Source organism: Heloderma suspectum, chromosome 3 (genome assembly GCF_057233095.1).
Source record: "Heloderma suspectum isolate Gila_16-S chromosome 3, 16-S_ref, whole genome shotgun sequence".
NCBI lineage: Eukaryota > Metazoa > Chordata > Lepidosauria > Squamata > Helodermatidae > Heloderma > Heloderma suspectum.
The window spans coordinates 322,495,372-322,558,819 of NC_139460.1; the positions used below are offsets into that span (position 1 = coordinate 322,495,372).

Consider the following 63,448-nt stretch of genomic DNA (forward strand, 5'->3'; position numbering starts at 1 on the left):
AAGACAAATAAATGGAAAAAAATTAGTTAAAAAAATAAAAAAAAATGTTAGGGGCCTCCCCCTTGACCTCCCCCTTGACCTCCCCTGGCCAACTCCTGTTTGCTCCCCCTGTCCGCTCGCTCTGGTCGCTCGCTCTCTGGGAGCTTGCCTGCTTCTGTAGTCCCTGGACCAGCTGGAGCAGCTTGCTCTGCTCTGCTCTGCTCTGCTCAGCTGGGAGGCGGGAAACAGACTGAAGCTTCCCGCCCAGTCAGCTGCTGGGAGTACTCAGACCACACACCCCCAATTCAGTTGGAGCTCTCAGAAGCACCTGGTGAGCTCACAGCCAGTCAGGAGGATAAAGGGCAGCCCCCTGGGCTTCCTGCAGCCCACTTACCTCTTAGCCTCTGTCTCCTTTGTCTCCTTTGTCTCATTATCCACTGCAACTCCCCTGGCCAACTCCTGTTTGCTCCCCCTGTTCGCTCACTCTGGTCGCTTGCTCTCTGGGAGCTTGCCTGCTTCTGTAGTTCCTGGACCAGCTGGAGCAGCTTGCTCTGCTCTGCTCTGCTCAGCTGGGAGGCGGGAAACAGACTGAGTCATCCCATGAAGCTGATTTGTGGGAGATTCAGGATAGATAAAAGGAAAGACTTCTTCACACAGCGCATTGTTAAACTACGGAACTCGCTACCATGGGATGTAGCGATAGCCACCAATTTGGATGGCTTTAAAAAGCGGTTGGACAAATTCCTGGAGGAAAAGGCTATCAGTGGCTTCTTGTCTTGATGGCTATGTGCTATTTCCAGTACCAGAGGCAATGAGCCTATGTACACCAGTTGTTGGGGAACAGGGTGGGAGGATGCTGTTGCGCTCATGCCCTGCTTGTAGGTCCCTGGTCGACAGCTGGTTGGCCACTGTGTGAACAGAATGCTGGACTAGATGGACCCTTGGTCTGATCCAGCATGGCTCTTCTTATGTTCTTGTTATTGAATAGACAGGAAGATTTTAACTTGGCAACATCTTATTCAGACAGAGCTCAAGAAAAAGATCCCCCCCCTCCAACCCAGCAAAGGCTTAGAACCTTTTTATACATTGACTTGAAAAATACTTTGTGCAGTCAAAATGGAATTCTGCTAGTATTCCATAGTATGTTGACAGGTGCGCTTGTATCTGTGTATTGTTACTCATTTTAACACATTGAGAGTAAATATAATTGTGAGTTTGTATAGTGTTCTCATTCTAGCTGTATTGTTTCTGATAATGGTGGAACCGAGAGAAGGGTCTCTCCTCAGGATTGTAAAACCTGGGCAGGCTCACATGGGAGAATGTGGTCTTTCAAACAGCCTGGTCCCAAGCCATATAGGGCTTTATAGGCAGCACTTTGAGTTGTTCCCAGAAATGGGCCAGGAGCCAATGAAGCTGTTGTAACAAGGGAGTCGTATATTCTGTATCACCGTCCCTGGTCAATAGTCTGGCCGCAGCATTCTGGACCACGCATATGAAGACCTGCCAACTTAGGATAACACTTTGCACATCTGATGAGTGGACTCTAGTCCATGACAGCTTAGGCCATTATGTGTTAGTCTTTATAGTGCCATCAGTCTGTGTTGTTTTGGCTACAACGACAAACCCAGCTACCCCTGAGGAAATGGGCTTCCTGGCTGTCATTTATTTGGGGGTATTCTTTGGTGTTGGCCCTTGGCTTTGTCCTTTGGCTCTGACTCCACTTTGCTGCCTACAGCTCAGCCCAGATAGCACCTGCAGATGGGTGTCCTGAGTAAAAATGGGAGGTGGGGCAGTGGGGAGATGGGGGGTGGGGAGAAGGACAACAAGGAATAGATATCGCTGTTTGAGCCTGTTTGCATGTCATGACAGCCCACTGTGGGTTAATTTATCCTTGGTGGTTGTTGAGAAGGCTATCAATAGCTACTAGTCCTGATGGCTATATGCTACCTCCAGTATCAGAGGCAGAATGCCTATGTACACCAGCTGCTGGGGAACATGGGCGGGAGGGTGCTGTGGCACCCCTGTCCTGCTTGTGGGTTTCCCTTGGGCAGCTGGTTGGCCACTATGTGAACAGAATGCTGGACTGGGTGGATCCTGGGTCTGATCCAGCATGGCTCTTCTTATGTTCTTATGTGGCTTGTCAGGTTGTGTGAACCCAGGCAGCAGGGGTTGTCTGAGGGTTAGGCAACTGCCGCCTGGGTTCGCATGACGCAACAAGCCACAGCAAGGGGGATGCCGGCGGGCACCTGGCACAGTGCGGTAGCCCCGTGGTTACATTATGCCTGCTGGGCTGCTGTGTCATGCGAGCCAGGTCTTTGGCTTCATTACGCATTTTACAGAAGCACCGTGCCGGTTTTCAGGCCAAGCAACTTTGCCTCACCCCGGAATGTTTTGCCAAATAAAGATCCTGATAAGTTGTTGCCTGGGCAACCTGGTGCATGGAATGAAGCTGATTAGCAATGAAAGCAGGGCAGTCTCCTCAAAGAGCTCCAGCCTTGCCCAACAGGTAAAAATGGCTGAGTCAGTTCCATCTAGTGCATCACTCTGAATACAGCAACGACTGGATCAATGCCCCCACGCAGGCAAGAGGCAACCAGCCCTGTGTGTCCCTAACACCTGATAATTAACAGAGCGCTCTGTATCTTTATGATCTGTGGTGCAGGCACATTTGGAATATTGCGTCCTGTTCTGGATGCCGCATCTCAAAAGGGATCCCTGCCCTGCCTGATTTTTTTAAATAGTCCTTTTTAATTAAAAGAAGTGCCTTTTTAAAGCGAGGAGGCTGGCGTGCTACCCACAGTGGCCCCAGAGGCATTCCCATTCTTCATTTCACTGTGTGGCCAGAGTGGTAGTGGGATGCAAGGGGTGTGTGTTCTGCCTGTGTTGTGAATGTGGATCCACGTGATTGATTGATTGATTGATTGCATTTATATCCCTCCTTTTTTCCTCCAAGGAACCCAAGGCGGCGTACATAATCTTCCTCCTCTCCATTTTATCCTCACAACAACAACCCTGTGAGGTAGGTTGGGCTGAGAGTCTGTAAATGGCCCAAAGTCACCCAATGAGCTTTCATGGCCGAGTGGGGACTTGAACCCGGATCTCCCGGCTCCCAGTCCAACACTCAAACCACTACACCACACTGGCTCTCATTTTGCCTGGAGTGTTTGGGGGGTGGGGGTAGTGGTGTGTGTGTTAGCTGATTTTTTTTAAAAAAAATTGATGTAGTGTGTATTTTGCCTGTGCATATGTGTGTGTGTGTGTGTGTGTGTGTGTTTCTCTGCACATCACCAGTTTGCCTTTTGTGAAATTGGTATTCTGTTGTGCTGGGGGTGGGGGGATATGTGGGTTGACATTTGGGGCTTAGACACCACTTCTACCTTGGGCTTAGGATCTTGAGTAAGTTGCTTTAATTTTAGCCTCAGTGGTGTCTGTTATGGAAAGACCTTCACCTGTTGCATAGCTGTCTGTCATGGAGATGGAAGGGTAAAGGAGTAGCAAAATCCCTTCAATTCTTTCACACACTCTTGTACTCTCACAATTCCACAAAACCTGTTCCTTTCCCATTGAAATCATCCCAGGATCTAAACTACCTATTCTGAAAACTTTCCCCTCTCCCCTTTTCCATATTTAACCTCATTTTTCTAGGGAGATATGCATCTCTACGCCAGCCTAAAATCTTGCATTTAAAACAGGGCTCTCTGCCTCTGTTTTAAATGCAGGATCACAACGGACTCCCTTTACATGTGCTTCCTTTCCCCCTTCCCCCTTCTTCCTTCCCCTTATCTGAGTCTTCCATATGTTTCACTGATCTCACTCCTTTTCTTGTCTCTTTTCCTTTTTTCACAGAGGGAACTCAAGCAGGGTAATTTCACAGCTCATTATCTGCGATCTATTTAAAAACAGAACAAAGGGCATTTAGTGCAGGAGACGCCCTGGAGGATCACGGTGTCATCTAAAGAGCCTGCAAAGTTCTGTGAGACAGCCATCATCTCTACACCAGCCTAAAATTCTGCATTTACAAAACAGGGCTTTCTGCTTCCATTTTAAATGCAGGATCACAACAGCTCCCGCCGCCCCGCCTCCCCATAGCTGAGTCTTCCATTATCTTTCATTGAGTTCACCTGTGCCTCAAGTGACAGTTCTGGGCCCAAGAGCACCCCCAAACTACAAACCTGATCCTTTGGGGGAGTGCAGCCCCTCCATAGCATAGCTATGCTATGCCGTGCAGGGCCACCCAAGACGGACAGGTCATGGCAGAGAGTTTTGACAAAATGTGGTCCACTGGAGAAGGAAATGGCAACCCACTCCAGTATTCTTGCCAAGAAAACCCCATGGAATGTATCACAAGGCTAAAAGAGATGACGCCGGAAGATGAGCCCCTCAGGTCGGAAGGTGTCCAATATACTACTGGGGAAGAGCAGAGGGTATTTCCAAGTAGCCCAGAAAGAGTGAAGCGGCTGGGCCAAACCCGAAAGGACACTCAGCTGTGGATGTGTCTGGTGGTGAAAAGAAAATCCGATGCTGTAAAGAACAATATTATTTAGGAACCTGGAATGTAAGAGGTAAGCTGGAGGTGGTCAAACATGAGATGGCAAGATTGAACATCGACATCTTGGGAATCAGCGAACTAAAATGGACAGGCATGGGCGAATTTAATTCAGGTGACTATCATATCTACTATTGTGGGCAAGAATCCCTTAGAAGAAATGGAGTAGCACTCATAGTCAACAAAAGGGTGGGAAAAGCAGTACTGGGGTACAATCTTAAAAATGATAGAATGATCTCAGTACGAATCCAAGGCAAACCATTCAACATCACAGTAATTCAAGTCTATGCCCCAACCACTGAGGCCGAAGAAGCTGAGGTTGATCGGTTCGATGAAGACCTACAACACCTTCTAGAACTAACACCAAAAAAAGATGTCCTCTTCATCATAGGGGATTGGAATGCTAAAGTCAGAAGTCAAGAAATCACTGGGATAACAGGCAGGCATGGCCTTGGTGTACAAAATGAAGCAGGACAAAGGCTAATAGAGTTTTGCCAAGAGAACATGCTGATAATAGCAAACACTCTTTTCCAACAGCACAAGAGGCGACTCTACACATGGACGTCACCAGATGGTCAATATCGAAATCAGATTGATTATGTCCTTTGCAGCCAAAGATGGAGAAGCTCCATACAGTCAGTAAAAACAAGACCTGGAGCTGACTGTGGCTCAGATCATGAGCTGCTTCTTGCAAAATTTCGGCTTAAATTGAAGAACGTCGGGAAAACCACTAAACTGTTCAGGTATGACCTAAATCATATCCCTGATAAATATACAGTGGGGGTGAGGAATAGATTTCAGGGATTAGACCTGATAGACAGAGTGCCTGAGGAACTATGGACGGAGGTCCGTAACATTGTTCAGGAGGTAGCAACGAAATCCATCCCAAAGAAAAAGAAATGCAAGAAAGCAAAGTGGCTGTCTGATGAGGCTTTACAAGTAGCTCACGAAAGAAGGGAAGCGAAAACCAAGGGAGAAAGGGGAAGATATACCCAACTGAATGCAGAGTTCCAGAGAATAGCAAGGAGAGACAAGAAGGCCTTCTTAAATGAACACTGCAAAGAAATCGAGGAAAACAACAGAATGGGAAAGACTAGAGATCTCTTCAAGAAAATTGGAGATCTCAAGGGAACGTTTTGTGCAAAGACGGGCATGATAAAGGACAAAGAAGGCAGGGACCTAACAGAAGCAGATGAGATTAAGAAGAGGTGGCAAGAATACACAGAAGAACTATACAGGAAAGATCTTAATGTCCCTGATAGCCATGATAGTGCGGTCACTGAACTTGAGCCGGACATCCTCGAGAGTGAAGTCAAGTGGGCCTTAGGAAGCATTAGTAACAACAAAGCTAGCGGAGATGACAGTATTCCAGCCGAGCTATTTAAAATCCTAACAGATGATGCTGTTAAAGTGCTGCATTCAAAATGCCAACAAATCTGGAACACTCAACAGTGGCCACAAGACTGGAAAAGGTCAGTTTACATTCCAATTCCAAAGAAGGGCAATGCCAAAGAGTGTTCAAACTACCGCACAATTGCGCTCATTTCACATGCCAGCAAGGTGATGCTCAAAATCCTACAAGCTAGGCTTCAGCAGTATGCGAACCGAGAACTACCGGAAGTACAAGCTGGGTTTCGAAGAGGCAGAGGAACTAGAGATCAAATCGCCAACATTCGCTGCATCATGGAGAAAGCAAGAGAATTCCAGAAAAACGTCTATTTCTGCTTCATTGACTACGCTAAAGCCTTTGATTGTGTGGATCACAACAAACTGTGGCAAATTCTGAAAGTGATGGGGGTACCAGACCACCTTACCTGTCTCCTGAGAAACCTGTACGAGGGTCAAGAAGCAACAGTAAGAACCAGACATGGAACAACCGATTGGTTCCAAATTGGGAAAGGAGTACGACAAGGCTGCATAATGTCACCCTGCTTATTTAACTTATATGCAGAGTACATCATGAGAAATGCCGGGTTGGATGAATCAGAGGTCGGAATTAAGATTGCCGGGAGAATTATCAACAACCTCTGATATGCAGACGATACCACCCTAATGGCAGAAAGCGAAGAGGATCTCAAGAGCCTCTTGTTGAGGGTGAAAGAGGAGAGTGCAAAAGCTGGTTTGAAACTCAACATTAAAAAAACGAAGATCATGTCATCTGGCCCCATCACTTCCTGGCATATAGAAGGGGAAGAAATGGAAGCAGTGACAGATTTTACTTTCTTGGGCTCCGAGATCACCGCAGACGGTGACTGTAGCCATGAAATTAATAGACGCTTGCTCCTTGGGAGGAAAGCTATGGCCAACCTAGACAGCATAGTAAGAAGCAGAGACATCACCTTGCTGACAAAGGTCCATCTAATCAAAGCTATGGTTTTCCCAGTAGTAATGTATGGCTGTGAGAGCTGTACTCTAAGGAAGGCTGAGCGCCGAAGAATTGATGCTTTCGAACTGTGGTGCTGGAGAAGACTCTTACGAGTCCCCTGGACTGCAAGGAGGTCAAATCAGTCCATCCTAAAGGAAATCAACCCTGAGTGCTCATTGGAAGGACAGATAATGAAGCTGAAGCTCCAATATTTTGGCCACCTAATGCGAAGAGAAAACTCCCTGGAAAAGACCTTGATGCTGGGAAAGACTGAAGGCAAAAGGAGAAGGGGACGGCAGAGGATGAGATGGCTAGATAGCATCACGGATGCAATGAATATGAACTTGAGCACGCTCCGGGAGAGAGCGCAGGACAGGAAGGCCTGGCATGCTATGGTCCATGGGGTCACGAAGAGTCGGAAACGACTGAACGACTGAACAACAACAAGGCTTCAGCAGTATGTGAACCGAGAACTACCGGAAGTACAAGCTGGGTTTCGAAGAGGCAGAGGAACTAGAGATCAAATCGCCAACATTCGCTGCATCATGGAGAAAGCAAGAGAATTCCAGAAAAACGTCTATTTCTGCTTCATTGACTACGCTAAAGCCTTTGATTGTGTGGATCACAACAAACTGTGGCAAATTCTGAAAGTGATGGGAGTACCAGACCACCTTACCTGTCTCCTGAGAAACCTGTACGAGGGTCAAGAAGCAACAGTAAGAACCAGACATGGAACAACCGAGTGGTTCAAATTTGGGAAAGGAGTACGACAAGGCTGCATATTGTCACCCTGCTTATTTAACTTATATTCAGAGTACTTCATGAGAAATACCGGGTTGGATGAATCACAGGTCGGAATTAAGATTGCTGGGAGAATTATCAACAACCTCCGATATGCAGACAATACCACCCTAATGGCAGAAAGCGAAGAGGATCTAAAGAGCCTCTTGTTGAGGGTGAAAGAGGAGAGTGCAAAAGCTGCTTTGAAACTCAACATTAAAAAAACTAAGATCATGGCATCTGGCCCTATCACTTCCTGGCATATAGAAGGGGAAGAACTGGAAGCAGCGACAGATTTTACTTTCTTGGGCTCCAAGATCACCGCAGATGGTGACTGTAGCCATGAAATTAAAAGACGCTTGCTCCTTGGGAGGAAAGCTATGGCAAACCTAGTCAGCATAGTAAGAAGCAGAAACATCACCTTGCTGACAAAAGGTCTGTCTAATCAAAGCTATGGTTTTCCCAGTAGCAACGTATGGCTGTGAGAGCTGGACTATAAGGAAGGCTGAGCGCCGAAGAATTGATGCTTTCGAACTGTGGTGCTGGAGAAGACTCTTACGAGTCCCCTGGACTGCGAGGAGGTCAAATCAGTCCATCCTAAAGGAAATCAACCCTGAATGCTCATTGGAAGGACAGATACTGAAGCTGAAGCTCAAATATTTTGGCCACCTAATGCGAAGAGAAAACTCTCTGGAAAAGACCCTGATGCTGGGAAAGACTGAAGGCAAAAGGAGAAGGGGATGGCAGAGGATGAGATGGCTAGATAGCATCACCGATGCAATGAATATGAACTTGAGCATGCTACGGGAGAGTGCGCAGGACAGGAAGGCCTGGCGTGCTATGGTCCATGGGGTCACGAAGAGTCGGACACGACCGAACGACTGAACAACAATCAGGTGGTAATCAGGCACCTCCTGAAAAAAATCTAACAAAGCTGAGCAGAGAGGAGAACCAACTCTGTGCATGTCTACTCAGAAGTAAGCCTTACCGAGTTCAATGCAACTTACTCCTACACATGTCAGCACCCCACTTGCCCCCAGCTCAGCTTTGTATTTCCACATCCAGCTCATTAGCAAACCTCCTGTTAGTTATCTCAGAAGACCCTTGGGTGAATGGGGTTGTTGTTTTTTTCCCAGGGAACAGCTGGATGGAGGGAGATTCCACACACACACACACACACACACACACACACACTAGAAGAATATAGTTCTTCATATTCCCTGGTATGTTTAGTCCTCATTTTGTCCATTCCCTGAGCATGTGCAGAGTGTGCTTTTTATTGAAACAAAGTGAAGGTTGCTGATCTTTCCCTTCATGCTGCATTTGTACAAGTGAAGTGTGACTGCTTCAGAAAGAACTTTCCATTATACTGTCTCTTTTTCTTTATGAGTTTCATAACAGAAGTATGATCTAGTGGTTAGGGTCCAGCCCAAAGTCACCCAGTGAGATAACTAACAGGAGGTTTGCTAATGAGCTGGATGTGGAAATACAAAGCTGAGCTGGGGGCAAGTGGGGTGCTGACATGTCATGTGTAGGAGTAAGTTGCATTGAACTAAGTAAGACCTACTTCTGAGCAGACATGCACAGAGTTGGTTCTCCTCTCCATTTTAGCCTCACAACGTCAACAACAAGGCTGGATGTGGAAAAAGAAAGCCTAGCAGGGGGAATAATACTCGTGCAGGGCTCCAGACCGGCATGTCATTTTAAAGGGTTTTTTCTTTCTTTAAAACAGTGTTGCTTTAAACAAAGAGTGCATCACTCGGGCACACCTAGGGCAGCCTTGTTTGGGGAAGCCCTGAGGAGGAGGAAGTGTTTTGACTGAAAGTAGTTAAAGCACATCTCAGGGCAGGGGAAAAAATACATAAATATCTACGAAAAATAGCCTTTCTTACGGAAGTTATGCAGAATTAGGGCTATCGGTACAGATTTATCTTTGTAATTTTCGGAGCGGAAAAAAAAGAGGAGAATTCCGGGGGCTTGTGAACGACGGTACGGAGCACTGGCCGCAAACTAGGGATGGATGAAAGGGACTTACCTTGTCCCGCAGCTTGCTTCGCGGTGGGGGGAGGCGCTTCGCTTCTCCCCCCGAAGTTCAGGCGAGGGGGGGGAGGTGCCCCGCCTCGCCCGGCCGAAATTCAGGCTGGGGGGGAGGTGCCCCATCCCTCACCGGCGAAATTCAGGCTGGGTAGGAGCGCCCCGTCTACCCGGCCGCGAAAAAAAAAGTAAAAAAAAACAAAAACACACACACCCGTGATAGGCTACGTAACGATTTACATAGCCTATCATGGCTAGATTTCCAGAGTCAGCCATGATAGGCTACGTAAATCGTCATGTAGCCTATCACGGGTGACTTTGGAAAAAAAAAAGCGCGTACACAAATGGCGGCTCCCATGGGGACCGCCATTTGCGTTCCTTATTTTGGCACGTCTAGTCTACGTAAAGATTTACGTAGACTACGGCGAAAATAAGGGCAACGCTATTTGCGTTCCCCTTATTTTCGCTGTAGTCTACGTAAATCTTTACGTAGACTACAGCGACCAAATAAGGAACGGGAATGGCGGCTCCCTATGGGGGCCGCCATTATCCGTACGCGCTTTTTTTTTTTAAAGTCACCCGTGATAGGCTACGTGACGATTTACGTAGCCTATCACGGCTGACTTTGCAAATCTAGCCGTGATAGGCTACGTTAATCGTCACGTAGCCTATCACGGGGGCGGTTTTTTTTTTCTTTTATTGGAATGGTGGCGGCGGCAGCCGGTCAAAAGACCGGCTGCTGCTCCCGCCCCGCACGAACACCCGCCGAACCGCCGGCCAGACCCGCCGCCGGGAGGGACATTCGGCGAAGGTAAGTCCCGTCCCAGGGGGGGTGCGGGGGGCGGGGGTGTGTGGAGGATTTCTCCCCGAAACTTGTTCGGGGGGCCGAACACGTTGGCGCTCGGCCCCCGAAGTTTCGGGGAGAAATTCTCCGCCATCCCTACTCACACCTTTAATTCACTATCAACAGGTTCATTACAGATGCAAACCCTCAAAGACTCTCAGGCTACAAAGGAATACAGCTGCTTCATTTACGAATGGCAACAAGGGAACCAAATGGCAGCTACGACATTGCCAGCGTTTGAAACAAGACTTTCTGGCTAGAATAACGTACGGAGCAATGCCCCCCCTTCCGGTGATGCTCCCCTACATCGACCCTCACACATCGCCAGCCGGGTCGACAGTCTGAGCTCCGCCTCTAACTGTTCCCTCTTCTGAGCTCTGCCTCTAACTGTTCCCTCTTCTTCTACTTCTTCTTCTTCTACCTGCTACTTGGTTCTAATCTCTTTCTCTCACTGACCTGGTTCACACGTCATGACAATAAGCCACAGAGGCTTATTTCCTCTGCCACGCATGCTGGGGGGAGTAGCGTAACTACCCTTGGCAGCGCGGCTTGTGCTGTCATGTCAGCCAGGGTGGCTTGTAAGGTCCTGGGTGGCTTGTTACTCATGGTAACAAGCCACCCTGGCCGGGTTCACTTGACACAACAAGCGGTGCTGCCAGTCGTAATTAGGCCCGCCATGACCGGCACTACGGCTTCTTAACAACTCTGCAATCATGCAAACCAGGTCTTATTGGGCCGGTTTGCATGTCACAGTAAGCCACACTAAAAACAAGCCATGGTGGGTGGGTTGGTTAAGTGCCCCACTCACCAGCCCCTTTTCTCCCTTTCCGACTTCTCTTATGACGCCGCAGTTCAGGGGAGCTCCACAGTTGGATCTCCTCCTCCGTGCTTGTAGCTCTGTCTGTGGACACGGAGGAGGTGATTTCAGGTTTCCTCCAGCAGCCCAGATGCTGGCTAGGGGCCATGGGGTTGCTCTCTAATAGAACTATTCGTTGGTGTGAATGAATTTTAAGCCTATCAATGCCTATCGTTTGTTAACGCTTTGGAATACAAGTCTTGGCTGGACCTTTTGGAATATACGTTTGAATTCTTTTTAATAAATGACTCCTCGGTTACGTAATGGTGCCTTTAATCTCTAAATCCCCACCTTCATTAAGGTGCAAAGCTTTGCGATGCTCGGTGCTCAACATTTTAAAAGATCCCTCTAAGTGTCAAAATGTAATGTCTACGTGTGCACATCTAGGCATAAAAAGATAACTTGTTAACAGATCAGAAGCCAGCCAAGTAATCAAGCTCAGCGTGACCTTCTTTTTCTTTCCCTAATGCTTCTACGGCTGTTCTACCCTGACTACTGTGTACAACAATCTCCTCCTCTTCCATTCCAATCCTTAAAAAAATCAAGCCAAGTTGTGCTATCCAAGAGTGCCTGTAGCTGTCACCCCCATGATACACTTGACTGTCTTAACTAAGTAGGGTAAATTAGACTGAGGTTGTTTCTACATTAAGCAAAACCCCAGCAAAATCCACATCCTTTCTTGAGCTTCCTGCTCTCGGTTTCTTTGCAGGATTACAAAGGGCTCTTTTACACGGCAGACACATGGTTTGAACTGAGGGATTGCCTCTCTCCCTCCCTGGCATGTGTGCAAAGGAGCGGGGGGGGGGGAGGGGTGTCCTTGTTTTTGTAGCTTAACTTCTGCTGTACTCTTTACTTGCAGCCCCCACGAAGCCTCTGACTTACTTCTGAGTAGACATAAAATGTAAGATTGTGCCATAAGTCTGCAACCCTCGGAACACTTACGTGGGAGTAAACCCCATTGAACTCAATGGGACTTACTTCTGAGTAGACATAAGATCGCCCTGTAAGTCTGCAATCCTCGGCACACTTACTTGGGAGTAAGCCCCACTGAACTTAATGAGGTGCTCTGAAACAACAGAGGATGTTGCTTCTGAGCTTGGGGGGGTGGGGGATCAGATGTGTCTCCCTTCATTGCAGGGTGGCATTTTACCCTCATCTCCCTCCGACTGAGAAATGTGCTCAAGTATTTACATGGCAGACACCTGGGAATGGAGAAAAGCCTCAGCAAGACTTGAGCGGAGGCAGGAGTTGCAAGTGGCAGGCGATTCTTGCCCTCGTGCCTGTCAAATCTGCTCCTGCACGCCCCGCTCCCATCCTCAGTGCCTTCGTCATCCTGGCTGCGCACGCCTACAGCGACTGAAAACAAACACCCACAGCAGGCAGACACAGCGGTTTCTCCCGCTATTGGAGAATTTCATGGGGAAGTCATGGCTCTCCTGTTCTGTGGGCTGGAAAAAATACCACATTTTTTGTGTTTGGGGAAAACATGACATTGGCTGGAGGAAATGGCGGAAGACACCCTGGAGGGTAACGGCATCTTCCAAAGAGCCTGCAAACTTCCAAGAGAGAGGTCTCTCAATAGCAGGATAAAAGCTCTGTGTGATGAACCCCACAGACCTTAATGAGCCAGAAAGGGAACAGTTCAAGCATATGGGCTAAAGTAGGGGTGTATGAAACACACTCAGTAGTCCGCTGGGGGGGTCCACGGGGGGGAGGCGATAATCCTCCCTGGCTGGCTCTGCTCCATGGCGAGTCCGTGGAGCTGCCAGCCGGGCCCATCTGCAGCCAGACTTCCAGCTGCTGCCACGCAAATGGCGTCCGGCATAGCGGACGCCATTTGCATCCCTGCCTTTTGGAATGATAGGCTACATAAAGATTTACATAGCCAGTCACAACAAAAGGCCGGGACACAAATGGCGTAGCGGATGCTACTTGTGTCCCTGCTCTTTGCCGTGATAAGCTACGTAAAGATTTACATAGCCTATCACAGCAAAAGGCAGGGACGCAAATGGCGTCCGCTATGCTGGATGCCGTTTGCGTCCGAAGACAGGCAGAAGTGCACAGCAGCGGATGGCAGCGGACAGATGGCGGCAGGTAGGATCCGGCCAGCACGGATTCGCTCGGATGGCAGAAGTGAGTCTTTCGTTCCACCGTGGACTCGGGGGGGGGGGGGCGGATTCTTAGAATCTGGCCTCATTGGAGTCCGTGACGGAAATCTCTGCCATCCTTAGGCTGAAGTCCCCTGTGGCTAGGGATGTCAGAGAATTCCGCGACAGATCACAGTGAGGCTGAATGCCAGTGCATTCGGCCCCCCGAAATCTGTCGCGGAACGAAGCCCCCGCCCCCCCAACCCATGAAAGGCATGCGATATGAAGTCCCCGCCGCCCCCAACCCACAAAAGGTGTGCGAAATGGAGCACTTACCTGCTCCTGTCCGCGCTGCTTTGCGAATGGCAGCCATCCTGAGGCCACCATTCGCTTCCTCTTCATAGCCATGATAGGATACGTAAATACTTATGTAGCCTATCACGGCTAACACAGGGACGCCAGTAAATTAGGGATGTCAGAGAATTCCGCCATGGCTCTCAGGGAGGCCGAATGCCGGGACTGAATGTGAAATCGGTGGCGGAACAGTCTGCCACTCCCCGCCACCCCCCGGGACGAGACTTACCTGGAGTGGATCTTCCTGGCGGCGGTGGCTCTGGCGGCAGCTCCTGTGGCGGTGCGGCGGTGGCGCCGACCAGTCTTCCAACCGGCTGCCGCCGCTGCCATTTCCAGTTTAAAAAAAAAAAAAGATAGGCTATGTAAAGATATATGTAGCCTATCATGGCTAAGTTTTTTAAAAAAACGTGATGGGCTACGTAAATGTTTACGTAGCCTATCATGGCTGACTTAAAAAAAAAAAAAACAATGTGCGTACACAAATGGGGGCGGCTACAGCCACCGCCATTTGCGTTCCTTATTTTGGCACGTCTTAGTCTACGTCAAGATTTACGTAGACTAAGACGGCGAAAATAAGGGGAACGCAATAGCGTAGCGTCCACTACGCTATTTGCGTTCCCCTTATTTTCACCGTCTTAATCTACGTAAATCTTGATGTAGACTAAGACGTGCCAAAATAAGGAACACAAATGGCTGTGGCCGTGGCCGCCGCCATTTGCATGCGCGCGTTGTTGTTGTTTTAAGTCAGCCGTGATAGGCTACGTAAACATTTACGTAGCCTATCACGGCTGACTGCAGGGACACAAACGGCGGCGGCTACGACCGCTGCCATTTGCGTCCCTGCTAGCCAGTGGCTGGATGTTCAGCTGTTGGCGGAGCCGGCCGGCGGCTCCATAGAATCCCTGCGGAGCACAGCCGGCCGGCCAGGATTCCGGGGGGAGGGACGGAGCGCCTCCCCCCCACCATCAACATAATCCGTGAAAGGTAAGTGCCTTTCATACATCCCTACAGTAAATACAGTAAGTATTTATGTAGCCTATCACGGCAGGGGGGAAAAACCCAGTGTACGCAAATGGCGGTGGCTACCGCCATTTGCGTACGCTGGGTTTTTTCCCCCCTGCCATGATAGGCTACGTAAGTATTTACATAGCCTATCACGGCAGGGGGGGAAAAAACCCAGCGTACGCAAATGGCAGTGGCTACCGTCATTTGTGTATGCTGGTTTTTTTTCCCCTTGCTGTAATAGGCTACGTAAATATTTACGTAGCCTATCATGGCTAAATACAGGGATGCAAATGGCGGTGGCTACAACAGCCACCATTTGCATCCCTGGAGGGCTGCCCAGTGGCTGGATGTCCGGCTGCAGGCAGCCGGAGCCGGCCAGCGGCTCTGCGGCTTGGCTGCGGAGCAGAGCCGGCCAGGCAGGATTCAGGGGGGGAGGACCGGATCGCCTCCCGCCCCGTCAAGGATTCCAGGGGGAGGGACAGAGCGCCTCCCCCCCACCGTGGAAACAGAACAGAATGGAAGGTAAGTGTTCCGTCCATCCCTACCTGTGGCAGAGATCAAGCAGGATTTTGAAAAAGACAAATGGGACTTGCAACGAAATGATATGCTGTGGAGGGCTCCTAACTGGCCATGTCCTTTCTCAGGATGTTGTTGTTCATTCGTTCAGTCGCTTCCAACTCTTCGTGACTTCCTGGACCAGCCCACGCCAGAGCTTCCTGTCAGCCATCGTCACCCCCAGCTTCCCCAAGGTCGAGTCTGTCACCTCCAGAATATCATCCCTCCATCTTGCCCTTGGTCGGCCCCTCTTCCTTTTGCCTTCCACTTTCCCTAGCATCAGCATCTTCTCCAGGCTATCCTGTCTTCTCATTATGTGGCCAAAGTACTTCAGTTTTGCCTTTAAGATCATTCCCTCAAGTGAGCAGTCTGGCTTGATTTCCTGGAGTATGGACTGGTTTGATCTTCTTGCAGTCCAAGGCACTCTCAGAATTTTCCTCCAGCACCACAGTTCAAAAGCATCTATCTTCCTTCGCTCAGCCTTCCTTATGGTCCAGCTCTCGCAGCCATAGGTTACTATGGGGAATACCACTGCTTTCACTATGCGGACCTTTGTTGTCACTGTGATGTCTCTGCTCTTCACTATTTTATCAAGATTTGTCATTGCTGTCCTCCCAAGAAGTAGACGTCTTCTGATTTCCTGGCTGCAGTCAGCGTCTGCCATAATCTTTGCGCCTAGAAAGACAAAGTCTGTCACTTCCTCCACGTTTTCTCCCTCTATTTGCCAGTTATCAATCAAGCTGGTTGCCATAATCTTGGTTTTTTGAGATTTAACTGCAACCCAGCTTTTGCACTTTCTTCTTTCACCTTTGTCATAAGGTTCCTCAGCTCCTCCTCACTTTCAGCCATCAAAGTGGTATCATCTGCATATCGGAGATTGTTAATGTTTCTTCCAGCGATTTTCACTCCAGCCTTGGACTTCAAGCCCAGCACGTCGCATGATGTGTTCTGCGTACAGGTTGAATAGGTAGGGGTGAAAGTATACAACCCTGCCGTACTCCTTTCCCAATCTGAAACCAGTCCGTTGTTCCGTGGTCTGTTCTTACCATTGCTACTTGGTGGTTATACAGATTCCTCAGGAGGCAGGCAAGATGACTTGGTATCCCCATACCACCAAGAACTTGCCACAATTTGTTATGATCCACACAGTCAAAGGCTTTAGAATAGTCAATAAAACAGAAATAGATGTTTTTTCTGAAACTCCATTTCATTCCCCCAACCCGAAGGTCAGCATTCATGCCAGAACACCAGCCTAGGACGATCAGTCTGGACTGAATGAGTGGGCTCTGTACTCAGTGGATTGGGTGTGGTTTTGTTTTTTGCCATATGCGTGTGTTCCCCATTTGGGTTTTTTCCTAATATTGTAGCAGCCATATCGGGGGTCAGACTAAATAGCCTCATGCAGTATCATGCTTCATGTTCTTGCTGAGCTCTTTCTCCCTTGAATATATTGTTGTAAGCTGACGAGACACAGGAATTCCTTATCTTGTCAAAGGTCATACAATTGTATATCTTGTTCTCTGCTGTTCTCTTCTGTTCTCTCCTTATCATGGCTACCCTATAACCCAGTTCTTGTATTATAAACAATAGTGCTAGGAGAAGAAATGTTGAGGACTGCAACCCCACGTGGGAGGGAGAGGAGGAGCCGTTTCATATGTGTCACAATGTCTATAAAACCAATGTGCTAATCTAAATCGGGGCTTCTGGCTCTTTGGAAATGATTCCAGCCTTAAGCCCGCGCGTTAAATAAAGAATCTCTTTTTCCTTCACTCCGTGGTCTCTCTGACTCTGGGTTCTGCAACATAAATGGTGCCGTGACTCAGATGTGGCAGGCTGTGAGACAGAGAGGTGGCAGTTGCCTGCTCTTAATTGCCGCACCGGGAAGACGAGCTCGGCGCATGCCTCCCTTTCTTGGCGCCACCGACCTTTTTGTCGAGTGAATGGGAGAACGCCTGCACCGGGATCGCCCAAACGGCAGCGAGCAGCAAGAGAACCTTGGGAAGCGGAGGAAGGAACTTGAGCCCTGCCTGTATCGCAGCTGCAATTGAGTTGAAACCCACATTGGAAGCCTTCAGGAGAAAGGCAAGTATATGGGAAAAAGAGGGCCCCGCCTTTAGGGAGAAAGGCCACTGGGCAGAAAAAAAGAGGGCCCCGCCTTATGAAGAAGGTCAGTGTTGGTGGTATATGTATACAAAAAGAACCTACTCCTTGCGGGTAGAAGGGGGGCCTGATCACACCCCCGAGTGGGCGCCAGTACCCAGCACGCCAGTACTCAGTAGGAAGCTGAGGAAGCTGGGGATGCCGCTTTCCGCTCTGGTAAAAAGTGGGAAAAGTGGGTGGCAGGGACATATGGATGCAGTGGAGAGATTGATGATTGTGTGAGTGGCTACTGCGGTTTCTGACGCATACCGTTGACCGTCCGGGTGCCCAGGCCAGTAGCAAAGTGCGTGGTGTGTAAAATCCTCTTGTGTCGGCCAGTGAGACCCCTTACTCACTGACCAATTCCCATTCCCTAATTGTGTCTGTCTTCACTTTAGGAGGGAGGCTATGGGTGGTGGGGGAAGCAAACCTTGCACCCCCTTGGGATGTATGCTAGCAAATTTTAAGAAAGGTTTTAGTGGAGATTATGGGGACCCCCCCATGAATCCTCAACGGTTGCAGACTTTGTGTGAAATAGAGTGGCCGTCTTTTAGTGTAGGATGGCCGACTAAAGGCTCTTTAGAGCCCAGCAAAATCAGCCGTGTATATGCCATTGTGGTTGGGAAACCTGGGCACCCCGACCAATTTCCCTACATAAACTCGTGAGATTCCATAGTCCGCGCTTCTCCTCCATGGCTAAAGAAATGCCTAGAATCCCAGGCAAAAGTTTTGGTGCTCAGAACAGAAAAATTGGCCAAGAAATTACAACCAGTGTTAGAAGCCTCATGTAAAGATCTGGCAGAGCTAACGGCGTTTCCACCTGCTTATGCCCTGCTTCCACCACGGGCCCATGTTACTGTAAGACCGCCCCGTCGAGATCCAGATCCTGTGGCTCCTGGGCCCCTGCCATCCCCCCTACAGAGGCATTGCCCCTCGCTTTGACTTAGAACTGTCGCCATCAGTTTCAAGCCCCACCGGCAGTAATTTGCCGATTTCAGCTACGGTCCTCAACTCCCAGATATTGTCTACCGAGACTTTCATCTCTACGGGATCGAGAGGTTCCCCTCTTACACCTCAATCAGCATTAATAAAAGAAACTGAAGAATTGAAGTGTCGGGCAGAAGATTTAATAAAATCGGCAGTGACCCTTAAAAAGATGTGTTCTCACAAAAAAGGGGAGGCGAGCTTGTCTACTGCTCAAGACTTGCACCCCCTTGAGATGTATGTCAAACAAAAAAGGAAAAGGGGTTTTTGTTTTTGTTTTAAAGATTCAGAATAGAGAGAGAAAACAGCAAAAAGCTCAAGGTCAAGCTGAGAGAAAAAAAAGAACAAGATCTGAGGCTGTTAATTAGAAAAATGTTGCAGGACAGTCTGGCTTTTAACAAAGCGTGGGAGCGTGAGAGTGTAAGGCCGAAGAAGTAGCTGTTAGCCTAGCGCGCCGAGAGAGGGGGGGCAGAAAAATTGCCCACAATGTTCTGAGTTGTGCAACATCATCACCTTGCCTAATTGAGATGAAATCCCTAAGAAATGGAAACTGAAAATGAAGACCCAGAAGATAAAGGCAAAATAGAAAATAAAGGTGAAGAATCAGCCCCCAGAGCACAGGCTAGACCCCTCTTCGAGTGAAAAGTGTGCCATAAGACTGTCCCAAAGCAGAATGAAGCGGAAAGACCATGATGAAGATCTCTGTCAAGGTAGCCGTGTTTAGCTTTGAACTGTGTTAGAATTGCATAGAGCCTGTAGCTACTGACCATCGGCTATATGATTTCTGAAGAGCGTAACCATTAAGCTTTTGCCGTGGGATTCCCTGCAATGAAGAAATCTCACTGATTCGAGTGTCCAGTGTTACACTGCCTGAGTGTGTGCGCTGAAGAGACCGAGAAACCAGACAGCATGTTCCTGGCCAAGCCAAAATCACACTACTACCATGCTCCTGGAAGCTGCAATAAACTGTGTAAGCTGGGAGACCCAACCTGATTGAGAAGAAAAGAAGATATTGGAGCAACTGTCTTTAAAAACAATGAGATCTGTGTAGCTGGCTGGCTGACGCTGTCAGTGATGTTACAACTTTAAATTAAGACTGTTTTCCTGTTTGAGACCCCAGACCCAAGTTATTTGTTGCCCGTGCCAAAGCAAAGATTTAGCTGCCCTGTACCTCATCATGTCCTGTTTTGAGCTTGAGATTTACAAATACAAACAAACTGAGAAGCTTGCCTTTGAAGTACTGCAAATCACCCCACCGCCTCCCCAAGAAGATTAATGGCTGCCTGAAAAATGCAAGTATAAGGCAATGCCCATCACCCCCCAGCGTCCTGAGTTTCAACACTTTGCTTTCGTGTACCAGGTTAAAAGGAAAAAAAGAGTAAGTTTTTAAAATGTCTGTGAGAACCTGACAGAAGTAGAATAAAATTTACAGAGGAGTTGCCCAGGTTAAAGCGTCACGGCTAGAGAGCTGAGCTGTGCCGCTCTGTTTAGACAGAGGCCTTGCTAAAAAGTTAAAGGCCCTTGTCTGTCAGAAGGGGTGTAGGGCCACACTTTCCCCTTTTTAAACTGATGCAAAAGTGGAGAGCCTTTGCTGGAAACATCTCATCTTCATTGCCCAGAGCCTTCTCTGTTTGCCTCCATCATTGTCTGGGCTTTTTAGAGACACTCTGCACATGAACTAAAATTTTAAATTGTCAAAGACTTGCCATGGACAGTGCTGTGAAGCTTTTGATAAACTTGAACTCTCATCGCTGTGGACCGTGTGTCTGTGTTTGTAGTCAGCTCAGTGTACAGCAGGCTGAGTTTGATCTATGACTTTTAGATTTCCTTCTGTCAGAACTCATGCAGCATAGAGTTGCCGATGCAAAAATAGTGACCTAGAACTCTTTGCGTGTGTGGGTATGCCCGTCCCTTGATTTTAATGGGCCCTGAGCTTTCAGCCAGAAGAGCAGTATGATTGCTGGATCTGCTCCATCATGCCTCACCGTGCTAAAAGTGTTTTCCATTCATTGTGTTAAATTGCAGAAAAAAGTTTGTTGTGTATATTTTATGATTTCTTAAATATCATAAAATATATGTGATATTTGCAAATTAGTGTTAGTTGCAACTCCAAATAATACTAAGTGTGGTTCCCAATGGATGACAAGGAGAAAAGACAAAGTCAAGTAGAGAAAGACAGAAGCAAGTAAAAAAGAAGGAATAGAGAAAATAGAAGACAGAGAAGGGAGAAAAAAGAAAAGGCAAGAGGCAAAGAAAAAAAACATTTGTAGAAAAAAAGCGTGGCCATAGATGCCCCCAGGGTAAATTAAAAGCAGCTGATTTTGCCTGGAGCTTATTACCTGGGGTAAAGTAGCCACAATAATGTAATAGTTCTTTAAGATGAAGAAAATGTAACTAGAAGGAGAAGAAGAGCCTATCCCAAATGTGTGTCATTGGGACTAGTGTAAGGCAGAAAGGTTTAAGTAAGTGAGTTTAACTTGAAAAAGACAAATAAAGAAACAAGGCTGGTGCATGGAGCAGAAGGTTTTATGTAAAAAGTTTGAAACATGATCTGCAATACAGGCAGATCAGCAAAGAAAAAGAAAGCAAAAGAAAGAGAAAAAAATTGTCTTCCCATACTAATGAATAAAAGTGTTATCAAGCACTTTGGGAAGCGAAGTTGTTTACAGGAAGCTGTGCCTGAGAACCAAACACTTCTAGCCTATGCTGAAAATGCTTGCTAGTGTTGTGCTGCCTCATGGGTAACATGTATGGTATAAAACCCATTTAGCCCAATAGCTCGTGGTTCAGAGAAGCTGTCTGATCCAACCATTAAGTATGTCTGTGTGCTGTAAGTTACCCAATAAAGTCTCCTTGTAAGTAACCCCCCCCCCCGCTGGAATCCCAAAACACAAGTGGGGCTAGAGCGCCTCACCCAGTATCAAACCCTGCTATCAGAAGCCATGAAAGCAGGTATGAAGAAGTCATTTAATATGACCAAAGTGTCTAAAGTGCTGCAAGGTGCCACCGAGGCCCCAGAGCGTACTTGGAGCGTCTTTCAGATGCCTATCGCCAGTACACCCCCCTCGACCCAGAGGCCCAAGAAGATGTGGACGAAAGAAGAAAAGAAGAAGACCCGGCAGAGGCAAAAGATTCTTAAAAAAGAACCAGTGTGCCCAGTGTAGACAAGATGGACATTAGTGGCATGAATGCCCAAATAAAATAAATCAAAGACAAAGGAGAAAACCAAAGGGGCCAGAATGGGTGAAAAGGGAGACAGCTTGAGAGGGGCCGTGACATTGACTGTGAGGGGCCGTAACATTGACTTCATAATTGACACTGGAGCGGCATCAAAAGCAAGCAAACCTTAGCCTTAAACAAGAAGTCCAAACACTGAGCAAAGTTCTTCAAGCCCAGTGTCGTTTTGTCTTAGAAAATAAGCCATTTCCATCACAGAAGTTCATCCTTTCCAACCAAGAGTTAAAGTATGAGTTAAAGAGAGAAAAATAACCCTTTGACTCCCAGATGGAGAGGACTGAAAACTGTCATACTTTCCACCCCCGCAGTTATGAAAGCAGCTGGAGTTAAACCCTGGATACATTGGACACGAGTCAAGAGAGCGAGAGGGGGAGAGTAGACTGTAAACAGAAATCCTGAAAATCCTTTAAAAATCATTCTAAAAAAGCAGTCTCAGGCTAGACCTTACTGTGGACACACCGGGAGACTGTCCCGATGCGTACGGTCAGACCTGCAACTGGAGAATTAAAGAAGGGGACTAGACCCTACTGCAGCTTGCCAGGCCAGCGTACGGTCAGATCCCAAAGAAGATCAAAAGATCAAACATGCGTGTTGTAGTGTTAGTAGTGTTGCATTGTGTTTCCTTAATAAGGTGCAAAAAGGGGGGTCTGCCCCTGGAAGGAGAAGTTTGTCCCAGTGATTTGCTGATAATTACTGGCTTCACCTGGCTAACATCACGAGAATAAAACATTTTTGTTTGCCAAGAGATGTACCTGTCTGTAGACATCCTGGGAAAATTCAAAAAGATACCATGTTAAGAGTTTATGGTTTAAGTTTAACTTATTCCCAAAATGCTAATTGGGGCGTAGTTGCAAAGATCCTACCCCCTACAGAGTTCACTCTACGCACCCCCATCATTGCTGAAACAAATGCTACGTGTGCACGAATGCTTAATTGTCAAAACTTTTCCAGAAAATATAAAGCTACCCCTGGCCCCCTTCCACTGTAATACAATTCAAAACATATATTTTAATGATGCCCACATGCTTTTGCCTCATGGATGGTTTTAGACATGTAGTTCCTGCACTTGGTCATTCATTCCTGCCAACTTGTCTAATAACCACCCATGTTGCCTCAGCCGCCATTGAACTGGTGCCAATTCTTCCCCTGTGGCCCGAGAAAATCCGTCAATGGCAGTCTCGAGCACTCCAACTAACTAAAAATTGTAATAGTCATGTGCAGTTATATTCTGACTCAAAAAAAATGGCCTTAGCAATGTCACTGGTTAGGGTTCCAGGTTTAGCCTTGGCTGAACCTTGGCTGAACCTTGGCTTGACTTTGGCTATCCTTGACTTGATCCTAACCAACAGAGATGACTTACTGGATAAAGTAGCAGTTACAGGAACTCTGGGGGAAAGCGACCATGTTGTACTTGAGTTCTTGGTTCTAAGGGAAGCAAAAGCCGAGTGTAGTCAAATGCGTACCCTGGATTTTAGGAATGCTGATTTTCATAAACTCAGAACAATGATCAGTAAGATCCCATGGCAAGCGATGCTAGCGAGAAAAGGAGTCCAAGATGGGTGGGAGCTTTTAAAAAAGGAAATTCTCAAGGCACGATCACAAACAATTCCAACAAGAAGAAAAGGTGGAAGACAGCAGAAGAAGCCAATGTGGCTTCACAAAAAGCTTAGGGATGACCTGAAAACAAAAAAGGACACATATAGGAAGTGGAAAGAAGGCCAAGTAACAAAGGAAGAGTACAGGCAGATAGCACAGAATTGCAGGGATGGCGTCAGGAAGGCTAAAGCTGAGAATGAGCTGAGGTTAGCGAGGGATGTTAAAAACAACAAAAAGGCTTTCTTCAGCTACGTGCATAGTAAAAGGCAGAGGAAAGAAATGGTGGTTCAGCTATTAAATAAGGATGGAAAAACGATAACAGATGGCAAAGAAAAGGCAGAGGTGCTCAATTCCTACTTTGGCTCAGTCTTCTCCCAAAAGAGGGTCTATGACCCCCCTGGCAAAGGCGAAGTACAGGCTGAAGGGGCAGGATTGCAGCTGGAGATCTACAGGCATATGGTCAAGGAACACCTCATTACTTTGAATGAGTTCAAATCTCCAGGGCCAGATGAACTGCATCCTAGAGTCATAAAGGAACTGGCAGAAGAACTCTCAGAACCACTGTCTATTCTCTTTGAGAAATCATGGAGGACGGGTGAAGTGCCAGATGACTGGAGGAGGGCTAACGTTGTCCCTATCTTCAAAAAGGGTAAAAAGGAGGAACCTGGGAACTACAGACCAGTCAGTCTGACATCAATCCCTGGGAAAATTCTGGAGCATGATTCTATGATTCTATGATGGTCTGGAGATCAACCGGTTAGCTTGCAGCTTAGCCAAAAGCATAAATGCCACCTCACGAGCATTGTCATTGTTAAATAAAGAGTTGCGTGATCTAAGAGGTGCAGTTCTAGAAAACAGAGCTGGTATAGATTACCTCTTCCTTCTTCATCATTTAAGTTGTGAGACACACCAAAAGCTCTGTTGTTTTAACTTAACTGATAATGGCAATGCTGTAGATGAACAGATCAACAAGCTGCACAATATAGTAGCTAACAAAACAATAAGACAAAACAATTAGCTCAATTAGTTAACCCCTTGGCTTCCAGATCTTAGCTGGCTTGAAGCATTGTTCATCCTAATTCTACCAGTGTTGTTCATAAACGTTCTGTTATGTCTCTGCGTTCCTTGTCTTATGCGCTGTTTAACCAATCTGTTTTATGTCTCAGCTAGTAAAACTGCTGCCCTCTACGCTCTAATAGCCCAACAAGAGGCTAAGTAATATGTATGCCACAAAAAGCTTTGTATGGTTATCAGAAATGCTATAATTGTAATGAAATTATGCATTTAAGGGGGGAATGTAGCAGCCATATCAGGGGTCAGACTAAATAGCCTCATGCAGTCTCATGCTTCATGTTCTTGCTGAGCTCTTTCTCCCTTGAATATATTGTTGTAAGCTGACGAGACACAGGAATTCCTTATCTTGTCAAAGGTCATATAATTGTATATCTTGTTCTCTGCTGTTCTCTTCTGTTCTCTCCTTATCATGGCTACCCTATAACCCAGTTCTTGTATTATAAACAATGTAGGGTTGGCGGAGAATTTCTCCCCGAAACTTCGGGGGGCCGAGTGCCAACGTGTTCGGCCCCCCGAACAAGTTTTGGGGAGAAATTATCTGCCCCCCCGCCCCCTGCCCCCCCCCCGGGACAGGACTTACCTTTGGCGAATGTCCCTCCCAGTGGCGGGTCCGGCCGGTGGTTCGGCGGGTCTTCGTCCGGGGCGGGAGCGGCAGCCAGTCTTTCGACCGGCTGCCGCCGCCGCCATTCCAATAAAAGAAAAAAAAAATAAACGCCCCCGTGATAGGTTACGTGACGATTAACATAGCCTATCACGGCTAGATTTGCAAAGTCAGCCGTGATAGGCTACGTAAATCGTCACGTAGCCTATCGCGGGTGACTTAAAAAAAAAAAAAAAAAAAAGCGCGTACGGATAATGGCGGCCCCGATAGGGAGCCGCCATTCCCGTTCCTTATTTGGTTGCTGTAGTCTACGTAAATCTTTACGTAGACTATGGCGAAAATAATAATAGACTACGGCTATTTGCATTGCCCTTATTTTCGCCGTAGTCTACGTAAAGATTTACGTAGACTACAGCGACCAAATAAGGAACGCGAATGGCGGCTCCCTGTGGGGGCCGCCATTTGCGTACGGGTTTTTTTTTTTAAGTCACCCGTGATAGGCTACGTGACGATTTACGTAGCCTATCATGGCTGACTTTGCAGATCTAGCCGTGATAGGCTACGTTAATCGTCACGTAGCCTATCACGGGGGCGTGGTTTTTTTTTTTAACTTTTTAGTTCGCGGCCGGGCGAGGTGCCTCCTCCCCGGCCTCAATTTCGACCGGGCGAGGCGGGAAGCCTCCCCCCCGGCCTGAATTTCAGCCGGGCGAGGCGGGAAGCCTCCCCCCCCGGCCTGAACTTCACGGGGGGAGCAGCGAAGCGCCTCCCCCCCACCGCGAAAAGCTTCGAGGACAGGTAAGGGACTTTCGTGCACCCCTAAAACAATGGTGCTAGGAGAAAAAATGTTGAGGACTGCAACCCCACACGGGAGGGGGAGGAGGAGCCGTTTCATATGTGTCACAATGTCTATAAAAACAATGTGCTAATATATTTCGGGGCTTCTGGTTCTTTGGAAATGATTCCAGCCTTAAGCCCGCGCGTTAAATAAAGAATCTCTTTTTCCTTCACTCCGTGGTCTCTCTGACTCTGGGTTCTGCAACAATATCTGGGTCCTTCTGCAAACACTGGGGCTCCCCTTGGCCTGCAGATGTCTTCCTCTTTTGAGTGGGTGTTGTTTTTGTTGCATCAGAATCCACACTCACCCTTAAGGGATGGTAGCTAGATGTGCCAGCCAGGGCAAGTCTATTGGACTCATTAGCTTCCCAGGGTGGAACCATCCCTGCAGATGCCGTGAACGCTCCGTAGCAGAACCTTCTTCACACAATTATGTGCCTTTGATCATGGAGAAATGATTCATTCCCTGTGCCCTGGGACTGGAGAGTAGAAGTGAACCACACTCTGGCTTCTGCCATCAGCCAGGGAGCCTAGGTTCACTGAGAAGCTGCAGGGAGCTCCCTCTTCCTCCCTCTCCCAAAAAACACCCTATGCCAACTCTCTGTTGCCCTGGGACTGCAGAAGGAAGGAGAAAGAGTGCTCTGGCCCCATCCATTGGCCAAAGGTTCCTTTCACCACCAGCGGCTATTCAGGAAAGAAGGTCGGCCTGGAAAAATCACTGTGGACCGAACTGCACTTCAATGCCTGCTTATGTAGCTTACTACCTTGTCCTGGTCCTGAAAAACTGACCTGGGTCCTCTTCCTTTTCCCTCCACTCCCTTGTGAGTCTTGTAATTTTAGTTTGTAACCCAGATTGCAGGGCTGGTCTCTCTCTTTTTATTGATGTGAGCTGCTTTGTGAGACAATAATAGTCTGAAAAATGGGACAAAAATACAGGAATTAATTTGCTCTTAAGAATGAGATCAGAAACCAAAGAACTAAATAAGTATAGCATGGATTTCTTTCTGTTCTGCCCAGGGCAGAACACCACTACAAGTGTCCTGTCCTGGGCTCCATGTACAATTATCACTGCCAAGGAGTTCACTGTATTTTTGAGTTTCAGCTGCCTGTAAAACTCCATTTCAGGAAGATGGGCCTGCACACACCCATTAAGCCACCTGCGTGCATTATCTCTAGTCCTAGTCTCAAAGCCTTCAGAGTCAGAGCTGGACTCTCACCAAATGAGACTGAATGATTTCAGCTGGGCTGCTGTGAGGCATTTGACACACACCCCTTCCCTCCTGGAAGTCTGAAGAAATTATTCAGCCAGATAGGAATTGGCTAAGGAGGCACACCCCACATTTGTCAAGGGCTGTGGGAATAAAGCTAGAGGGGCTAATGCTGGTCTTTGGTCTTCATTCTGGTCTTCCTCTTGGACTTCGTCTTCCTGTGCCAACTTGCTTTTAGGCTTGTGAGCACTTGAATCCTGGATTCGGCCCTGTCCTGTTGGGAGACCCATGCTTCAGTAACGTATAGGATAGGGTTAGGTATTGCTTTGTTATTTTTGCCTGGAGCAGTGTTCCAGAGGATTTCTTTGATTCTTGTACAACTTTTTATCCTTTTCCCTTTCCCCCACTTAAATAAACTTCATCCCTTCCTCTAGAGCTGTTGTGCTTTCTTCCAGGTAAACCTCAGTACTAAACTCAAGAGTCTTCTGCTTGGCTAATTGCTACTGTGTAAAGTTTCAAGGTGGGGGGCTTGAAATAGAGGGTGCCAGCTTGGACCCTTATTTCTGCACTTTAAGTGTGTCCTGAAAGAAATGAGAATCCCCTGCCTCAGGCTGAGGTGGTGGCAGTCTACCAAGTGTCCCTGCCTACACTGCAGCGAGTTGGGGCAACCCCACCCCGCCCTGCCTCGCCCCGCCCCACTTCACCATCACTGTCATTCTTTGTGATTCAGTCTCTCTAAAAACTATACTCTGAAAACAACAACTAGAAGCAGCAAATAATTATACATCTGGAAGATTGCAGAAGTACTCCCTCACAGGAAAAACACACACAAACGTCTTGCATGCACAGAAGTAGTTTGGAAAAGTGAAAATATCCTGATTCTTTCCACAGACATTCCTTGGACATCTGTCAGTGTTGGGGAACAAAGCAGAAAACTCCATGGAAGTAAAGAGAACAGGCTTAGATTGATATTTGTGCTACAAAATCAGTCCTTTGTTAGCTCACAGATGGGTTACACTGGCCATTGATATTTAGGGAGCAAGCCTACGCTCAAGATATTTATTTCTTTATTAATTATATTTTTAATCTGCCCAATAACCAATGCTCCCTGGACAAATTACAGACAGTTATGACACACTGAATGAAGGCTATAAGATATGGTAGAAGCCCTGCTATGCATGCAGAACATGAGATACACTGCCTCCCTAAAAGATACGACAGCACTACTGTTTGGACACACCAATGGAACACTATGTTCGTGCATCCATTCCGCCTGCAGACCTCTGACAGTACAGTGGGCAAAATGGGGCAGAGATGGGTGCTGCATGGGTGGCACTGGGAAGTAGCAGACCTTCACCATATTCGATGCCCTCTCGGACCCCGAACATGCCCCTAAGGTCTTGGTGTGTTGGTTCTGAGTCAACCTGGAGGAAGGTCTCAAGTGGAGTGGCACAAGGCTCCGTCCTAGGCCCTAGCATTCTCTCACTTGCTCTCAAATTTAATCACCAGGCTCCTCCTGCAACTCATGTGATACTGCCTGGAGTACTGGAGTGTGTAACTGGATCCTCAAGCTGATGGCTGGGGAAGGCAAATGCCCCATGTTATCTGTGTTCCCTGTATGCTGCTATGACAGAGGGAGCTGCTCTCTGCGGTGCTTTCAGCGTCAAGACCGATGAGCATCTTTTTAGGAACTCCTATCCCTCTTGAACTCCTCTTCTTGTTACGTTTTCTTGCCATGGAATCCTACTTATGGATCCCTCTTCCTCCTCATTGCTCTGAGTTTATTAAAATCCCCTAGCTGCAGCAGCGCCTGGGAACCTAGAGCACCTGGGTCATTGCTGCCTATACTATGGGAGCTCATGGAGTGGTCCGGCTCTGTGGCGTCACTGTGTGGTGGGAGGGGAACTGTTCCTGGGGAGGTGTCCCCACTGGGGTCGCTGCATTAGCTCCCTTGGCTCTGAGCGGCATGCCAGCATCGCCACCACAACGCCCCTTGGTAGCCAGGCGCTGGCAGTGTTGTCAGGGAGGCGAAGGGGCCTGGCTGTTGTTTGCGCATTCTTGTGTGCTTTGGGAATTAATTTCAATTAATAATTTCCCCCTGCTGTTCTGTGCCGGGTGAGTTTAAAATTTGGCGGTTGTTGCTTCCTCTCCTCCCCGCAAGTAATTTCTATGTAGAATTGCTTGGCCTAGTTCTCTTCACTTCAGCTGTTTAACTGACACATATCCGATGAAACTATTTAACGAGACATGGCATGTTCCTATTTGAATGTGGTGCAAGAAATCTTGTTTCTTCATCTTGAGTATGGAGCATATAAAAGGCAGCTAGAGAACAAATAGAGGTGAGTTGCTGTGTCTCTGAGGAAGGCAAAAACCCAGTGGAGAAATGATATAAGCCATTCGGACGACCTAGAAATATACAAAGACAGAGAAAGAAAAGGCAGGAGAATGATGGGGATGTGGGAACAGTCATTTGTTCTGCTGGTGGGTCTTCTGATTCTTCAGTTCTTGAAGCAGTGCTGGTCATGCAGACACTTTCCTCCCGGGCCTCTTCCATTTCCCCTCATTGGAAGCATGTGGCGGACTTGGATCAGGCTTTATGAAGATACTTTCGCCAAGGTACATCTTTCTAAATAAGTAATCAGCTGAGTAAGAAGCCTATTGAAGAGGACTGTAAATTGTTTTCTTTCTGTGGTAACTGTGGATGAAAGTGTGATGTTGGCAAAAACCTTCTGGAAAATGTGAAATGTAGGGGGCTTGGGAAGTTCTTTAGCAGAAATGTTTAGGGATATATTTGATCATCTGTTCTGCAAATCTGCCTATCATTTCACAGGTATTCTGTATCTCACAGTAAATTTAATTGTACACACAGTTATTGGTCCAGGAAGGATTTCCAGTTTCTCATCATTCCAACCAATATGTGAAGAATCCTCTCCTGTTTGTTTATATCTCCAGCAAGAGTAATTTGTTTTATTGTATAATAGCAAATGGATAGGCCATATAACTGGTTGCATTTTCTGTCTACCATAGAACTGAACGATGCTGCTGACTGACATGCATAGAAGGAAATATAGGGGCTTCAATTGGTAACCCCATTACAGTGGAAATAAAAGTAGTCCTTTCTGGGAACAGGTGATTTTTTCATGGTTGTGCTATTGTAATGCCATTGAGAAATCCCTTTTGCTTAACAAAAACTATAGCTGAGTTACATCACAGCAGTCTGATGAAAAGCCAAAGCAGTTGAAAGTTTATTCCATTGACAATACACCTTTTGGTTTAACAAGTTAAGGGCTTTCCAAGTTTACTCAATCTCCAAAATGCTGGGAAAATGTAGCTGTTAAGGACCACATTCTTACAGACACGTTATTTAGGCATAATGCTAGGGCTGTGCACCACTTTGGTCTGAATCCTGAATCCCAAAGCAGATTGGGGTGATTTGGACGAAATCGGTCCAGTTCCAGAGCACGTTGGGATCAGGCTGAACCGGCCCAAATGAGTTGGGATCAATCCAAAGTGCCCTGGGCCACTCCAGCCCGATCTGGTTAGCTGCCTACCCAGCTGTGCAAGCTCCCTGTTCCTTTCCTGGACCCTGTGGGAAGTGCCCACACCCATCACTGTCTTGGAGCGAGTTGCCATTTTCTTTTTAAAGTAGATTGCGGTTGTAAAGGGGCCACCTACACAACCTTACAGGCATAAATGCCCCATTTACTCCTGTAATGTTGCGTAGATGGCCCCTTTACAGCTGCAATCTATGCAACATTTAATTACCAGAAGAAGAGTCACATTTTAAAAGAAAATGGTGATGCCCTCCAAGACAGTGACGGCTGCGGGCACTCCCCATGGGTCCAGGTACGGAGGAGCAGAAGGCCTGTGCAGTGGGGGCACTTTGGCTGTCTGGATCTTGCTTGGGTCCGGAGGTGGAAGCAGGTCGGCCTAGCTCCGGATTGGGCCAAGCGGGGTCAGGACCAATTCAGAAGCTCCGAATTGGCCTCTGTAGCAGGCGGGGTGTGTGGGTGTCTCTGCACAGCCCTACAAAATGCATACAGTATGCTATGCTGTGGTTAGTTCCAGCTTCACCACTATCCTGGATCCGAATTTCACTTCAAAGCTTGGGTCGGCTTGCTCCCATTCTCATTTCTGTTTGTTTGCACTGGAAAAGTGTGCATTTTAGACAAGAAAAATGTGCATTTTTCAAAAGTGAGCATTGTTCCTCATTGACTGAAGTGTGAAAATGTGCATTTTTTAAAAGTGTGCATTTTAAAAGGTGTGCATTTCTTGATGCGTGCACTTCCCCCGCATTGACCAAAGCATGACCGTGTGAATTTTAAAACGCACATTTTTAAAAATTGTGCGTTCTTTGAAGTGCGCAATTTAAAAGTGCACATTTTGCAAACGCAAATGCAAGTTCAGGGATCTGTGAACATTTTCAGAGAACGTGTGCTCCTGTTCATGTTCATAGTTGCGGTTCGAATGCAGCAATTTCACGTGATCTGCGAACTAAAAGTTCTCATACATCTCTACCCAAAGGTGGATGGCTGTCACTGGTGGAGTGGTGGACCTCAGCTGGGTTTGCTGGCTTAAAAGTCTGCGTTGTTTCCCCCTCAATAACCCAGAGTTCTCGGTTCACACGTTATTCTGAAAAACGCAGGAATGGGTTGTTTTCTACACCCGAGGCAGAGTGGATGTGGGGAGCGGGCAGATGGCAAGACGCTTGCTCCCTCCAGCACAGCCCCGGCTCACCATGGGGTAGTGAATTGACCCATGGCTGGTCATTACATGTGAACTGGGTCACTAGCTCTCACTTCCCCAGGCCTAGCCTGTAAAAACAGGACACACCACAGGGCACATGAAGGCCACTTGCTAAATAAATAGGACTATTAACCTTGTCTGAGAAGGAAACAAGAAAGAAACTTTTCCTAAATAGCTTCTCTGATTATGTTAGCACAAACATTTAAGTTAATGGTAGGGGTGCACGAAAGTCACTTAGCTGGTCTCGCAGCTTGCTTCGCGGTGGGGGGGAGGTGCTTCGCTGCTCCCCCCGAAGTTCAGGCCGGGGGGGGGAGGCTTCCCTCCTCGCCCGGCCGAAATTCAGGCCGGGCGGGAGGCTTCCCACCTCGCCCGGCCGAAATTCAGGCCAGGGAGAAGGCGCCTCACCTCGCCCGGCCGTGAAATAAAAAGTTAAAACAAAAAACAAAAAACGACCCCGTGATAGGCTACGTGACGATTTACGCAGCCTATCACGGCTAGATCTGCAAAGTCAGCCGTGATAGGCTACGTTAATCGTCACGTAGCCTATCATGGGTGACTTAAAAAAAAAAAAGCGTGTACACAATCTTTACGTAGACTACAGCAACCAAATAAGGAACGTGAATGGCGGCTCCCTATGGGGGCCGCCATTAGCCGTACACGCTTTTTTTTTTTTTAAGTCACCCGTGATAGGCTACGTGACGATTTACGTAGACTATCACGGCTGACTTTGCAAATCTAGCCATGATAGGCTACGTTAATCGTCATGTAGCCTATCACGGGGGCGTTTTTTTTTTTTTACTTTTCTTGGAATGGCGGTGGCTGCAGCCGGTCGAAAGACTGGCTGCCGCCCCCGCCCCTGACGAATACCTGCCGAACCGCCACCGGGACCCGCCGCCGGGAGGGACATTCGGGAAAGGTAAGTCCCGTCCCGGGGGAGGGGCGGAGAATTTCTCCCCGAAACTACTTCGGGGGGCCGAATACGTTGGCACTCGGCCCCCCAAAGTTTCGGGGAGAAATTCTCCCCCATCCCTAGTTAATGGCATGTAAAATGGAAGGCCTCCTGATCAATGAATGAGAATTACCTGTGAGAGCCAGCATGGTGTAGTGAGTGTTGTACTAAGACTGGGGAGACCCAGGTTTGAATCCCCACCTGGCCATGAAGCTCTCTGGATGACTTTGGGCCAGTCACTGACTCTCAGCTTAACCTACCTCACAGGGTTGTTGTGAGGATAAAATCTGGGGAGGAGTATGAACACTGCCTTGAGCTCCTTGGAGGAGACGAAGGATATAAATTTATATATATATATATATATATATATATATACACATACACACACACACACACACATACATACACACACACACACACACACGGGATGTACGAAAGTCACTTACCTTTGAGGAACTTGGATTTGCGGTGGGGGGGAGGCGCTCCGTCCCTCCCCCCGAAATTCTGGCCAGGGGGGAGGCGCCCTGTCCCTCCCACCGCGAATCCTGGCCAGCTGGGAACGCAAATGGCGGCGGCCGTAGCCGCCGCCGTTTGCGTCCCTACAGTCAGCCATGATGGGCTACGTAAATGTTTACATAGCCTATCACAGCTGAGTTAAAAAAAAAAAACGCACGTACGCAAATGGCGGTGCCCATGGGCGCCGCCATTTGCGTTCCTTATTTTGGCACGTCTAGTCTAAGTAAACATTTACGTAGACTACGGCGAAAATAAGGGGAAAGCAAATAGCGTAGCGTATACGCTATTTGCGTTCCCCTTATTTTCGCCGTAGTCTATGTAAATGTTTATGTAGACTAGACATGCCAAAATAAGGAATGCAAATGGCGGCGCCCATGGGTGCCGCCATTTGCATACGTGCGGTTTTGTTTTGTTTTTTTTAACTCAGCCGTGATAGGCTACGTAAACATTTACGTAGCCTATCACGGTATTTTTTGAAAATCTAGCCATGATAGGCTACGTAAATCTTTATGTAGCCTATCACGTTTTTTTTTTTTTGTTTTTTTACTGGAAATGGCGGCAGTCGCAGCCGGTTGGAAGACCAGCCGCCACAGCCACCTCAGCCGCCGCCGCCGCCGCCGCCGCCAGGGAGATTCGCCAAAGGTAAGTCCCGTCCCGGGGGGGGGCGGGGGGGCAGACCGTTTCGCCACCAATTTCGGTTTCGATTTCCCCGAAATTCGTGGCGAAATTCTCTGACATCCCTAACACGCGCATACATACACAAACACACACACACACACACACACACACATATACAAACATACACACACCAGCTGGAACCTGCTGACCCCAGTGCATGGGGCAGGTGCTGGAGGATAATTTAGCTGCCTCTCCATTTGCAGTCCCATTATCTTCTCCGACCGCGGTCAGTGGGAAAGCACTCACCCCTAGCCTGATCCTCAGGTGATGGCAACCCAGCGTCTTCCAAAGGAGGACCTGTGTACCCTCAATCTGTACCATCACTTTATTCATTATTAGATTATGATTCCAATTCCCCCCACTCCCCACAGCAACTCCTCCATTTGTTTGAAATATTTAGGAATTCATTTATCTTGGTCAGGGGCAATGCTGTGGGGATGGCCATAAGCCTCTGACCTCCCACTCTGCATCTTGGCCCATCTAGCTGAGGCATCTGGAAGGGGGAGGGTAGGAGGCTGGGGGAGGCTCGTATCCTTGCTTTCTTGGTCTCCTCCTCTCCATGCCCACAGGAGACCACCCCTTTTACCTTCCCTCTGAGGTCATTTCTGCAACTTCAAAGACGCAGCTGGCACAGTTCTCTCTGTGCTGGGAGGGAGGGGGAGGCAGTGCTGACTCCTGGATCCTAGTTGGAGCGCTGTCTCCCTCCTTGGATCCAGGAATCCAAACTATCCCATGGTGCCCCAGATGCTGTTTGGGGGACATAAGATCATTCTCTTAATGACTTTTGTCCAGTGGTGTTTTTCTGATCTGTTTCCTATCTCCTGGCTGAGCACAGCAGAAGAAGCTGCTCCAGCTGGTCTAGGGGCTATACAAGCAAGCAAGCTCCCAGAGAGCGATCAGAGTGAGTGAACAGGGAGAGCAAACAGAAGTTGGCCATAGGGATGGCGGAGAATTTCTCCACGAATCTCCGGGAGGCCGAATGCCAATGCATTTGGCCCCCCGAAATTGGTGGAGAAATTCTCCGCCACCCCCCCGCCACCCCCCGGGAATGGGACTTACCTCTGTGGAATGTCCCTCTCGGCGGCGGGTCCCGGCAGCGTTTCGGCGGCGTTTCAGCAGGAGCTGCCATTTCCTCGTAAAGTTTTTTTTAAAAAACACGTGATAGGCTACGTAACGATTCACATAGCCTATCACGGCTAGATTTTCAAAGTCGTTACATAAATCGTTACGTAGCCTATCACGGGTGACTTTGAAAAAAAAAAAAGCACGTACACAAATGGCGGCGCCCATGGGCACCACCATTTGTGTTCCTTATTTGGGCACGGCCCTTATTTTCACGGTAGTCTACGTAAAGCTTTATGTAGACTATCCGTGCCTAAATAAGGAATGCAAATGGCGGCGCCCACGGGTGCTGCCATTTGCGTACGCGCTTTTTTTCCCCTCAAAGTCACCCGTGATAGGCTACGTAACGATTTACATAGCCTATCACGGCTGACTTTGAAAATCTAGCCGTGATAGGCTACGTAAATCGTTACGTAGCCTATCCCGTGTTTTTTTCCCCATTACTTTTTTATTTCGCGGCCGGGGAGACGGGGCGCTCCCACCCGGCCAGAATTTCGGCGGCGAGGGATGGGGTGCCTCCCCCCTGGCCTGAATTTCGGCTGGGAGGGTCAGGGCGCCTTCCCCCCGCCAAGAATTTTGGGGGAAGAACCGAAGCACCTCCCCCTCACCTAGGGGTGGATGAAAGTCACCTACCTGTCCTCGAAGGACGTTCGCGGTGGGGGGGAGGCGCTTCGCTGGTCCCCCCCGGTGAAGGGGGAGGCTTCCCGCCTCGGCCCGGCCGAAACTCAGGCCGGGGAGGAGGCTTCCCGCCTCGCCCGGCCGCGAACGCGAAAGTTTAAAAAAAACAAAAAAAACGCCCCTTGATAGTCTACGTGACGATTCACGTAGCCTATCACAGCTAGATCTGCAAAGTCAGCCGTGATAGGCTACGTCAATCGTCACGAAGCCTATCACGGGTGACTTTAAAAAAAAAAAAAAGCGCGTACGCTAATGGCGGCCCCCATAGGGAGCCGCCATTTGCGTTCCTTATTTAGTCGCTGTAGTCTACGTAAATGTTTACGTAGACTACAGCAAAAATAAGGGCAACGCAAATAGCGTTGCCCTTATTTTCGCCGTAGTCTACGTAAATCTTTACATAGACTACAGCGACCAAATAAGGAACGCGAATGGCGGCTCCCTATGGGGGCCGCCATTATCCGTACACAGTTTTTTGTTTTTTGTTTTAAGTCACACGTGATAGGCTACGTGACGATTTACGTAGCCTATCACGGCTGACTTTGCAAATCTAGCCGTGATAGGCTACGTGAATCGTCACGTAGCCTATCAGGGGGCGTTTTTTTTTCTTTCATTGCAATGGCGGTGGTCAAAAGACCGGCTGCCGCTCCCGCCCCGCTCGAACACCCGCCGAACCGCCGGCCGGACCCGCCGCCCGGAGGGACATTCGGCGAAGGTAAGTCCCGTCCCGGGGGGTTTGCGGGGTGCAGGGGGGTGCGGAGGATTTCTCCCCGAAACTTGTTCGGGGGGCCGAACACGTTGGCGCTCGGCCCCCCGAAGTTTCAGGGAGAAATTCTCCGCCAACCCTACCCCCACCGCAAAGCAAGCTGCAGGACCAGGTAAGGGACTTTCGTCCATCCTTAGTTGGCCAGGGGAGTTCAGCAGGGGAGGTCAAAAAGGAGGCCCCAACAGAATGGTGGAACTACAGCAGCAAAGTGAAGAACAGAAGCTAGAAGAACAACAGCAAGCTGAGGCAGAAGAGGAAAATGCTGAGGTGAGGTAAAATGAAGTAGAGGTTACTACTTGGAAAAGGGTGACAGTTAGGAGCAGAAGAACTTAGGGATGTCAGAGAATTTCGTCACGAATCTCTAGGGTTGGCGGAGAATCTCTCAACGAATCTCCGGGAGGCCGAATGCCAACGCATTCGGCCCCCCCGAAGTTGGTTGGGAAATTCTCCGCCGGCCCCCTGCCCCCCCCCCCCCGGGATGGGACTTACCTTGCGCGATTGTCCCTCTCGGCGGCGGGTCCCGGCGGCATTTCGGAGGCATTTCGGAGGTGTTTCGGCAGGGGCGGGAGCGGTGGCCGCTCTTCTGACCGGCACCACTGCAAAATGAAAAAGGAAAGTTAAAAAAAAAAAAGCACTAACGATTTACGTAGCCTATCATGGCTAGATTTCCAAAGTCAGCCGTGATAGGCTACGTAAATCGTCACGTAGCCTATCACGGGTGACTTGGGGGGGGGGAAAAAGCGCGTACTCAAATGGCGGCTCCCATGGGCGCCGCCATTTGCGTTCCTTATTTTGGCACGTGTAGTCTACATAAACATTTACGTAGACTACGGCGTTCCCCTTATTTTCACCGTAGTCTACGTGAATGTTTATGTAGACTACACGTGCCAAAATTTGCGTACGCGTGGGGTTTTTTTTCCCACTCAGCCGTGATAGGCTATATAAACATTTACATAGCCTATCACGGCTGACTGCAGGGACGCAAACGGCGGTGGCTACGGCCGCTGCCATTTGCAGTCCCGGCAGAACAGGATTCGCAGCGGGAGGGACGGGGCGCCTCCCCCCCAACTAGAATTTTGGGGGGGAGGGATGGGGCGCCTCCCCCCCAGCCAGAATTTCAGGGGGAGGGACGGAGCGCCTCCCCCCCACTGCGAATCAACTTTCGTCAAAGGTAAGGGACTTTCGTACATCCCTAGTAGAACTAGAAACCACTGTACACCACTGGAAGCTCTGGAACTATGGAACCGTTTCCAGGTACTTGAGGATGAGACTGGAGGACAGCCTGCAGAGGAAGAATTACAGGGGAGTGAGAGTGAGCAAGAGGCTGAAGGTCAGTCAAGCAGAGGCAATGAAACTAAGGCCTACAACAAGAAGATGAGAAGAGGAAGAGTAGTGGGAGACTCCTTGCTGCGTGGGATCGAAACCCAAGTATGTTGTGAAGACCCATGGACTCACCAGGTATGCTGTCTCCAAGGAGGATGGATTAGAGATGTGACAGAAGGGTGGCCTACACCCATAAAGCCCACTGACACATATCCCTTTCTTCTCATCCATGTGGGAACAAATGATACCGCCAAGCAGAGCTACAAAGAAATCACGTCAAACTGAAGCTTTGTGAAGGAAACTCAAGAACATTGGAGCCCAGAGAGTTTTCTCATCCATCCTTCCAGTAGTTAGAAGAGGGATAGAAAGGGAAAGAAAAATATTCTGGGTGAATGACTGGCTACGAAGGTGGTGCTGGCATGAGAGATTTGGATTCTGGGACCATGGGCTATCCTTCCAGGAAGATGGACTGTTGGCAAGGGACAGGTTGCACCTCACAAAGGCTGGGAAGGATGTGTTTGGCCACAGCATGAAGAACTTCATCAGGAGGGCTTTAAACTGAATCCTACAAGGGAGGGAGACTTAAAGTTGGGGGTAACAATGGACAAAGGCTCATGCACCACAATGGAGAGAACAGCTCTAATAGTGCCCAATAATAGCCTTCAGAAATGTAGGAAGAAAGCAAGACTATAAAGCACATGGTCTTTGATGTCTATATACTAATGCCCAGAGTATGGGAAACAAACAGAACGAACTTGAACTCTTAATACAGGAGGGAAATTATGACTTGATAGGTGTGATGGAAACTTGGTGGGATGACTCCCATGACTGGAATACAACAATTGAAGGATATAACTTGTTCAAAAAGAACAGGATGAACAGAAAGGGAGGTGGAGTTGCACTATATGTGAAAAGTACGTATGTCTGCACAGAAATACAGGAGGAGGAGTTTGGTAGCCCCATCAAGAACATCTGGGTTAAAATAAATGGAGCAAAGAATAAAAGGAACATGGTGGTCTGAGTCTACTACCGACCACCCAATCAAGGAGAAGACAAGGATAAAACTTTTGAAAAGAGAGAAGGATCCTGGAATTGTTATAGATCACAAGTTGAATATGAGCCAACAATGTGATGTGGTTGCAAAAAAGGCAAATGCTATTTTGGGTTGCATTCATAGAAGCATAGCTTCCAAATCACGTGAAGTATTAGTTCCCCTCTACTCAGCACTGGTTAGGCCTCATCCGGCGTACTGTGTCCAGTTCTGGGCACCACATTTTAAGAAGGATGCAGAGAAACTGGAGAAGGTTCAGATGAGGGCAATGAAGATGATCAGGGGACTGGAAACAAAGCCCTATAAGGAGAGGCTGAAATAACTGGGCATGTTTAGCCTTGAGAAGAGAAGACTGAAGGGAGATATGATAGCGCTGTTCAAGTACTTGAAGGGTTGTCACAGAGAGGAAGGCCAGGATCTCTTCTCGATCATCCCGGAGTGCAGGACACGGAATACTAGGCTCAAGTAACAGGAAGTCAGATTCCGGCTGAACATCAGGAAAAATGTCTGGACTGTTAGAGCAGTATGATAATAGAACCAATTACCTAGGGAGGTGGTGGGCTCTCCAACACTGGAAGCATTGAAGATGAGGCTGGACTGGACAGCCACCTGTCAGGGATGCTCTGACTTGGATTCCTGCATTGAGCAGGGGGTTGGACTCGATGGTCTTGTAGGCCCCTTCCAACCCTACTATTCTATGATTCTATGATCTGAAACATTCTGAATTGTTTCTTCAGGAACCATTTCTTTATTTTCTAAAAAGTAAATTTTACCCTTGGGTTCATGACTGGTGGTCAGAGTTCTAATCCAATCAAATATTTTTGTATTACATTCAGCTGGTTGTTTCTGTTTGAAATTTCATTTCTGCCCCCATTAAAATTTTGTTCAAGCTCTCTAAAGATAAGAGTGACGTATCTTCACTATAACTGTTAACACCATGGATGGACAGAGATGGTGGAAGTCCAGAGATATGATATGATATTTTAGGGAAGAATCCTAGGTTTCCTGGAAGAATAGCTGAGGGGCCATAGGATGCTATGACCTAGGCTTTGCAATTGGGCAGACAGACAGAGAGAGGGAGATCTGCGGGCAGAGACCTTTCCAGTGCAGCAGCAGAAAGTTCTACCACTGTTGCTACTCTGATGCCACTGGGGCCAGGAATGTTCTGGGGACACGTCGGTGGAAGGAAACATGCATCTGCCAGGAAGCTGGACAGCCAGGAAGCTGGACAGGTAATCTGGATGGCTCTGTTTTGTCCAATTCAATTTGCCTATCAATGGCTACTGGTCATGGTAGCTCTGTGTTACACCTGGTATCAGAGGTAGTATTCTTCTGAATATCAGCCACTGGAGAACATGAGCAGGAAGGTGCTATTGCACTCATGTCCTCCTTGTGGACTTCCCATAGGCATCTGGGTGGATGAAATAGCCATTCAATCTGATCCAGCAGAGCTTGTATTATGGTGCCCTGGAGCATAATTTCCCACATGCTGTTGTCAATGGGTGAGAAATGAGGAAAAACCTTGCATGCGGAGGAAACTCTCTCTCTCTCTCTCTCTCTCTCTCTGTGTGTGTGTGTGTGTGTTTCAGCTGCAAAACAGAGATGGCAAAATTTAAAAAGTGATTCTCCAGAACTTTTAGCAAGGTTGCCTAATATCCTAAGTTTGCTTACATCAATTTAGGATGTTCTTAACAGTGTTAAGTTATTGCATTAATCTCTTAATTGTTCCATTGTTTTCCAAGCTGCCTGCAGATGACTTCAAAGGCTCACACCCTTATCAGTCATAAACATCTCGCATGTGCCTCACAAACAGCTGAAGCAGCTGATACTGATAGACAGACATAATTGGCTTGAATAAAATAGAAACAGTCCCGGTTTTTCTGCACCCTCTCCCTTTCAGTATTAACTAATGTATGGTGCGCTATCTCCAAGGTCCAAGATGCCATCATGGGCATGGCCAGGTGAGCCCCTCCAGGCCCATGCACCTGGTTTCATAAGTGCCTCGACTCTCCAGAACTGGGTTACATCTTGGTATGTGGAAGAATTTTGTTCAGTTCAGAGTTTGAAAAGAACTGAACTATTTCATTCTTTCTCAATCAATATGCGAACCCGAATGCAGTTATCCCGTCTCAACAAAATGGAAGACATCCTGGTCCATGAATGACAATGACCTGATCCAGGCTATTTGGGGCAGCACAACGCATTGCTACCATCCCAACACTGTCCTACTTTACTGCATTTAGTTGGGTTGCGCTGTACTTTGGGGTGGGGGGACCCTATTGCTTCTGTTTTTTGGTTTTGTTTTCCTTTGCTTTGCTTTGAAATTTTATTTTTATTCTCATGTCTTTTCTTTCTGAGCTGCCTTGAAAGGACAGTGTACTCTGAAATGCACGCGAAAAACCTAAATAAATAAATAAAGGGCAGGGACCTGAGATGGAAAGGAAAAGCAGGAGGGAGACTGGAAAGAGAGGAGAACTACACATGGCCAGGTGCTGCACAGCTGAAGAAGGCCGGAGTTCATATATTAACTTGAAATAATACACTAGTTTGAAGTAAAGGTTCTTTTCTCTGTTATGATCCCAATGACAGCTGGCTCAGCAATACGGAAGCATTTACACTATATGGGTAGGACATTTTCCTATCGTAATACTGTCTGGATACCAAACCGTAAAAGAAGGTCTGATCAACCACTCAGAAGACTTCTCTGGGCGACCAGTGACCACTTTACTTAAAGTGGCATTTAAAAGAAAAGGTAAGTTGCTGCGAATAGAGGGGCTTTACTTTTTTTCTGCAATGGTATAATGCAGGAACTTCAAGCAAAAGGGAATTAAAGAAATCCCTGGTTTATCAGTCACCTAGAGGTTTCTCTGGCAGGTGAGCGCTGGAAGTAGCCCATGCATTGCTTTCGTGAAGTTGGTCATTAGACAGAAGGACACAAAACGAGCTGTGCTGGGTCAGACCAACGGCACGTATGGTCCAGCATTCTGTTCCCACGGGGGGCAGCCAGGTGCCTTTGGGAAGCCCTCAAGCAGGACAGGAATGCAAGGACACCACCCTGCTCATGCTTCCACGCAACTGATATTGAGACACACCCCACCTCGGATACTGGGCTAGCCCTATCCTCCATGAATTTGTCTAATCCCTCTTGAAAGCCACCCAAGTTGGTGGCTATCATTACATCCTGTGGGAGCAAATTCCGTAGCTTTTTAACCATTGCGGTGTGAAGACGTACTTCCTTTTATCAGTCCTGAATCTGCTACCATACGGCTATTTTGGATGACTCCAGATTCTAGTACTATGAAAGAGGGAGAAGAACGTCTCCCTGTCCATTTCCTCTACGGCATGCATAACCTTATTCAGTTCTATCATGTCCCCCTTTTACTCACCATTTTTCTAAGCTAAAAACCAGACGTGTAACCTTTGTCCATAGGGCACTTGCTCCAACCCCTTGATCATTTTGTTAGTCCTTTTCTGCACCATTTCCAACACTGCAGTATCCTTTTTGAGCTCTGGGAACAGTACTCCAAGTGTGGTCGCATCACAGATTTGTATAAGGGCATTGAAAAAATATATTACTTTTGTTGAGTTTTAAATTACGTGCTTACATAATAATCAATGAGTTGTTGTTCAGTCGTGTCCAACTCTTCGTGACTCCATGGACCATAGCACGCCAGGCATTCCTGTCCTGCGCTCTCTCCCGGAGTGTGCTCAAGTTCATATTCATTGCATTGGTGATGCTATCTAACCATCTCATCCTCTGCCATCCCATTCTCCTTTTGCCTTCAGTCTTTCCCAGCATCAGGGTCTTTTCCAGAGAGTTTTCTCTCTGCATTAGGTGGCCAAAATATTTGAGCTTCAGCTTCAGTATCTGTCCTTCCAATGAGCACTCAGGGTTGATTTCCTTTAGGATGGACTGATTTGACCTCCTTGCAGTCCAGGGGACTTGTAAGAGTCTTCTCCAGCACCACAGTTCGAAAGCATCAATTCTTCGGCGCTCAGTCTTCCTTATAGTCCAGCTCTCACAGGGAGGCATGGCCTTGGTGTACAAAATGAAGCAGGACAAAAGCTAATAGAGTTTTGCCAACTAGAACACGCTGATCATAGCAAACACTCTTTTCCAACAGCACAAGAGACGACTCTACACATGGACATCACCAGATGGTCAATATCGAAATCAGATTGATTATGTCCTTTGCAGCCAAAGATGGAGAAGCTCCATACAGCCAATAAAAACAAGACCTAGAGCTGACTGTGGCTCAGATCATGAACTTCTTGTTACAAAATTTCGGCTTAAATTGAAGAACGTAGGGAAAACCACTAAACCATTCAGGTATGACCTAAATCATATCCCTTATGAATATACAGTGGAGGTGAGGAATAGATTTCAGGGATTAGACCTGATAGACAGAGTGCCTGAGGAACTATGGACGGAGGTCCGTAACATTGTTCAGGAGGCAGCAACTCAATCCATCCCAAAGGAAAAGAAATGCAAGAAAGCCAAGTGGCTGTCTGAGGAGGCTTTACAAGTAGCTGAGGAAAGAAGGGAAGCGAAAAGCAAGGGAGAAAGGGGAAGATATATCCAACTGAATGCAGAGTTCCAGAGAATAGCAAGGAGAGACCAGAAGGCCTTCTTAAATGAACAATGCAAAGAAATCGAGGAAAACAACAGAATGGGAAAGACTAGAGATCTCTTCAAGAAAATTGGAGATCTCAAGGGAACATTTTGTGCAAAGACGGACATGATAAAGGACCAAGAAGGCAGGGACGTAACAGAAGCAGATGAGATTAAGGAGAGGTGGAAAGAATACACAGAAGAACTATACAGGAAAGATATTCATGTCCCTGATAGCCATGATAGTGCGGTCACTGAACCTGAGCCAGACATCCTCGAGAGTGAAGTCAAGTCAGCCTTAGGAAGCTTTACTAACAACAAAGCCAGCGGAGATGACAGTATTCCAGCTGAGCTATTTAAAATCCTAACAGATGATGCTGTGAAAGTGCTGCATTCAATATGTCAACAAAATTGGAACACTCAACAGTGGCCGCAAGACTGGAAAAGGTCAGTTTACATTCCAATTCCAGTGTAGTGTTCAAACTACCGCACAATTGCGCTCATTTCACATGCCAGCAAGGTGATGCTCAAAATCCTACAAGCTAGGCTTCAGCAGTATGCGAACCGAGAACTACCGGAAGTACAAGCTGGGTTTTGAAGAGGCAGAGGAACTAGAGATCAAATCGCCAACATTCGCTGGATCATGGAGAAAGCAGGAGAATTCCAGAAAAACGTCTATTTCTGCTTCATTGACTATGCTAAAGCCTTTGATTGTGTGGATCACAACAAAGTGTGGCAAATTCTTAAAGAGATGGGAGTACCAGACCACCTTACCTGTCTCCTTTACGAGGGTCAAGAAGCAACAGTAAGAACCGGTCATGGAACAACCGATTGGTTCCAAATTGGGAAAGGAGTACGACAAGGCTGTATATTGTCGCCCTGCTTATTTAACTTATATGCAGAGTACATCATGAGAAACGCCGGGTTGGGTGAATCACAGGTCGGAATTAAGATTGCTGGGAGAATTATCAACAACCTCTGATATGCAGACGATACCACCCTAATGGCAGAAAGCGAAGAGGATCTAAAGAGCCTCTTGTTGAGGGTGAAAGAGGAGAGTGCAAAAGCTGGTTTGAAACTCAACTTTAAAAAAACGAAGATCATGGCATCTGGCCCCATCACTTCCTGGCATATAGAAGGGGAAGAAATGGAAGCAGTGACAGATTTTACTTTCTTGGGCTCCAAGATCACCGCAGACGGTGACTGTAGCCATGAAATTAAAAGACGCTTGCTCCTTGGGAGGAAAGCTATGGCAAACCTAGTCAGCGTAGTAAGAAGCAGAGACATCACCTTGCCAACAAAGGTCCATCTAATCAAAGCTATGGTTTTCCCAGTAGTAATGCATGGCTGTGAGAGCTGGACTATAAGGAAGGCTGAGCGCCGAAGAATTGATGCTTAGACAATATTACAACTTTCCAACTTGCAAAACACAGACATTACAGAAGAAATCCAATTAGAGTTAATAGGAATCACAGGAGGTTCAGTATATTAATAAATTAATCCACAGAAGTTCATCAGGGTTTTAAGATTCAGTAATTATCTAAGGGTGCAATCCTATGCATGTCTAGATGGGAAAAAGTGCTAGTGTAACATGATACCAGTTTCCAATCAGAACTTCCAAAATTGCCTGGTGAGGCACTTTTGTGTGACAGCGTAAATTGCAGCGTGGGGGGGAAAATGTGTTGCATGAAACAGCCCCAAATGTCTCAGTGCTAAAAAGTGGAAATGAATGAGGGCCTCTGAAATAGTTACTAAAAAATATAGTGCTTGCCAGTTTCAAAGAAATAACATGGTACTAGACAGATTCTCCAACAGCCTTCCAGTGGTTAGGGTTTGGGGGCGCGGGGGAATAGGGCAGCTCCTGGATGCACAGGCAAGAATGGCTCCAGATTTGGCATTTTCTACGCTGGAAACCTAAATAGTTGTTAACTTTGTTTTCTTTTTTCTTTTGCTTTCTCGCTGATTCCTTACGGCCTCAGGTCTTGTACTTTCAAACGGTCACACCTGGAAGCAGCAGAGACGGTTTGGTGTCGTTACTATGCGAAAGCTGGGACTGGGGAAGGAAGGCATGGAGCGCCAAATCGCAGAGGAAGCCCATCAGCTTGTGGAGACTTTTGCACGTGCAAAGGGTATGTCAGATTAGGAGATGATGCAGGCATGTATCCCATTGTGCAGAAATGTTTATGTACATTTTGAAATAGAATTTCCTGCATTTTTAGTTTGACCTGAATTCTAATCTAAAAATAGATTGTGGTCAATCCCAACATTCTCCCCATCTCCGTCCTGAAATCTCACTCTTGGTATTCACGGGTGTGGCGGAATAGTATTAATATGGCTGTGAATCACTTCATTTTCAGGGCAGCCACTTGATCCTCTGTTACCCATCACGAATGCGGTCTCCAGGGTGATATGTGTGTTGTCTTTTGGATACCGATTTTCTCTTGAAGACGAAAAGTTCCAGAAACTGATGGAAGCTGTTGATTGTCTCCTAAAATTTGGAGGCAGCTTCTTTCATGCGGTGAGTTGTCTATTTCTTGCTTACTGGGTCCGATAGAGGCCCTAAGCAGAAATCAGTATTCACAGAACACTAACTGTGCAATCTATGCATGTTTAGACAGAAAAAAGTTCAACAGCTCCCAGCATGCCCCAGCTAGTATTTAGAATGCTAGACATAGTCAAGGGAGACCTCACTTTAAATCCCTGCTCATCCCTGCCCACAAAACAAGAGAGGGAAAGACAGAACACTTTCCATCCCCCAAACTCTAGAGCAGGGCTGAGGGACCTGTGGCCCACTAGATCTTGTGGGACTCAGCCACAGCCAGCATGGGCAGCAGTCTGGGCTACTGAGACTCGTAGTCCAACTGTTGGGTAATAGGAACAACTCTGCATACTTCCAGACACTGGGGGGCGATAGAGAACATGTTATATCAGCAGCCGCTTGTCTTGTTCATCTCTCTTGTCATCTCGTAACTTGATTGGTTCCTTTCTCCTACTCCCTCCCCTTCCTTTTCCTCTTTGCCTCTGCAACAGACAACATGTGCTCTCTCCCTGAGGGAAGCAACTAGGGATGGCGTGAGAGTCCAAGGAGGGTGTGAGGCCACTGGACTCCCCCCCCGACCACCCAGACCCCACTTGTCTGGCCGTGGGGGGCACGCTTGCCCACATGGCGATCCACAAGAAACACTTCAAGGCCACCCGTCACCTTCCCGAGCTGCCATTGTGCATAGAAATCGCAGATCGGTTACTTCTGCAAATCTAATGTTTTTTGTTTGTTTGTTTATTGCATTTCTATACTGCCCAATAGCCAAAGCTCTATGGGTGGTTTACAAAGATTGCGCCCTTACGCCTGTAATGCTGAGCCATCGCCCCTTTCAGGCAGCCATAGGCACAACATTAGATATGTGGAAGTAACTGAGCCGTGATTTCTGCACACAACGGCAGTTTGGTAAGGCGGCGGACGGCCTTGCGGTACTTCTCGGGCAGTTGCCAAGCCGTCCTGTAGCTCCCGCAGCACAGGTTGCGGCTCGGCGAAGGGACTGGACAGAGTTGGGTCCTCACATCCCTACAAACAAGTAACCATATCTGATGCCTTCGCTTACTTACCCTCACACACCCAGCTTTAGGGGGTGCTTGTAGTTGACCAGTGTTAGAGAGCCTTCTTCAGTGATGTGTTAAAAGCACTAATAAAGTAAGTTGATTGGAACTTCTTCTAGACTGGCCGTGGCCTGCGTTTATTCCCTCCAACAATAAATACGGTGTTACCATGCTTTTTCTTGATGCAACACTTTGGATTTTTCGAAGTACCTGAGGCAAAGAGGGCAGCCTCCCAAGCCAAATGGAACCATGTTTCAGAGCAGGATCCAAACGGAATCTTGTCTGGAACCAATTCCCTGGGGAGGTGGCAGGCTCTCCCATGCTGGAGGCGTTCAAGACGAGGCTGGACAGCCACCTGTCAGGGATGCTCTGACTTCGATTCCTGCACTGAGCAGGGTGCTGGACTCGATGATCTTATAGGCCCCTTCCAACCCTACTCTTCTATGATTCTATGTGTCAAAGTGCTCATCCAAAGGAGTAGGCTGATGGGCCGCGTTACCAAGCTTACGCACGGTAGTGACCAGATGTTGCTTTCACCTTCCCTGTAGCTTGGTGAACTGTTCCCACGGTTGATGCTGTGTCTCCCCGGGCCTCACCAGAAGGCCTTGTCCTCTGCAGAGATGGTGCTTTCGTTTACAAAGAGGGAGATAGAGAAGCATAAGGAATATCAGACCCTACATGAGCCCCAGGATTTCATTGATTACTATCTACTTCAAATAGAGAAAGTAAGTATTTAGTGCGACCTCAGGACACTTTCCTGCCTGAGCAGAGCCCAAATAGCCCCTCACCCCTGCTAGGGCTGTGTGAGAGAGGCAGTCATTGGACAGTGGAGGACAGTGAAGGACAGTGGAGCTGGAAAAGTGAAGCTGGCTCTCAAGGCTCTTCTTTGGGGCCTCTGGCACCCAGAGGTGTGAGCAAATTTCTAGGGAATAATAGAAGCATTCGCCCCGCCCCATGCAGCCACGATTTGGGGGTGGGGTGCAAATATCCTTGGCACGGGAGGCTCACCAACCCACACTGGATTCGTGTAGGTGTCTGCATTGCGTTTGCATCGTCGGAGCTGGCTCAGAAAGAGCTTTTTGTGATCCGATTGTGCATCATTTTAGGAGGGCATCAGAGAGATCCTTCTCTATGCCCCCCGCTTTAATGCCTATTTTGCAGTTCTACTCTAATCCACAGCCATTTACAAAGATCTCTCTGCATTCTCACCTGTGAAACAAACAATTTGGTATGGTGAACGGCATCCCCACCCCACAAAGCTCAGTAAATGTTGTAGTGTGTCCTAGACCCATGTCAGTCGGGCTTCAGGCTTGAGCATGGGACAGAAATGGCCTTGGTCGCCTTGGTGGATGATATGAGGAAGGCTCTGGATAGGGGCGAATGCTCCTTCCTTGTTCTCCTCGATCCCTCAGCAGCTTTTGATACCATTGACCACGGTATCCTCCTGGACTGCCTGGAGGGGTTGGGCATTGGAGACACCATATTGCGGTGGTTCCGGTCCTTCTCTCCGGCAGGTACCAGAGGGTAGCACTGGGAAAGGAGGTTTCAGATCCGTGGCCGCTCACTTGTGGGGTGCCACAGGGTTCCATCCTCTCCCCGATGCTATTTAACATCTATGTGAAGTCGCTGGGGGCTATCATCAGGAGGTTTGGGGTGTGGTGTCATCAATATAGGGCTGCGGTGGCTTAGTGGTTAAGACGCTGAACTGCAGACTGGAAGGTCGGCAGGACAGCAGTTCAAGACCCGAGCGCCACGTGACGGAGTGAGCTCCCGTCTTCAGTCCCAGCTCCTGCCAACCTAGCAGTTCGAAAGCAAGAAATTGCAAGTAGATAAATAGGTACCGCTTCGGCGGGAAAGGTAACACGCAGCTCTACCTCTCGTTCAAATCTTCACCAAGGTTGGCCGTAAAATCCCTGTCCAAATGTCTGGAGACGGTGAGTGGCTGGATGGGGAGGAATAAGCTGAAGCTGAACCCTGACGAGACTGAGGTACTTTTGGTGGGAAACAAGAGGAGGCTGGGGGATGTTTACCTGGTGTTGAATGGGATATGGCTACCCTTGAAAAACCAGGTCTGCAGCCTGGGGGTCATTTTGGACTCCCAGCTGTCCATGGAGGCTCAGGTGTCAGCTGTGAGCCGGACAGCGCTGTATCAATTCCGTCTGATACGGCCGCTGCGCCCCTTCATTCCCGACCATCTGCTCCCATCAGTAGTACATGCCCTGGTCTCCTCTCGTCTAGACTACTGTAATGCACTCTACGTTGGGTTACCCTTGAAGACGGTTCAGAAGCTGCAGCTGGTACAGAACGTGTTGGCTCGCCTGATTAAAGGCAGCCGCCAGTGAGATCACATCACTCCAGTGCTGAAGGAGTTGCACTGGTTACCAGTTGTTTTCCAGGCCAAATTCAAGGTGTTGGTTTTGACCTTTAAAACCCTGTATGGTTCCGGCCCAGCCTATCTTAAGGAGCGCCTCCAGCAGCACCAGACAGGCCGCTTAACAAGATCAGCCTCGGATGGCCTTCTCTCTGTCCCATCGGCCAGGACAGCTAGACTGGTGGGGACGAGGGAGAGGGCCTTCTCTGTGGTGGCCCCCACTCTGTGGAACTCCCTCCCTAGGGAACTCCGCCATGCCCCCTTTGTAATGAGCTTCCGCCATGCATTAAAAACGTGGTTGTTCAGGCAGGCATTTGGGGTGGGTTAGGGTATTTTAGAAAATGTTTTTATTGTAGAATTTTATTGTTTTAAACTGTTTTATTATATACGTTGTACATTGCCCAGAGTGGCTGGGTGCCCGGCCAGATGGGCTATTAATAAATTCAATAAATGAATGAATGAATGAATGAATGAATGAATGGTTCTAAGCAACATTTCTCCTTTTCTGTTATCAACCGCAGAGCAAGGACGACCCCACTTCAATGTATAATGAGGAGAACCTTTCTGAGTGCATTCTTGACCTCTTCATCGCAGGGACAGAGACAACCGCCACAGCTCTGCAGTGGGCACTTGTCCTCATGCTGGCTTATCCAGACATCCAAGGTACGGAAGACTTGAGTAATGGAGGCGGGCTCTGCCCTTGATCCCTGCAGGGAGGAAGTTGCATTATCAGTGGAGGCTGGGAGTTCTGATGCCCATGGGATGGAGAATCCACTCTGCATTTCAGTCAGAAACAGTTGGGATTCTAAATGAGCTATCCCAGGCCCTTTCATAGCTCGGTTAGAGTTCTGACTGGTACTCACGAAAACCCAGAGTGGAGTCGCTGGGCCAGTGACACAGGAGTCACCAGCCTCCATTGTGTTTCATACTGATAGCTGGTGATAAGTGGAGGCCGGTGGCTCCAGTTTCAGTGGGGCTGTAAAACCACCCCAGGTTTGTCAGAATCAGCCAGAATGCTAAAGGAGGGATCTAATCTGCTTTGGGGCTAGGGATCAGCAACATGGATAGCTGCTTTAGAGTTCTGGCTGGTTCTGACAGAAAGCCAGAATAGATTCTCAGCCCCACCAAACTCAGAGCCACCAGCCTCCACTGCTTGTAATTCTTCCAAGATTTCATCTTGGTTGGATGATAAATATCCCTTCATATCTAACAAGCAACTGAAACGAGGACATCCAGAAAATACCACAAAAAATCCTAGTCTTAATCATCCACCATGGAAATTTCATTGAAGAAATGCGGCTTACTTCAAAGGGGGTCAGACAAATTCCTGGAGGAGAAGGCTATCAGTGGCCACTAGTCTTGATGGCTACGTGGTCCCTCCAGCACCAGAGGCAGTCTGCCTATGTACACCGGTTGCTGGGAACGTGGGTGGGAGGGTGCTGTTGCGCTCATGTCCTGCTTCTGGGTTTCCCGTGGCAGCTGGTTGGCCACTGTGTGAACAGGATGCTGGGCTACAGGGATCCTCGTTCTGATCCAGCAGGGCTCTTTTTATTCTTGTGCTCTTAAATGAATTTAATAGTGAACGAAAAGGAAGGTGTTTGAGATACATGCAATATGAAATCCTATTTTCTCCTGATTTTTTCCTACACTGCTTATGGAAAATAATGTAAATAAAATCATATATGGATAAGTGGGATGGTATGCAATTAAATTGCCCTGGACTGCAAGGAGGTCCAATCAGTCCATCCTAAAGGAAATCAACCCTGAGTGCTCATTGGAAGGACAGATACTGAAGCTGAAGCTCAAATATTTTGGCCACCTAATGCGAAGAGAAAACTCCCTGGAAAAGACCCTGATGCTGGGAAAGACTGAAGGCAAAAGGAGAAGGGGACGGCAGAGGATGAGATGGCTAGAGAGCATCACCGATGCAATGAATATGGAATTGAGCACGCTCCGGGAGAGAGTGCAGGACAGGAAGGCCTGGCGTGCTATGGTCCATGGGGTCACGAAGAGTCGGACACGACTGAACGACTGAACGTCAACAACAATGCAATTAAATTAGTGAGCATCATAAAATGGAATAGGATTTTAATGGGTTGCGATTCAGGAATGCATGTCTGAACCAGCTACTTGATTTATAGTTAGAACCCTAACTAATGTACCTATATCTGCCAGTGATCGGCTTGTGCATTATGGTATTTCCAGGGTTCTATCTTTAGATCTTAGGCCAAGTTTCTCTTTGGATGCTGCAAACGTGCCTCCTTGGCCTTCACTGGATATATCTGAGTTAGAGGGTTCAATCCTATGCATGTTTAGACAGAAATAAGTCCTACAACTCCCAACACCTGGGAGTTTTAGGATTTATTTTTGTCTAAACATGCATAGGATTGTGCCCTAAGAATACATCTCTTTCAGCCAGAAAAGCACCAGAGAATGACATGTTGCCCCAGAAATACTGAAATAATTTTCTGATTGGAACTGGTGTGTTCCCAGCTGGTTGGAAACAGAGTATAGTAGTTCTAATCTTCAAAAAGGGAGATGAGCAGGATCTAGGAGTTTATCATCCAATAAGTCTTTTAAATGTTCCCTTCAAACTGTGGAGTAAATAACGTGAATAAACTGGAAGAACCGGAGGAAATAAATCATATCATTCTTCCTGAACAAGCTGGTTTCAGGGAAAGCTCAAAATACAATTGATCATTGTATGACTCTTCATTATCTTGCCCATCAAAACATTAAGGGTCTAAATACCGTTATGTGGCTTTTGTTGACTTAGCTGCAGCATGTGATTTGGTTGAGTGAAATGGCTTATGGTGCAGGCTAGTTAAAACTAATATAGACCAATGTCTTTTATGTTTGCTTCAGGACTTTCACACTAATACCTCTGCTAGCGTCAGAGTGGGACTTTCAAGTTCCTTCACTGATTTAATTCCAAAAACCATGGAGTTAAGTAAAGCTGTAGTTTTGCTCCCTTACATTTTGATCTTTTTCTTAATGATATCATTCTGAGATTTTCTGGCCCAGAATTCTTTTCAACTTCAATTGGTCCTCGTAAGATTTCCATTCATTTATATGCTGATGACATAGTTCTTCTATCTCTTTCATTGGTAAGTTTAAACAAACAATGGTCAAGCCCTGGCAAATATAGGAAAGAAGAAAACTGGCTAGTTAGCTTAACATCTGTTCCAGGTAAATTGGTTAAAAGCATTGTTAAAGATAAAATTAGTACACATATAGAAGGACAAACCCTTCTAAAAAAGAATCAGCATGGCTTTTGCAAAGGTAATTCCTGTCTCACTAACCTTCTAGAGTTCTTTGAGAGTGTCAATAAACATGTGGACGAGGTGATCCGGTAGACATTGTTTGCTTGGGCGTCCAAAAGGCTTTTGACCAAGTCCCTCGCCAAAGACTCCTGAGCAAACTTAGCAGTCATGGAATAAGAGGAGAGGTCCCCTTATGGATCAGTAACTGGTCAAAGAACAGAACGCAGAGAGAGGAATAAATGGAAAATTATCCCAATGGAGGGAAGTAAATAGTGGGGTCCCACAGGGATCTGTATTGGGACCAATGCTTGTCAACTTGCTCATGAATGATCTGGAATTAGGAGTCAGCAGTAAAGTGGCCAGGTTTGCTGATGACACCAAATTGTTTAGGGTGGTTAAAACAAAAAGGAATTGTGAGGAGTTCCAAAAGGATCTCTCCAAAATGGGAGAATGGGCATCCAGATGGCAAATGCAGTTCAATGTAAGCAAGTGCAGAGTGATGCACGTTGGGGCAAAAAAATCCCAATTTCAAGTATAAACTGATAGGATCTGAGCTAGTGGTGACCGACCAAGAAAGAGATCTTGGGGTTGTGGTGGACAGTTCAATGAAAATGTCAACCCAGTGTGCGGCCGCTGTAAAAAAGGCAAACTTCATGTTAGGCATAATTAGAAAAGCAATTGAGAATAAAACTGCCTTTATACAAATCTATGGTGAGACCACACATAGAATACTGTGTACAGTTCTGGTCACCACACCTTAAAGAAGATATGGGAGAGCTGGAAAAAATACAATTATCAAAGGACTGGAGCATCTCTCCTATGAGTTTCACCCCTGAGGTCGTAGCTCTGTCTATGGCTTCAGAGGTGAAAATTCGCAGCATCCCATAGACAATGTCTTGGGGCCATAGGACTGCACCTTTGTTTGGTCAATCTCACTTTTCCTAAGCTTAGCCAAGCCTTTATGACTATGCATTTTCAGACAATGCCATCTGCCATGATCAGTGTCCAGTATCACTGGACGCCTTCAGATCAGTTCACAAGTCCTTGTGGAACCTCTTGAGAGAGAAGGTGTAGTGAACTTGTTGGTGAGCAAAAGGGTGGAATTCACAGTATTCCTATATGCTGTTGGTAGCTACCTAGAGACCTGTTTAGTTTGGCCTAGCCGCAGCTTTATAGTTAATTCAGAAGCCCTTTCACACAGGCTAGAAATTCACAGCTTCATCGTGAAGCTGTTTTGGTCAGAGGCACTTATACAATCCAGCCGTGGGCTTTGCGCTCAGTCTTTCTCCATGGGGAAAAGCGCGCTACGAGCCTGGAGGCTCTAGGAACCAGGGCTGTGCGCGGCTTCGGTCCGAATCCCAAAGCAGGTCAGGGTGATCTGGGCTGGAGTGGTCCAGTTCCAGAGCAGGTCGAGGTCAGGCCAAAGCATCCTGAAGTGGGTTGGGATCGATCTGGGCAGCCGGCCCACCAGCTGCGCGAGTCCCCTGCTCCTTACCTGGACCCGGGAGGAGTGCCCACAGCCATCGCTGTCTTGGAGGGGTCGCCACTTTCTTTTAAGCTGGCGACTCTTCCTCTTCCGGTAATGAAGCGTTGCACAGGTTGCGGCCGTACAGGGGCCATCCTCGCAACATTACAGGAGTAAATGGGCCATTTATGCCTGCAACGTTGCGCAGATGGCCCCTTTACGGCTGCAGTCTATTCAACCTTTAATTACCGGTACAGGAAGAGTCGCCAGCGTAAAAGAAAATGGCGACCCTTCCAAGACAGCAGTGGCTGTGGGCACTCCTCACGGGTCCAGGTAAGGAGCAGCAGGGAGCTCACATGGTGGGTGGGGGCAGGGCTCGCGCGGCTGGGTGGGGGTTGGGCCCGCTTTGGCTTTCTGATCTCGCTTCAGTTCTGGAGGCTGAAGCGGGTCAGCCTGGCTCCAAATTGGGCTGGGGTGGGCCAGGGCCAATTCGGAAGCTCTGACGTGGCCTCCAAAGCGGCTCGGGGAGGGTTTTCTTTTCTGCACAGCCCTACTAGGAACAACTTCTCATCTATCTTGGAGGCCCAGATAGATGTCCCGCTGTGACAGCTGCACTGGCTGATGAGAGGTATGAGCTTTCTTTTCATATTTATTCTGCATCTTTTTCTGTCAATAGACTGTCATCCTTTTGCCCAAGTGGCTTTGTTTCATCTTGGTAACCTAAAAGAATCTATTTGACTGGGCCCTGACAGAATCAGAATCCCAGATCAATACCGAAGTTCTTACACATGACCTACCCTCCCTTTTTATTTGGGACACCATCCAGCATTGTTAGGCACTATTTAAATGTGATTACTTTCAAAGCTCAGTGGTTTTTCAGGTTTCTTTATTGTAACTACAAGGGATAATTTCACGTGGAATAAATGTCCCTCAATGATTGCCTGATTTTCTGAGATAAAAAATGGTAGTCAGAGTAAAGCATCCTTTCCCATCCTTTCCCTCAGATAAAGTCTACAAAGAGATGGAAGATGTTTTGGGTTCCTCTCATTCCATCTGCTATCAAGATCGGAAGAGACTTCCCTACACCTATGCTGTGATTCATGAGATCCTGCGTGTAAAATATCCCTTGCCAGTTGGGATCCCCAGACGATGTTTAAAAGATGTGAACATATATGATTTTATCATTCCCAAGGTATAGAAAAGTGATGCAGCTGCACTCCTGTATCCCAAGAGCATCCAAGGGTGGCACTTTAAGAGATGTCTACATGGGAACATCTTGTGTAGTGCAAGAACTGAAAGGCAAGGAGCCCCCACCCCCATCTGAAGGTCAAGGAATGGCCCAATTGTGTAGTGATCTGGGATGAGTTTGAAACTCAAACAAGCAAAACGTGAACAACTTTGTAATGAGCAGTAACTTACTTTCAACCTATGACAACTTCAGAATCCTCTGTACCAGTGCCATATGTTGAGTCTCTAGTTCTCTATATTAACTGAGTCCTGCTCAGTGCCATAGGATTGTCCGAGTAGCATTATGATGTGATACTCTCCTGATGATGCTCTCCTCTTTCTCCAGTTTAAGGGCTTCTCCACACAGAAGATTTTTATCCTGCTATTTTACCAAGGCTTCTGCTTCCGGATTCTTTGCGGGATTAAGAGCGGCCCTTTACATGCACTTCCTCCCCCCATTTTTCCCCCTTTATCTGCAAATTCTATATGTTTCATTATACAGCCCCTAGATGGTGCTGTTTATAGTGCCGCTTCCTCTTTACATGGACAAATTCAACCCAATTCAAGGCGCTTCTCAATTGCAGGATAAAAGCCCCATGAGGAGAAGCCCTAACGCCACTGCTCCGATTCTGAGTTTAACTGCCATGCTCCTTTCCCACAACATTCCAACCCCCCAGCAATGGCTGCCTGGGGTTATGCGCACTCTACTAACACTTCTTTGCTTTCACTCTGCCCAGGTGAACCAATACTGCCATCTCCCTTTTCACACACACACACACACACTCACACACACACACACCTTGCCGAATCAGACCAATGACCCACCTAGTCCAGCATTCTCTCCCCACAGTGGCCGACCAGATGGCTCTGGGAAGCCCACAAGGTGGACGTGAATGAATCACGCTTCCCACTGAAATATCAGCAACTCTATTGGGAGCATGCTGTCTCCGATACTGGAGAAAGTATATAGCCACTGTCCTCCATCAATTTAATAATTCCTTTTTAATGCCATCCGAGTTGGTGGCCACCATTACATCTTGTGGAAGAAAATTGAATAGTTTATGCACAGAGTGACAGAGTGAAGAAGTACCTCCACTGATCTGTCTGGAAACCTCCCGCCATTCATCTTCACTGCGTGATCCCCAGATTCTAGGATTATGGGAGGGGTGCAGACATGTAGCTCTATCTGCTTTCTCCATACCATGTAGAATTTTATACATCCCTAGAACGTATCGTGGTACTGAGGGATGGAGCGACTGCACTGTGTGTGTTGACCTGTTTGTGTGTCTTATTGTGTGGCGTATGGTGATTGGATGTACTTAAAACAGAACATTTAACACATTTTCTGAATCCATCTTCCAATAACAAAGAAACATCACATGACAAATAGCCGCTTACACCAATCTCTCGTATTCTGGTTTCAGGAATATCGTATAGGTTATATGCCAGAGTCAAGAATGAGGATTTGAATTAAGTGTGTAATTAGTTTTTAATTGTCTCCCTTGAGGAAGGAATTGTTGTCATAGCAATGTCGCAGGAGTACAGAAATCATTCTTATCGTTTTACATAAATAAATGAATGTTTAGGCTGCCTTTAAGAATAGAACCCTCTTGAGATGGCATTCAAGATAAAAATGATGCAAAACTACGCACATGAGAAATAGCCCCTTGCCCACCCTGGTCACAGTCTCTCTCTGTACAGCATACAACCTCACTGGTACTGCACCTGGAGTTTCTTTTTCTTTTGCAAACTGTGCATACGTGTATGTGAGTGTGAAGGTGTTACATATGTGTATAAACACACACGTGTATGTGTGTGAGAAAGGGGGGGTAGATGACTGCTTCCGGGATAGTGGTGTGTGCTGGTCCAGATGTATTCTGAGTCAACCTTTTCTTCCTTTTAGAACACCATGGTTATTGCAGACCTGCGCTCTGTACTTCTTGATCCCAAGCAATGGGAAAATCCCAAAGAGTTCAACCCCCAACATTTTTTGGACAAGGATGGAAATTTCCTGGCTAGAGAGGAATTTCTGCCATTTGGAGCAGGTAAATGCGGAAATAACATCTAGTGATGTTTAATGGCTTGTTTCAAAGGGACTGAAGGTCAAAGTAGGTTTAATGGTGGGAGATCCATGATAGGATCTCCTGTGGTTTTTAAATAATTAAAGAATGTTCTAGTGCTAAGGAAGAGGGTTTAACCTATTCCTCCACATCGTTCTTCTTGTCCAAATTCTTCCTCCCCTCCTGAGATGCTTTCTATAATTAAGGGAAATAGCATCTCTGGAAGACCAGTTTGGTTTGGGAAAATGATTCAGGAGGGGAAGAGTAAAACCCCCATTCCCCCAGTGTCAAAGCCCCAACCTGAACTGGGCCATCTAGTCACTGCATTTAGCCATTAAAAAAAAAAAAAAAATACAAGAGATCCGATTATTGATCTTGCTCTGTCTCATTTCATTGTGCCTTAATATTTGTGCAAGAATTTGGTTTTCAAAGAACAAAGGATTGGAATATTTGTACCACAGTATTAGCCTTTGCAGCGTTCAATAGACAGAGAAACAACAAAGACCCTGGTACAAAAAATGTTATGCCATAATACATCTGTTAGTGTTTACATGTCCCAAGACTCTTTGTTGTTTTTCTGCAACAGACTAGCATGACTTCCCCTCTGGTAATTGTTACATTAGATACTAGTCATTGAATTACCTAACATGTACAAGCATGAAATCTGTCAATATTCTCTACTTTTGTGGGTGATAAAATTGAGAGGTAAATGAATGTGGGTGATAGCCTAAACTACTGCAATGTGCTGTATGTGGGGCTGCCACTGAAGACATCAAATTTGCAGATGACACAAAATTGGGTGGGATAGCTAACACCCTGGAAGACAGAAACAAAATTCAAAGTGATCTTGATAGGCTGGAGTGCTGGGCAGAAAACAACAGAATGAAATTTAATAGGGATAAAGGCCAAGTTCTGCACCTAGGAAAAAGAAACGAAATGCACAGTTACAAGATGGGGAATACGTGTCTCAACAACACTACAAATGAGAAGGATCTTAGAATTGTTGCAGATCACAAGCTGAATCTGAGCCAACAATGTGATGTGGCTACAAAAAAGGCAAATGCTATTTTGGATTGCATTAATAGAAGTATAGCTTCCAAATCCCATGACATACTAGTTCTCCTCTACTCAGCACTGGTCACTCTTCATCTTGAGTACTGCGTCCAGTTCTGGGTACCACACTTTAAGAAGGATGCAACAAAGTGGAAAAGGTTGAGAGGAGGGCAACAAAGATGATCAGGGGACTGGAAACAAAGCCCTATGAGGAGAGACTGAAAGACCTGGGCATGTTTAGCCTTGAGAAGAGAAGACTGAGGGGAGATAGGATAGCGCTCTTCAAGTCCTGAGGGGAGATATGATAGCGCTCTTCAGAGACAAGGCCTTTTCAGTGGTGGCCCCTGGCCTCTGCAATTCTCTCCCAAGCCATGTGCGGCCGGCCTCGTCTGAAATGACCTTTATGGGCAATCGTTTTGTTCAATCCAAGGGAAAGCGGAAGTGGGAGGAACCGAAGGCCAAAGGGGGAGGGGAGAGAGAGAGATGCTAGACAGATATGTAGAAATCCAGGGGTTAGGGGAAGTGTGTGTGTGTGTGATTGAGAGAGAGAGAGAGAGAGAGCGGGGGGGCAGGACAGAGTAGGAATAACACTGGTGGCAGCATGGCTGACTTGCCTGAGAAATGGGGGGGAGGGATGTAAGCAGAGTTGGAAGAGGAAATTAGCGCACAGGCATTAGCCATCCTAGATCAAAGGGGGGACGTGTTTCTCCTCAGGGGGTGCTTGTGGATCAGGCCATCGTCCTGGTGCTGGGCGCCTGGGGTCACTTGAGCGGTCTGCAGTGGGGAAGAGGGCCAAACCGATCCTGCAGGTCCCTTAAGCCTTGTGCAGGACAGCGCTTCCTTAGAGAGACCTTTGAAAACAGTGGTGAGGAAGCAACACTGGGGGAGCTGGGGGGGGGAGCAAAGCTAACTTAAGAGGGGGCTGCAAGGAGGGGGAGATGCCAACCAACAAACTTTTTGCTTTGCAAAGAGACAGAAGGAATGGTAGGTGTTGGTTTTCCCACCGTGGATAATTTTGTGTGCAACTGTGGGGCATGCAAAGGGTGTGAGGGGAATAAAAGAGGCTTCATGTGCACTGCTTGGGTGGAGGCTCTTAACCTGGGTGGATGCTAACAGGTGAAAATGTCTGTACCGGCATTAGCAGTGCTTTAGGCACGGAGCTTTCCCTCACCAAGCCAATTAATTAAGTGGCAGAATGAAAGGCCTGGTGTGGTGAAGCCCTTAGAGAGCAATGAGATGTTGGTGCTTCACAGGCAGGGAACGTGGAGCGGAAAGCAGCTCTGATGATTCCTCTCCGGCTCAGCCCTTCCGGTAGCTGGACCTGCCTTCTCAAAGCATGATGCATATTCTTCCTAGACTAGTGATCAAAGGGAAAACCAATGTGCTGCATGCCCTATAGTTAGACCCATGATGCTCTGCTCAGTTGTCAGTACAGCCTTCCTTCGGACACCCTCAGGAAAAGGAAAGCCAGGCCCCTGAGGGTGCAAACCCAGAGGATCAAAAGGAGCTACAGAAAAAGCGATGATTATAATACTGGGATATGAGGTGGGCCACTTTGGGCGGCGGTGCCTTGGTTTACCAATCCAATGTTTTTCCTCAAGGTCAAAACTAGTTGCTGACCAAATGAGAAACACTAGCGAATAGGTGGAACAGGTTCTGACCCACTTTCTGCTTTCCCCTCCGTTCCTCTGCAGGGCATCGGGTGTGTCTCGGGGAGCAGATGGCGAAGATGGAGCTCTTCTTTTTCTTCACCGAACTGCTGAGGGCGTTCAGGCTCCAGCTGCCAGAAGGCGCGAAAGAACCCAGTGAAGACCCTATAGTGGGGTTGACATTCCATCCCCATCCTTTCAAACTCTGTGCTGTTCCCCGCTGCGGTTCAGCAGAAAGCACGGAAAAATAATGACAGTGCCTTTATTTATTACCGTAACTTCCTCTGCCATTCCTTTCCCTTTTTGTCTGAGATCCTGCCTTGACTTGCTCATGCTCAGACTCACTCTGCCCTAGAACATCTCCAGCCAATCACTTCAGGAAGATCTATCAGGAAACTAGATAGATCTAGTGGTCTCCTCTCGTCTAGACTACTGTAATGCGCTCTACGTGGGGTTACCCTTCAAGACAGTTCGGAAGCTGCAGCAGGCACAGAATGCGGCGGCTCGCCTGATTAAAGGCAGCCGCCGGAGAGATCACATCACTCCATTGCTGAAGGAGCTGCGCTGGCTACCAGTTGTTTTCTGGGCCAAATTCAAGGTGTTGGTTTTGACCTCTAAACCCTATACAGTTCCGGCCCAGCCTATGTCAAGGAGCGCCTCTAGCAACACCAGACAGCCCGCTCTACAAGATCAGCCTCAGATGGCCTTCTCTCTGTCCCATAAGCCAGGACAGCTAGGCTGGTGAGGATGAGGGAGAGGGCCTTCTCTGTGGTGGCCCCCACTCTGTGGAACTCCCTCCCTAGGGAACTCCTCCATGCCCCCTGTGTAATGAGCTTCCGCCACGCATTAAAAACGTGGTTGTTCAGGCAGGCATTTGGGGTGGGTTAGGGTAATTTTAGAAATGTGATGTTTTTAATGTAGAATTTTATTGTTTTCAACTGTTCTAATTGTTGTACATCGCCCAGAGCAGCTGGGTGACCAGCCAGATGGGCAATTAAGAAATTTAATAAACAAACAAACAAACAAACAAACTACGCCATTGTCACCTAGGGTGGAGCTGCCCCCCCCCCAATTTGCCAAGTCATTTGCAAGTGGTGAATTTAGGAGAGGCAGTTTTATGGGGTGGGAGCCAAAATGGTTTAATTAATTAAATTGTTACATTTATATCCATCATATTTATATATGTTTCCTCCAAGGAGCCTGAAGCGGCATACACGATCCTCTTCCTCTCCATGTTACTCTCACACAACTCTGTGAGGTAGGTCAGGCTGGCCCAAAGTCACCCAGTGAGCTTCATGGCTGAGTGGGGACTAGAACCCGGATCTCCTGAGTTCCAGTCCAGCACTCTAACCACTATACCACACTGGTTTCAGGGGAAGGGGTGTTTACTTTGGTGGCTGGCAGCCTGCTTTTCTTTTCTTTTCTTTCTTCCATTTCAAAAGCACTCTTTATTCTTGCAGCTGCAACTCTTCCTTCACTTGTCTTTTACTTTTGGAAAGCTGCTGGCAGTAGATGCAGCCAGGCAGAGCTCTGGCCTCAGCCATGTTTCTCCCCCTACACACACAAACTAGGGATGTACGAATTGTGCTCATACCGTCCTGCTTGACTTCCGCAGTTTGTATCCTCTGTCCCGTTCCACTGGCTGCAAGCCCCCGAAATCCTCTGGTTTTTTTCCGCCTCGGAAGTTACGTAAATAAATCCGCAGCAAATGTCGAAAAATCCTCCGCGCCCAACAGCCGCCCATCCCGTTCCACCATTCCACGAAAGACTATTTTTCGCAAATATTTTCGTAGTTTCCATCGGCCGGAATTGACCCTATGTAACTTCCGCCACACTCGCCATTGTTTGTTGTGAACTTTCCCGCTATTTTCCAGAACTTTCCGGAACTTTCCCGCTATTTTCATAATTGTTTACGGGTTTTTTTCATTGCCGCCCAGAATGTTTCCCACCCTCTGTGTGCTCCCCCGCTGTCTTGTTTTCTCAGACGTGATTTTATTAATTTCTGTGTATTTGTGCTTGATGTTCCTCGCGTTTACTGGTCTTGTTAACCTAACCGTCTCCCAAATAATAATAAAAAAAAAACGGGGCTGCAGCTCCGCTTCCGCAAAATCTGTCGTCAACTTCCTGCTAACTTCCTGAATGTCGTCTGCATCTGCATTTGCGTCTGCGTGGTGAATTGTGGGTGGAGTTCTGATGTGTGGTGGTAGTTGTGTGTTAGTGGTGGTGCTTATTGGATTTGCTTGTGTCAATGTTGTTTGTGCATTGTGGTGGTTTTGTCTGGTCTGTGTGTATGTGTGTGTGTGTGTAGTTGTGCATTGTGGCATTTTTGTCTGGTTTGGTCTGTGTGTGTGTAGTTAAGTGGTGGTTGTGTGTGGCTGTCTGGTGTGTGTGTGTGTGTTTGTGTGTAGTAGTGTGGCTGCACTAAAATGGCTGCACCAGTGCTTGGCAGGAGGTGGGACCATGAGGAGACTAAGGCCCTCCTCATTAACATTAGGAGCAGCGAGGCGGTGGCAGCGCTGTTTGGCAGCTGCTCCTGTCGCAATGAAGTTTATTGGGGCTGGATAAAGAGGAGGATGGAGCGAGCAGGCCACCATCAGACGACAGGACAACTGCGGTCCAAATGGAAGACATTGAAGCAGTCCTTCATCAGGGAGGGGATAGCTGCTGCTGAGAGGAGGGCACCTCTGTCCAACCCCCCTGCCTACTACTGGCGCATCCACAGAGTGTGGGTCAAGGCAGGCCAGCCCCCATTTTTGCAGAGGCATATGCCTGGTAAGTTTTATTTATCCCATCCCATCATCAAGCTTAACTAAATATGAAAACAAGGATGTGTACCGAAAATGAAGCTATCTCTTTGCGGTATCACAGACAAATCCTGACATTTAGCCTGCAATCCTATGCTTGTTGAACTTGGACAGAAAAAGGTCCCATCATCTTCCGGCCACTTTGGCTGGTTGAAGAAGGGATGCTGGGGACTGCATTGCTTTTTCCTGTACAACCATATGCATAGGATTATGCGGGCCTGGCTACAACTAGGGATGTACAAAAGTCACTTACCTTTTGACGAAATGTGATTCGAGGTGGGGGGAAGGCGCCCCATCCCTCCCCCCCGAAATCCTGGCCGGGGGGGAGGTGCCCCGTCCCTCCCGCCACGAATCCTGGCCGGCTGGGTCTGCAAATGGTGGCAGCCGTAGCCGCTGCCATTTGCGTCCCTGCAATCAGCCGTGATAGGCTACGTAAATGTTTATGT

At 47.5% G+C, this 63,448-nt stretch overlaps 1 protein-coding gene across 1 annotated transcript; it reads left to right on the forward strand.

The window, feature by feature from the left end:
- The first annotated feature begins 29,523 nt into the window (after positions 1-29,523).
- On the forward strand, positions 29,524-60,449 carry LOC146351725 (cytochrome P450 2C8-like). Its single transcript, XM_084842099.1, has 9 exons — positions 29,524-29,694; positions 41,494-41,656; positions 45,496-45,645; positions 45,874-46,034; positions 47,659-47,835; positions 50,003-50,144; positions 55,214-55,401; positions 57,340-57,481; positions 60,244-60,449. The coding sequence occupies exons 1-9, from the start codon at positions 29,524-29,526 to the stop codon at positions 60,447-60,449; spliced, it is 1,500 nt and encodes a 499-aa protein (XP_084698225.1).
- Positions 60,450-63,448: the final 2,999 nt, after the last annotated feature.

Coding starts and splice junctions, on each gene's coding strand:
- LOC146351725 (XM_084842099.1), top strand. CDS start 29,524: ATGATGGGGATGTGGGAACAGTCATTTGTTCTGCTGGTGGGTCTTCTG. Junction 46,035..47,658: donor GAGGCAGCTTCTTTCATGCG/GTGAGTTGTCTA, acceptor CCTTCCCTGTAG/CTTGGTGAACTGTTCCCACG. Junction 47,836..50,002: donor ATCTACTTCAAATAGAGAAA/GTAAGTATTTAG, acceptor TATCAACCGCAG/AGCAAGGACGACCCCACTTC.